Source organism: Conger conger, chromosome 2 (genome assembly GCF_963514075.1).
Source record: "Conger conger chromosome 2, fConCon1.1, whole genome shotgun sequence".
Taxonomy (NCBI): Eukaryota; Metazoa; Chordata; class Actinopteri; order Anguilliformes; family Congridae; genus Conger; species Conger conger.
Window position 1 is genome coordinate 39,006,819 of NC_083761.1, and position 72,089 is coordinate 39,078,907.

The following is a 72,089-nucleotide window of genomic DNA, read 5'->3' on the forward strand; positions in this document are numbered from 1 at the left end:
GGTAGCCATCTGCTCCTTTAGGAGCTTTAGATATAGGCTTTATAAAACCTATAACTTTTCCCGCATTCTGAAACAAAGTTTTTCAAACTGTGCGTTTCTTGAAAGTCAACACTCAAATTTCATCCAAAAGGAAAAGGTTTGATAGTGGGCCGATACTCTATCAGGGGTATGCCCATTTGCCAGAAACCGCATTCAGAGCTTGTGAAATAGATATATGACGATTTCAAGCTTTGGAACTCTAAGTTTCTTAGGAGTTGAAAATGAGCATATCTTGAAAAGAGAATACACTAGCTGCTTCAAAATGAAATATGTATGATGGTGAGTGGTTCCATATCATATATTCAAAAGGTAGCCATCTGCTCCTTTAGGAGCTTTAGATATAGGCTTTATAAAACCTTTACCTTTTCCCGCATTCAGAAACAAAGTTTTTCAAACTGTGCGTTTCTTGAAAGTCAACACTCAAATTTCATCCGAAAGGAAAAGGTTTGATGGTGGGCCGATACTCTATCAGGAGTAAGCCCATTTGCCAGAAACCGCAATCAGAGCATGTGAAATACATACATGACGATTTCGAGCTTTGGCACTCTAAGTTTCTTAGGAGTTGAATATGAGCATATCTTCAAGGGAGAATACACTAGCTGCTTCCAAATGAAATATGTATGATGGTGAGTGGTTCCATATCACATATTCAAAAGGTAGCCATCTGCTCCTTTAGGAGCTTTAGATATAGGCTTTATAAAACCTTTACCTTTTCCCGCATTCAGAAACAAAGTTTTTCAAACTGTGCATTTCTTGAAAGTCAACACTCAAATTTCATCCGAAAGGAAAAGGTTTGATGGTGGGCCGATACTCTATCAGGAGTAAGCCCATTTGCCAGAAACCGCATTCAGAACCAGTGAAATAGATATATGACGATTTCAAGCTTTGGAACTCTAAGTTTCTTAGGAGTTGAAAATGAGCATATCTTGAAAAGAGAATACACTAGCTGCTTCAAAATGAAATATGTATGATGGTGAGTGGTTCCATATCATATATTCAAAAGGTAGCCATCTGCTCCTTTAGGAGCTTTAGATATAGGCTTTATAAAACCTTTACCTTTTCCCGCATTCAGAAACAAAGTTTTTCAAACTGGGCGTTTCTTGAAAGTCAACACTCAAATTTCATCCAAAAGGAAAAGGTTTGATGGGGGGCCAATACTCTATCAGGAGTAAGCCCATTTGCCAGAAACCGCATTCAGAGCATGTGAAATACATACATGACGATTTTTAGCTTTGCCACTCTAAGTTTCTTAGGAGTTGAACATGAGCATATCTTCAAGGGAGAATACACTAGCTGCTTCCAAATGAAATATGTATGATGGTGAGTGGTTCCATATCATATATTCAAAAGGTAGCCATCTGCTCCTTTAGGAGCTTTAGATATAGGCTTTATGAAACCTTTAACTTTTTCCCCTTTCAGAAACAAAGTTTTTCAAACTGTGCATTTCTTGAAAGTCAACACTCAAATTTCATCCAAAAGGAAAAGGTTTGATGGGGGGCCAATACTCTATCAGGGGTATGCCCATTTGCCAGAAACCGCATTCAGAGCTTGTGAAATAGACTATATGACGATTTCAAGCTTTGGAACTCTAAGTTTCTTAGGAGTTGAAAATGAGCATATCTTGAAAAGAGAATACACTAGCTGCTTCAAAATGAAATATGTATGATGGTGAGTGGTTCCATATCATATATTCAAAAGGTAGCCATCTGCTCCTTTAGGAGCTTTAGATATAGGCTTTATAAAACCTTTACCTTTTCCCGCATTCAGAAACAAAGTTTTTCAAACTGTGCGTTTCTTGAAAGTCAACACTCAAATTTCATCCGAAAGGAAAAGGTTTGATGGTGGGCCGATACTCTATCAGGAGTAAGCCCATTTGCCAGAAACCGCATTCAGACCTGTGAAATACATACATGACGATTTCGAGCTTTGGCACTCTAAGTTTCTTAGGAGTTGAATATGAGCATATCTTCAAGGGAGAATACACTAGCTGCTTCCAAATGAAATATGTATGATGGTGAGTGGTTCCATATCACATATTCAAAAGGTAGCCATCTGCTCCTTTAGGAGCTTTAGATATAGGCTTTATAAAACCTTTACCTTTTCCCGCATTCAGAAACAAAGTTTTTCAAACTGTGCATTTCTTGAAAGTCAACACTCAAATTTCATCCGAAAGGAAAAGGTTTGATGGTGGGCCGATACTCTATCAGGAGTAAGCCCATTTGCCAGAAACCGCATTCAGAACCAGTGAAATAGATATATGACGATTTCAAGCTTTGGAACTCTAAGTTTCTTAGGAGTTGAATATGAGCATATCTTGAAAAGAGAATACACTAGCTGCTTCCAAATGAAATATGTATGATGGTGAGTGGTTCCATATCATATATTCAAAAGGTAGCCATCAGCTCCTTTAGGAGCTTTAGATATAGGCTTTATGAAACCTTTAACTTTTTCCCCTTTCAGAAACAAAGTTTTTCAAACTGTGCATTTCTTGAAAGTCAACACTCAAATTTCATCCAAAAGGAAAAGGTTTAATGGGGGGCCAATACTCTATCAGGGGTATGCCCATTTGCCAGAAACCGCATTCAGAGCTTGTGAAATAGATATATGACGATTTCAAGCTTTGGAACTCTAAGTTTCTTAGGAGTTGAATATGAGCATATCTTGAAAAGAGAATACACTAGCTGCTTCCAAATGAAATATGTATGATGGTGAGTGGTTCCATATCATATATTCAAAAGGTAGCCATCAGCTCCTTTAGGAGCTTTAGATATAGGCTTTATGAAACCTTTACCTTTTCCCGCATTCAGAAACAAAGTTTTTCAAACTGTGCGCTTCTTGAAAGTCAACACTCAAATTTCATCCGAAAGGAAAAGGTTTGATGGTGGGCCGATACTCTATCAGGAGTAAGCCCATTTGCCAGAAACCGCATTCAGAGCATGTGAAATACATACATGACGATTTCGAGCTTTGGCACTCTAAGTTTCTTAGGAGTTGAATATGAGCATATCTTCAAGGGAGAATACACTAGCTGCTTCCAAATGAAATATGTATGATGGTGAGTGGTTCCATATCACATATTCAAAAGGTAGCCATCTGCTCCTTTAGGAGCTTTAGATATAGGCTTTATAAAACCTTTACCTTTTCCCGCATTCAGAAACAAAGTTTTTCAAACTGTGCATTTCTTGAAAGTCAACACTCAAATTTCATCCGAAAGGAAAAGGTTTGATGGTGGGCCGATACTCTCTATCAGGAGTAAGCCCATTTGCCAGAAACCGCATTCAGAACCAGTGAAATAGATATATGACAATTTCAAGCTTTGGAACTCTAAGTTTCTTAGGAGTTGAATATGAGCATATCTTGAAAAGAGAATACACTAGCTGCTTCAAAATGAAATATGTATGATGGTGAGTGGTTCCATATCATATATTCAAAAGGTAGCCATCTGCACCTTTAGGAGCTTTAGATATAAGCTTTATAAAACCTTTACCTTTTCCCGCATTCAGAAACAAAGTTTTTCAAACTGTGCGTTTCTTGAAAGTCAACACTCAAATTTCATCCAAAAGGAAAAGGTTTGATGGTGGGCCGATACTCTATCAGGAGTAAGCCCATTTACCAGAAACCGCATTCAGAACCTGTGAAATACATACATGACGATTTCAAGCTTTGCCACTCTAAGTTTCTTAGGAGTTGAACATGAGCATATCTTCAAGGGAGAATACACTAGCTGCTTCCAAATGAAATATGTATGATGGTGAGTGGTTCCATATCATATATTCAAAAGGTAGCCATCTGCTCCTTTAGGAGCTTTAGATATAGGCTTTATAAAACCTTTACCTTTTCCCGCATTCAGAAACAAAGTTTTTCAAACTGTGCGTTTCTTGAAAGTCAACACTCAAATTTCATCCGAAAGGAAAAGGTTTGATGGTGGGCCGATACTCTATCAGGAGTAAGCCCATTTGCCAGAAACCGCATTCAGAGCATGTGAAATACATACATGACGATTTCGAGCTTTGGCACTCTAAGTTTCTTAGGAGTTGAATATGAGCATATCTTCAAGGGAGAATACACTAGCTGCTTCCAAATGAAATATGTATGATGGTGAGTGGTTCCATATCACATATTCAAAAGGTAGCCATCTGCTCCTTTAGGAGCTTTAGATATAGGCTTTATAAAACCTTTACCTTTTCCCGCATTCAGAAACAAAGTTTTTCAAACTGTGCATTTCTTGAAAGTCAACACTCAAATTTCATCCGAAAGGAAAAGGTTTGATGGTGGGCCGATACTCTCTATCAGGAGTAAGCCCATTTGCCAGAAACCGCATTCAGAACCAGTGAAATAGATATATGACAATTTCAAGCTTTGGAACTCTAAGTTTCTTAGGAGTTGAATATGAGCATATCTTGAAAAGAGAATACACTAGCTGCTTCAAAATGAAATATGTATGATGGTGAGTGGTTCCATATCATATATTCAAAAGGTAGCCATCTGCACCTTTAGGAGCTTTAGATATAAGCTTTATAAAACCTTTACCTTTTCCCGCATTCAGAAACAAAGTTTTTCAAACTGTGCGTTTCTTGAAAGTCAACACTCAAATTTCATCCAAAAGGAAAAGGTTTGATGGTGGGCCGATACTCTATCAGGAGTAAGCCCATTTACCAGAAACCGCATTCAGAACCTGTGAAATACATACATGACGATTTCAAGCTTTGCCACTCTAAGTTTCTTAGGAGTTGAACATGAGCATATCTTCAAGGGAGAATACACTAGCTGCTTCCAAATGAAATATGTATGATGGTGAGTGGTTCCATATCATATATTCAAAAGGTAGCCATCTGCTCCTTTAGGAGCTTTAGATACAGGCTTTATGAAACCTTTAACTTTTTCCCCATTCAGAAACAAAGTTTTTCAAACTGTGCATTTCTTGAAAGTCAACACTCAAATTTCATCCAAAAGGAAAAGGTTTGATGGGGGGCCAATACTCTATCAGGGGTATGCCCATTTGCCAGAAACCGCATTCAGAGCTTGTGAAATAGATATATGACGATTTCAAGCTTTGGAACTCTAAGTTTCTTAGGAGTTGAAAATGAGCATATCTTGAAAAGAGAATACACTAGCTGCTTAAAAATGAAATATGTATGATGGTGAGTGGTTCCATATCATATATTCAAAAGGTAGCCATCTGCTCCTTTAGGAGCTTTAGATATAGGCTTTATAAAACCTTTACCTTTTCTCGCATTCAGAAACAAAGTTTTTCAAACTGTGCGTTTCTTGAAAGTCAACACTCAAATTTCATCCGAAAGGAAAAGGTTTGATGGTGGGCCGATACTCTATCAGGAGTAAGCCCATTTGCCAGAAACCGCATTCAGAACATGTGAAATACATACATGACGATTTCGAGCTTTGGCACTCTAAGTTTCTTAGGAGTTGAAAATGAGCATATCTTGAAAAGAGAATACACTAGCTGCTTCCAAATGAAATATGTATGATGGTGAGTGGTTCCATATCACATATTCAAAAGGTAGCCATCTGCTCCTTTAGGAGCTTTAGATATAGGCTTTATAAAACCTTTACCTTTTCCCGCATTCAGAAACAAAGTTTTTCAAACTGTGCATTTCTTGAAAGTCAACACTCAAATTTCATCCGAAAGGAAAAGGTTTGATGGTGGGCCGATACTCTCTATCAGGAGTAAGCCCATTTGCCAGAAACCGCATTCAGAACAAGTGAAATAGATATATGACGATTTCAAGCTTTGGAACTCTAAGTTTCTTAGGAGTTGAATATGAGCATATCTTGAAAAGAGAATAAACTAGCTGCTTCAAAATGAAATATGTATGATGGTGAGTGGTTCCATATCATATATTCAAAAGGTAGCCATCTGCACCTTTAGGAGCTTTAGATATAAGCTTTATAAAACCTTTACCTTTTCCCGCATTCAGAAACAAAGTTTTTCAAACTGTGCGTTTCTTGAAAGTCAACACTCAAATTTCATCCAAAAGGAAAAGGTTTGATGGTGGGCCGATACTCTATCAGGAGTAAGCCCATTTACCAGAAACCGCATTCAGAACCTGTGAAATACATACATGACGATTTCAAGCTTTGCCACTCTAAGTTTCTTAGGAGTTGAACATGAGCATATCTTCAAGGGAGAATACACTAGCTGCTTCCAAATGAAATATGTATGATGGTGAGTGGTTCCATATCATATATTCAAAAGGTAGCCATCTGCTCCTTTAGGAGCTTTAGATATAGGCTTTATGAAACCTTTAACTTTTTCCCCATTCAGAAACAAAGTTTTTCAAACTGTGCATTTCTTGAAAGTCAACACTCAAATTTCATCCAAAAGGAAAAGGTTTGATGGGGGGCCAATACTCTATCAGGGGTATGCCCATATGCCAGAAACCGCATTCAGAGCTTGTGAAATAGATATATGACGATTTCAAGCTTTGGAACTCTAAGTTTCTTAGGAGTTGAAAATGAGCATATCTTGAAAAGAGAATACACTAGCTGCTTCAAAATGAAATATGTATGATGTTGAGTGGTTCCATATCACATATTCAAAAGGTAGCCATCTGCTCCTTTAGGAGCTTTAGATATAGGCTTTATAAAACCTATAACTTTTCCCCCATTCAGAAACAAAGTTTTTCAAACTGTGCATTTCTTGAAAGTCAACACTCAAATTTCATCCGAAAGGAAAAGGTTTGATGGTGGGCCGATACTCTATCAGGAGTAAGCCCATTTGCCAGAAACCGCATTCAGAGCATGTGAAATACATACATGACGATTTCGAGCTTTGGCACTCTAAGTTTCTTAGGAGTTGAATATGAGCATATCTTCAAGGGAGAATACACTAGCTGCTTCCAAATGAAATATGTATGATGGTGAGTGGTTCCATATCACATATTCAAAAGGTAGCCATCTGCTCCTTTAGGAGCTTTAGATATAGGCTTTATAAAACCTTTACCTTTTCCCGCATTCAGAAACAAAGTTTTTCAAACTGTGCATTTCTTGAAAGTCAACACTCAAATTTCATCCGAAAGGAAAAGGTTTGATGGTGGGCCGATACTCTATCAGGAGTAAGCCCATTTGCCAGAAACCGCATTCAGAACCAGTGAAATAGATATATGACGATTTCAAGCTTAGGAACTCTAAGTTTCTTAGGAGTTGAATATGAGCATATCTTCAAGGGAGAATACACTAGCTGCTTCCAAATGAAATATGTATGATGGTGAGTGGTTCCATATCATATATTCAAAAGGTAGCCATCTGCTCCTTTAGGAGCTTTAGATATAGGCTTTATGAAACCTTTAATATTTTCCCCATTCAGAAACAAAGTTTTTCAAACTGTGCATTTCTTGAAAGTCAACACTCAAATTTCATCCGAAAGGAAAAGGTTTGATGGTGGGCCGATACTCTATCAGGAGTAAGCCCATTTACCAGAAACCGCATTCAGATCCTGTGAAATACATACATGACGATTTCAAGCTTTGCCACTCTAAGTTTCTTAGGAGTTGAATATGAGCATATCTTCAAGAGAGAATACACTAGCTGCTTCCAAATGAAATATGTATGATGGTGAGTGGTTCCATATCATATATTCAAAAGGTAGCCATCTGCTCCTTTAGGAGCTTTAGATATAGGCTTTATAAAACCTATAACTTTTCCCGCATTCTGAAACAAAGTTTTTCAAACTGTGCGTTTCTTGAAAGTCAACACTCAAATTTCATCCAAAAGGAAAAGGTTTGATAGTGGGCCGATACTCTATCAGGAGTAAGCCCAATTGCCAGAAACCGCATTCAGAGCATGTGAAATACATACATGACGATTTTTAGCTTTGCCACTCTAAGTTTCTTAGGAGTTGAACATGAGCATATCTTCAAGGGAGAATACACTAGCTGCTTCCAAATGAAAAATGTATGATGGTGAGTGGTTCCATATCATATATTCAAAAGGTAGCCATCTGCTCCTTTAGGAGCTTTAGATATAGGCTTTATGAAACCTTTAACTTTTTCCCCATTCAGAAACAAAGTTTTTCAAACTATGCATTTCTTGAAAGTCAACACTCAAATTTCATCCAAAAGGAAAAGGTTTGATGGGGGGCCAATACTCTATCAGGGGTATGCCCATTTGCCAGAAACCGCATTCAGAGCTTGTGAAATAGATATATGACGATTTCAAGCTTTGGAACTCTAAGTTTCTTAGGAGTTGAAAATGAGCATATCTTGAAAAGAGAATACACTAGCTGCTTCAAAATGAAATATGTGTGATGGTGAGTGGTTCCATATCATATATTCAAAAGGTAGCCATCTGCTCCTTTAGGAGCTTTAGATATAGGCTTTATAAAACCTTTACCTTTTCCCGCATTCAGAAACAAAGTTTTTCAAACTGTGCGTTTCTTGAAAGTCAACACTCAAATTTCATCCGAAAGGAAAAGGTTTGATGGTGGGCCGATACTCTATCAGGAGTAAGCCCATTTGCCAGAAACCGCATTCAGAGCATGTGAAATACATACATGACGATTTCGAGCTTTGGCACTCTAAGTTTCTTAGGAGTTGAATATGAGCATATCTTCAAGGGAGAATACACTAGCTGCTTCCAAATGAAATATGTATGATGGTGAGTGGTTCCATATCACATATTCAAAAGGTAGCCATCTGCTCCTTTAGGAGCTTTAGATATAGGCTTTATAAAACCTTTACCTTTTCCCGCATTCAGAAACAAAGTTTTTCAAACTGTGCATTTCTTGAAAGTCAACACTCAAATTTCATCCGAAAGGAAAAGGTTTGATGGTGGGCCGATACTCTATCAGGAGTAAGCCCATTTGCCAGAAACCGCATTCAGAACCAGTGAAATAGATATATGACGATTTCAAGCTTTGGAACTCTAAGTTTCTTAGGAGTTGAAAATGAGCATATCTTGAAAAGAGAATACACTAGCTGCTTCAAAATGAAATATGTATGATGGTGAGTGGTTCCATATCATATATTCAAAAGGTAGCCATCTGCTCCTTTAGGAGCTTTAGATATAGGCTTTATAAAACCTTTACCTTTTCCCGCATTCAGAAACAAAGTTTTTCAAACTGGGCGTTTCTTGAAAGTCAACACTCAAATTTCATCCAAAAGGAAAAGGTTTGATGGGGGGCCAATACTCTATCAGGAGTAAGCCCATTTGCCAGAAACCGCATTCAGAGCATGTGAAATACATACATGACGATTTTTAGCTTTGCCACTCTAAGTTTCTTAGGAGTTGAACATGAGCATATCTTCAAGGGAGAATACACTAGCTGCTTCCAAATGAAATATGTATGATGGTGAGTGGTTCCATATCATATATTCAAAAGGTAGCCATCTGCTCCTTTAGGAGCTTTAGATATAGGCTTTATGAAACCTTTAACTTTTTCCCCATTCAGAAACAAAGTTTTTCAAACTGTGCATTTCTTGAAAGTCAACACTCAAATTTCATCCAAAAGGAAAAGGTTTGATGGGGGGCCAATACTCTATCAGGGGTATGCCCATTTGCCAGAAACCGCATTCAGAGCTTGTGAAATAGACTATATGACGATTTCAAGCTTTGGAACTCTAAGTTTCTTAGGAGTTGAAAATGAGCATATCTTGAAAAGAGAATACACTAGCTGCTTCAAAATGAAATATGTATGATGGTGAGTGGTTCCATATCATATATTCAAAAGGTAGCCATCTGCTCCTTTAGGAGCTTTAGATATAGGCTTTATAAAACCTTTACCTTTTCCCGCATTCAGAAACAAAGTTTTTCAAACTGTGCGTTTCTTGAAAGTCAACACTCAAATTTCATCCGAAAGGAAAAGGTTTGATGGTGGGCCGATACTCTATCAGGAGTAAGCCCATTTGCCAGAAACCGCATTCAGACCTGTGAAATACATACATGACGATTTCGAGCTTTGGCACTCTAAGTTTCTTAGGAGTTGAATATGAGCATATCTTCAAGGGAGAATACACTAGCTGCTTCCAAATGAAATATGTATGATGGTGAGTGGTTCCATATCACATATTCAAAAGGTAGCCATCTGCTCCTTTAGGAGCTTTAGATATAGGCTTTATAAAACCTTTACCTTTTCCCGCATTCAGAAACAAAGTTTTTCAAACTGTGCATTTCTTGAAAGTCAACACTCAAATTTCATCCGAAAGGAAAAGGTTTGATGGTGGGCCGATACTCTATCAGGAGTAAGCCCATTTGCCAGAAACCGCATTCAGAACCAGTGAAATAGATATATGACGATTTCAAGCTTTGGAACTCTAAGTTTCTTAGGAGTTGAATATGAGCATATCTTGAAAAGAGAATACACTAGCTGCTTCCAAATGAAATATGTATGATGGTGAGTGGTTCCATATCATATATTCAAAAGGTAGCCATCAGCTCCTTTAGGAGCTTTAGATATCGGCTTTATGAAACCTTTAACTTTTTCCCCTTTCAGAAACAAAGTTTTTCAAACTGTGCATTTCTTGAAAGTCAACACTCAAATTTCATCCAAAAGGAAAAGGTTTAATGGGGGGCCAATACTCTATCAGGGGTATGCCCATTTGCCAGAAACCGCATTCAGAGCTTGTGAAATAGATATATGACGATTTCAAGCTTTGGAACTCTAAGTTTCTTAGGAGTTGAAAATGAGCATATCTTGAAAAGAGAATACACTAGCTGCTTCAAAATGAAATATGTATGATGGTGAGTGGTTCCATATCATATATTCAAAAGGTAGCCATCTGCTCCTTTAGGAGCTTTAGATATAGGCTTTATAAAACCTTTACCTTTTCCCGCATTCAGAAACAAAGTTTTTCAAACTGTGCGTTTCTTGAAAGTCAACACTCAAATTTCATCCGAAAGGAAAAGGTTTGATGGTGGGCCGATACTCTATCAGGAGTAAGCCCATTTGCCAGAAACCGCATTCAGAGCATGTGAAATACATACATGACGATTTCGAGCTTTGGCACTCTAAGTTTCTTAGGAGTTGAATATGAGCATATCTTCAAGGGAGAATACACTAGCTGCTTCCAAATGAAATATGTATGATGGTGAGTGGTTCCATATCACATATTCAAAAGGTAGCCATCTGCTCCTTTAGGAGCTTTAGATATAGGCTTTATAAAACCTTTACCTTTTCCCGCATTCAGAAACAAAGTTTTTCAAACTGTGCATTTCTTGAAAGTCAACACTCAAATTTCATCCGAAAGGAAAAGGTTTGATGGTGGGCCGATACTCTATCAGGAGTAAGCCCATTTGCCAGAAACCGCATTCAGAACCAGTGAAATAGATATATGACGATTTCAAGCTTTGGAACTCTAAGTTTCTTAGGAGTTGAAAATGAGCATATCTTGAAAAGAGAATACACTAGCTGCTTCAAAATGAAATATGTATGATGGTGAGTGGTTCCATATCATATATTCAAAAGGTAGCCATCTGCTCCTTTAGGAGCTTTAGATATAGGCTTTATAAAACCTTTACCTTTTCCCGCATTCAGAAACAAAGTTTTTCAAACTGGGCGTTTCTTGAAAGTCAACACTCAAATTTCATCCAAAAGGAAAAGGTTTGATGGGGGGCCAATACTCTATCAGGAGTAAGCCCATTTGCCAGAAACCGCATTCAGAGCATGTGAAATACATACATGACGATTTTTAGCTTTGCCACTCTAAGTTTCTTAGGAGTTGAACATGAGCATATCTTCAAGGGAGAATACACTAGCTGCTTCCAAATGAAATATGTATGATGGTGAGTGGTTCCATATCATATATTCAAAAGGTAGCCATCTGCTCCTTTAGGAGCTTTAGATATAGGCTTTATGAAACCTTTAACTTTTTCCCCATTCAGAAACAAAGTTTTTCAAACTGTGCATTTCTTGAAAGTCAACACTCAAATTTCATCCAAAAGGAAAAGGTTTGATGGGGGGCCAATACTCTATCAGGGGTATGCCCATTTGCCAGAAACCGCATTCAGAGCTTGTGAAATAGACTATATGACGATTTCAAGCTTTGGAACTCTAAGTTTCTTAGGAGTTGAAAATGAGCATATCTTGAAAAGAGAATACACTAGCTGCTTCAAAATGAAATATGTATGATGGTGAGTGGTTCCATATCATATATTCAAAAGGTAGCCATCTGCTCCTTTAGGAGCTTTAGATATAGGCTTTATAAAACCTTTACCTTTTCCCGCATTCAGAAACAAAGTTTTTCAAACTGTGCGTTTCTTGAAAGTCAACACTCAAATTTCATCCGAAAGGAAAAGGTTTGATGGTGGGCCGATACTCTATCAGGAGTAAGCCCATTTGCCAGAAACCGCATTCAGACCTGTGAAATACATACATGACGATTTCGAGCTTTGGCACTCTAAGTTTCTTAGGAGTTGAATATGAGCATATCTTCAAGGGAGAATACACTAGCTGCTTCCAAATGAAATATGTATGATGGTGAGTGGTTCCATATCACATATTCAAAAGGTAGCCATCTGCTCCTTTAGGAGCTTTAGATATAGGCTTTATAAAACCTTTACCTTTTCCCGCATTCAGAAACAAAGTTTTTCAAACTGTGCATTTCTTGAAAGTCAACACTCAAATTTCATCCGAAAGGAAAAGGTTTGATGGTGGGCCGATACTCTATCAGGAGTAAGCCCATTTGCCAGAAACCGCATTCAGAACCAGTGAAATAGATATATGACGATTTCAAGCTTTGGAACTCTAAGTTTCTTAGGAGTTGAATATGAGCATATCTTGAAAAGAGAATACACTAGCTGCTTCCAAATGAAATATGTATGATGGTGAGTGGTTCCATATCATATATTCAAAAGGTAGCCATCAGCTCCTTTAGGAGCTTTAGATATAGGCTTTATGAAACCTTTAACTTTTTCCCCTTTCAGAAACAAAGTTTTTCAAACTGTGCATTTCTTGAAAGTCAACACTCAAATTTCATCCAAAAGGAAAAGGTTTAATGGGGGGCCAATACTCTATCAGGGGTATGCCCATTTGCCAGAAACCGCATTCAGAGCTTGTGAAATAGATATATGACGATTTCAAGCTTTGGAACTCTAAGTTTCTTAGGAGTTGAAAATGAGCATATCTTGAAAAGAGAATACACTAGCTGCTTCCAAATGAAATATGTATGATGGTGAGTGGTTCCATATCATATATTCAAAAGGTAGCCATCTGCTCCTTTAGGAGCTTTAGATATAGGCTTTATAAAACCTTTACCTTTTCCCGCATTCAGAAACAAAGTTTTTCAAACTGTGCGTTTCTTGAAAGTCAACACTCAAATTTCATCCGAAAGGAAAAGGTTTGATGGTGGGCCGATACTCTATCAGGAGTAAGCCCATTTGCCAGAAACCGCATTCAGAGCATGTGAAATACATACATGACGATTTCGAGCTTTGGCACTCTAAGTTTCTTAGGAGTTGAATATGAGCATATCTTCAAGGGAGAATACACTAGCTGCTTCCAAATGAAATATGTATGATGGTGAGTGGTTCCATATCACATATTCAAAAGGTAGCCATCTGCTCCTTTAGGAGCTTTAGATATAGGCTTTATAAAACCTTTACCTTTTCCCGCATTCAGAAACAAAGTTTTTCAAACTGTGCATTTCTTGAAAGTCAACACTCAAATTTCATCCGAAAGGAAAAGGTTTGATGGTGGGCCGATACTCTCTATCAGGAGTAAGCCCATTTGCCAGAAACCGCATTCAGAACAAGTGAAATAGATATATGACGATTTCAAGCTTTGGAACTCTAAGTTTCTTAGGAGTTGAATATGAGCATATCTTGAAAAGAGAATACACTAGCTGCTTCAAAATGAAATATGTATGATGGTGAGTGGTTCCATATCATATATTCAAAAGGTAGCCATCTGCACCTTTAGGAGCTTTAGATATAAGCTTTATAAAACCTTTACCTTTTCCCGCATTCAGAAACAAAGTTTTTCAAACTGTGCGTTTCTTGAAAGTCAACACTCAAATTTCATCCAAAAGGAAAAGGTTTGATGGTGGGCCGATACTCTATCAGGAGTAAGCCCATTTACCAGAAACCGCATTCAGAACCTGTGAAATACATACATGACGATTTCAAGCTTTGCCACTCTAAGTTTCTTAGGAGTTGAACATGAGCATATCTTCAACGGAGAATACACTAGCTGCTTCCAAATGAAATATGTATGATGGTGAGTGGTTCCATATCATATATTCAAAAGGTAGCCATCTGCTCCTTTAGGAGCTTTAGATACAGGCTTTATGAAACCTTTAACTTTTTCCCCATTCAGAAACAAAGTTTTTCAAACTGTGCATTTCTTGAAAGTCAACACTCAAATTTCATCCAAAAGGAAAAGGTTTGATGGGGGGCCAATACTCTATCAGGGGTATGCCCATTTGCCAGAAACCGCATTCAGAGCTTGTGAAATAGATATATGACGATTTCAAGCTTTGGAACTCTAAGTTTCTTAGGAGTTGAAAATGAGCATATCTTGAAAAGAGAATACACTAGCTGCTTAAAAATGAAATATGTATGATGGTGAGTGGTTCCATATCACATATTCAAAAGGTAGCCATCTGCTCCTTTAGGAGCTTTAGATATAGGCTTTATAAAACCTATAACTTTTCCCCCATTCAGAAACAAAGTTTTTCAAACTGTGCATTTCTTGAAAGTCAACACTCAAATTTCATCCGAAAGGAAAAGGTTTGATGGTGGGCCGATACTCTATCAGGAGTAAGCCCATTTGCCAGAAACCGCATTCAGAGCATGTGAAATACATACATGACGATTTCGAGCTTTGGCACTCTAAGTTTCTTAGGAGTTGAATATGAGCATATCTTCAAGGGAGAATACACTAGCTGCTTCCAAATGAAATATGTATGATGGTGAGTGGTTCCATATCACATATTCAAAAGGTAGCCATCTGCTCCTTTAGGAGCTTTAGATATAGGCTTTATAAAACCTTTACCTTTTCCCGCATTCAGAAACAAAGTTTTTCAAACTGTGCATTTCTTGAAAGTCAACACTCAAATTTCATCCGAAAGGAAAAGGTTTGATGGTGGGCCGATACTCTATCAGGAGTAAGCCCATTTGCCAGAAACCGCATTCAGAACAAGTGAAATAGATATATGACGATTTCAAGCTTTGGTACTCTAAGTTTCTTAGGAGTTGAATATGAGCATATCTTGAAAAGAGAATACACTAGCTGCTTCAAAATGAAATATGTATGATGGTGAGTGGTTCCATATCATATATTCAAAAGGTAGCCATCTGCTCCTTTAGGAGCTTGAGATATAGGCTTTATAAACCCTTTACCTTTTCCCGCATTCAGAAACAAAGTTTTTCAAACTGTGCGTTTCTTGAAAGTCAACACTCAAATTTCATCCAAAAGGAAAAGGTTTGATAATGGGCCGATACTCTATCAGGAGTAAGCCCATTTGCCAGAAACCGCATTCAGAGCATGTGAAATACATACATGACGATTTTTAGCTTTGCCACTCTAAGTTTCTTAGGAGTTGAACATGAGCATATCTTCAAGGGAGAATACACTAGCTGCATCCAAATGAAATATGTATGATGGTGAGTGGTTCCATATCATATATTCAAAAGGTAGCCATCTGCTCCCTTAGGAGCTTTAGATATAGGCTTTATGAAACCTTTAACTTTTTCCCCATTCAGAAACAAAGTTTTTCAAACTGTGCATTTCTTGAAAGTCAACACTCAAATTTCATCCAAAAGGAAAAGGTTTGATGGGGGGCCAATACTCTATCAGGGGTATGCCCATTTGCCAGAAACCGCATTCAGAGCTTGTGAAATAGATATATGACGATTTCAAGCTTTGGAACTCTAAGTTTCTTAGGAGTTGAAAATGAGCATATCTTGAAAAGAGAATACACTAGCTGCTTCAAAATGAAATATGTATGATGGTGAGTGGTTCCATATCACATATTCAAAAGGTAGCCATCTGCTCCTTTAGGAGCTTTAGATATAGGCTTTATGAAACCTTTAACTTTTTCCCCATTCCGAAACAAAGTTTTTCAAACTGTGCATTTCTTGAAAGTCAACACTCAAATTTCATCCAAAAGGAAAAGGTTTGATGGGGGGCCAATACTCTATCAGGGGTAGGCCCATTTGCCAGAAAACGCATTCAGAGCTTGTGAAATAGATATATGACGATTTCAAGCTTTGGAACTCTAAGTTTCTTAGGAGTTGAAAATGAGCATATCTTGAAAAGAGAATACACTAGCTGCTTCAAAATTAAATATGTATGATGGTGAGTGGTTCCATATCATATATTCAAAAGGTAGCCATCTGCTCCTTTAGGAGCTTTAGATATAGGCTTTATAAAACCTTTACCTTTTCCCGCATTCAGAAACAAAGTTTTTCAAACTGTGTGTTTCTTGAAAGTCAACACTCAAATTTCATCGAAAAGGAAAAGGTTTGATGGTGGGCCGATACTCTATCAGGAGTAAGCCCATTTGGCAGAAACCGCATTCAGAACCTGTGAAATACATACATGACGGTTTCAAGCTTTGCCACTCTAAGTTTCTTAGGAGTTGAATATGAGCATATCTTCAAGAGAGAAAACACTAGCTGCTTCAAAATGAAATATGTATGATGGTGAGTGGTTCCATATCATATATTCAAAAGGTAGCCATCTGCTCCTTTAGGAGCTTTAGATATAGGCTTTATAAAACCTTTACATTTCCCGCATTCAGAAACAAAGTTTTTCAAACTGTGCGTTTCTTGAAAGTCAACACTCAAATTTCATCCAAAAGGAAAAGGTTTGATGGTGGGCCGATACACTATCAGGAGTAAGCCCATTTACCAGAAACCGCATTCAGAACCTGTGAAATACATACATGACGATTTCAAGCTTTGCCACTCTAAGTTTCTTAGGAGTTGAATATGAGCATATCTTCAAGAGAGAATACACTAGCTGCTTCCAAATGAAATATGTATTATGGTGAGTGGTTCCATATCATATATTCAAAAGGTAGCCATCTGCTCCTTTAGGAGCTTTAGATATAGGCTTTATAAAACCTATAACTTTTCCCGCATTCTGAAACAAAGTTTTTCAAACTGTGCGTTTCTTGAAAGTCAACACTCAAATTTCATCCAAAAGGAAAAGGTTTGATAATGGGCCGATACTCTATCAGGAGTAAGCCCATTTGCCAGAAACCGCATTCAGAGCATGTGAAATACATACATGACGATTTTTAGCTTTGCCACTCTAAGTTTCTTAGGAGTTGAACATGAGCATATCTTCAAGGGAGAATACACTAGCTGCTTCCAAATGAAATATGTATGATGGTGAGTGGTTCCATATCATATATTCAAAAGGTAGCCATCTGCTCCTTTAGGAGCTTTAGATATAGGCTTTATGAAACCTTTAACTTTTTCCCCATTCAGAAACAAAGTTTTTCAAACTGTGCATTTCTTGAAAGTCAACACTCAAATTTCATCCAAAAGGAAAAGGTTTGATGGGGGGCCAATACTCTATCAGGGGTATGCCCATTTGCCAGAAACCGCATTCAGAGCTTGTGAAATAGATATATGACGATTTCAAGCTTTGGAACTCTAAGTTTCTTAGGAGTTGAAAATGAGCATATCTTGAAAAGAGAATACACTAGCTGCTTAAAAATGAAATATGTATGATGGTGAGTGGTTCCATATCACATATTCAAAAGGTAGCCATCTGCTCCTTTAGGAGCTTTAGATATAGGCTTTATAAAACCTATAACTTTTCCCCCATTCAGAAACAAAGTTTTTCAAACTGTGCATTTCTTGAAAGTCAACACTCAAATTTCATCCGAAAGGAAAAGGTTTGATGGTGGGCCGATACTCTATCAGGAGTAAGCCCATTTGCCAGAAACCGCATTCAGAGCATGTGAAATACATACATGACGATTTCGAGCTTTGGCACTCTAAGTTTCTTAGGAGTTGAATATGAGCATATCTTCAAGGGAGAATACACTAGCTGCTTCCAAATGAAATATGTATGATGGTGAGTGGTTCCATATCACATATTCAAAAGGTAGCCATCTGCTCCTTTAGGAGCTTTAGATATAGGCTTTATAAAACCTTTACCTTTTCCCGCATTCAGAAACAAAGTTTTTCAAACTGTGCATTTCTTGAAAGTCAACACTCAAATTTCATCCGAAAGGAAAAGGTTTGATGGTGGGCCGATACTCTATCAGGAGTAAGCCCATTTGCCAGAAACCGCATTCAGAACAAGTGAAATAGATATATGACGATTTCAAGCTTTGGTACTCTAAGTTTCTTAGGAGTTGAATATGAGCATATCTTGAAAAGAGAATACACTAGCTGCTTCAAAATGAAATATGTATGATGGTGAGTGGTTCCATATCATATATTCAAAAGGTAGCCATCTGCTCCTTTAGGAGCTTGAGATATAGGCTTTATAAACCCTTTACCTTTTCCCGCATTCAGAAACAAAGTTTTTCAAACTGTGCGTTTCTTGAAAGTCAACACTCAAATTTCATCCAAAAGGAAAAGGTTTGATAATGGGCCGATACTCTATCAGGAGTAAGCCCATTTGCCAGAAACCGCATTCAGAGCATGTGAAATACATACATGACGATTTTTAGCTTTGCCACTCTAAGTTTCTTAGGAGTTGAACATGAGCATATCTTCAAGGGAGAATACACTAGCTGCTTCCAAATGAAATATGTATGATGGTGAGTGGTTCCATATCATATATTCAAAAGGTAGCCATCTGCTCCCTTAGGAGCTTTAGATATAGGCTTTATGAAACCTTTAACTTTTTCCCCATTCAGAAACAAAGTTTTTCAAACTGTGCATTTCTTGAAAGTCAACACTCAAATTTCATCCAAAAGGAAAAGGTTTGATGGGGGGCCAATACTCTATCAGGGGTATGCCCATTTGCCAGAAACCGCATTCAGAGCTTGTGAAATAGATATATGACGATTTCAAGCTTTGGAACTCTAAGTTTCTTAGGAGTTGAAAATGAGCATATCTTGAAAAGAGAATACACTAGCTGCTTCAAAATGAAATATGTATGATGGTGAGTGGTTCCATATCACATATTCAAAAGGTAGCCATCTGCTCCTTTAGGAGCTTTAGATATAGGCTTTATGAAACCTTTAACTTTTTCCCCATTCCGAAACAAAGTTTTTCAAACTGTGCATTTCTTGAAAGTCAACACTCAAATTTCATCCAAAAGGAAAAGGTTTGATGGGGGGCCAATACTCTATCAGGGGTAGGCCCATTTGCCAGAAAACGCATTCAGAGCTTGTGAAATAGATATATGACGATTTCAAGCTTTGGAACTCTAAGTTTCTTAGGAGTTGAAAATGAGCATATCTTGAAAAGAGAATACACTAGCTGCTTCAAAATTAAATATGTATGATGGTGAGTGGTTCCATATCATATATTCAAAAGGTAGCCATCTGCTCCTTTAGGAGCTTTAGATATAGGCTTTATAAAACCTTTACCTTTTCCCGCATTCAGAAACAAAGTTTTTCAAACTGTGTGTTTCTTGAAAGTCAACACTCAAATTTCATCGAAAAGGAAAAGGTTTGATGGTGGGCCGATACTCTATCAGGAGTAAGCCCATTTGGCAGAAACCGCATTCAGAACCTGTGAAATACATACATGACGGTTTCAAGCTTTGCCACTCTAAGTTTCTTAGGAGTTGAATATGAGCATATCTTCAAGAGAGAAAACACTAGCTGCTTCAAAATGAAATATGTATGATGGTGAGTGGTTCCATATCATATATTCAAAAGGTAGCCATCTGCTCCTTTAGGAGCTTTAGATATAGGCTTTATAAAACCTTTACATTTCCCGCATTCAGAAACAAAGTTTTTCAAACTGTGCGTTTCTTGAAAGTCAACACTCAAATTTCATCCAAAAGGAAAAGGTTTGATGGTGGGCCGATACACTATCAGGAGTAAGCCCATTTACCAGAAACCGCATTCAGAACCTGTGAAATACATACATGACGATTTCAAGCTTTGCCACTCTAAGTTTCTTAGGAGTTGAATATGAGCATATCTTCAAGAGAGAATACACTAGCTGCTTCCAAATGAAATATGTATTATGGTGAGTGGTTCCATATCATATATTCAAAAGGTAGCCATCTGCTCCTTTAGGAGCTTTAGATATAGGCTTTATAAAACCTATAACTTTTCCCGCATTCTGAAACAAAGTTTTTCAAACTGTGCGTTTCTTGAAAGTCAACACTCAAATTTCATCCAAAAGGAAAAGGTTTGATAATGGGCCGATACTCTATCAGGAGTAAGCCCATTTGCCAGAAACCGCATTCAGAGCATGTGAAATACATACATGACGATTTTTAGCTTTGCCACTCTAAGTTTCTTAGGAGTTGAAAATGAGCATATCTTGAAAAGAGAACACACTAGCTGCTTCAAAATGAAATATGTATGATGGTGAGTGGTTCCATATCACATATTCAAAAGGTAGCCATCTGCTCCTTTAGGAGCTTTAGATATAGGCTTTATGAAACCTTTAACTTTTTCCCCATTCAGAAACAAAGTTTTTCAAACTGTGCATTTCTTGAAAGTCAACACTCAAATTTCATCCAAAAGGAAAAGGTTTGATGGGGGGCCAATACTCTATCAGGGGTAGGCCCATTTGCCAGAAACCGCATTCAGAGCTTGTGAAATAGATATATGACGATTTCAAGCTTTGGAACTCTAAGTTTCTTTGGAGTTGAAAATGAGCATATCTTGAAAAGAGAATAAACTAGCTGCTTCAAAATTAAATATGTATGATGGTGAGTGGTTCCATATCATATATTCAAAAGGTAGCCATCTGCTCCTTTAGGAGCTTTAGATATAGGCTTTATAAAACCTTTACCTTTTCCCGCATTCAGAAACAAAGTTTTTCAAACTGTGCGTTTCTTGAAAGTCAACACTCAAATTTCATCAAAAAGGAAAAGGTTTGATGGTGGGCCGATACTCTATCAGGAGCAAGCCCATTTGCCAGAAACCGCATTCAGAACCTGTGAAATAGATATATGACGATTTCAAGCTTTGGAACTCTAAGTTTCTTAGGAGTTGAAAATGAGCATATCTTGAAAAGAGAATACACTAGCTGCTTCAAAATGAAATATGTATGATGGTGAGTGGTTCCAAATCATATATTCAAAAGGTAGCCATCTGCTCCTTTAGGAGCTTGAGATATAGGCTTTATAAACCCTTTACCTTTTCCCGCATTCAGAAACAAAGTTTTTCAAACTGTGCGTTTCTTGAAAGTCAACACTCAAATTTCATCCAAAAGGAAAAGGTTTGATGGTGGGCCGATACACTATCAGGAGTAAGCCCATTTACCAGAAACCGCATTCAGAACCTGTGAAATACATACATGACGATTTCAAGCTTTGCCACTCTAAGTTTCTTAGGAGTTGAACATGAGCATATCTTCAAGGGAGAATACACTAGCTGCTTCCAAATGAAATATGTATGATGGTGAGTGGTTCCATATCATATATTCAAAAGGTAGCCATCTGCTCCTTTAGGAGCTTTAGATATAGGCTTTATGAAACCTTTAACTTTTTCCCCATTCAGAAACAAAGTTTTTCAAACTGTGCATTTCTTGAAAGTCAACACTCAAATTTCATCCAAAAGGAAAAGGTTTGATGGGGGGCCAATACTCTATCAGGGGTATGCCCATTTGCCAGAAACCGCATTCAGAGCTTGTGAAATAGATATATGACGATTTCAAGCTTTGGAACTCTAAGTTTCTTAGGAGTTGAAAATGAGCATATCTTGAAAAGAGAATACACTAGCTGCTTCAAAATGAAATATGTATGATGGTGAGTGGTTCCATATCACATATTCAAAAGGTAGCCATCTGCTCCTTTAGGAGCTTTAGATATAGGCTTTATGAAACCTTTAACCTTTTCCCCATTCAGAAACAAAGTTTTTCAAACTGTGCATTTCTTGAAAGTCAACACTCAAATTTCATCCAAAAGGAAAAGGTTTGATGGGGGGCCAATACTCTATCAGGGGTAGGCCCATTTGCCAGAAACCGCATTCAGAGCTTGTGAAATAGATATATGACGATTTCAAGCTTTGGAACTCTAAGTTTCTTTGGAGTTGAAAATGAGCATATCTTGAAAAGAGAATAAACTAGCTGCTTCAAAATTAAATATGTATGATGGTGAGTGGTTCCATATCATATATTCAAAAGGTAGCCATCTGCTCCTTTAGGAGCTTTAGATATAGGCTTTATAAAACCTTTACCTTTTCCCGCATTCAGAAACAAAGTTTTTCAAACTGTGCGTTTCTTGAAAGTCAACACTCAAATTTCATCAAAAAGGAAAAGGTTTGATGGTGGGCCGATACTCTATCAGGAGTAAGCCCATTTGCCAGAAACCGCATTCAGAACCTGTGAAATAGATATATGACGATTTCGAGCTTTGCCACTCTAAGTTTCTTAGGAGTTGAATATGAGCATATCTTCAAGGGAGAATACACTAGCTGCTTCCAAATGAAATATGTATGATGGTGAGTGGTTCCATATCACATATTCAAAAGGTAGCCATCTGCTCCTTTAGGAGCTGTAGATATAGGCTTTATAAAACCTTTACCTTTTCCCGCATTCAGAAACAAAGTTTTTCAAACTGTGCATTTCTTGAAAGTCAACACTCAAATTTCATCCGAAAGGAAAAGGTTTGATGGTGGGCCGATACTCTATCAGGAGCAAGCCCATTTGCCAGAAACCGCATTCAGAACCAGTGAAATAGATATATGACGATTTCAAGCTTTGGAACTCTAAGTTTCTTAGGAGTTGAAAATGAGCATATCTTGAAAAGAGAACACACTAGCTGCTTCAAAATGAAATATGTATGATGGTGAGTGGTTCCATATCACATATTCAAAAGGTAGCCATCTGCTCCTTTAGGAGCTTTAGATATAGGCTTTATGAAACCTTTAACTTTTTCCCCATTCAGAAACAAAGTTTTTCAAACTGTGCATTTCTTGAAAGTCAACACTCAAATTTCATCCAAAAGGAAAAGGTTTGATGGGGGGCCAATACTCTATCAGGGGTAGGCCCATTTGCCAGAAACCGCATTCAGAGCTTGTGAAATAGATATATGACGATTTCAAGCTTTGGAACTCTAAGTTTCTTTGGAGTTGAAAATGAGCATATCTTGAAAAGAGAATAAACTAGCTGCTTCAAAATTAAATATGTATGATGGTGAGTGGTTCCATATCATATATTCAAAAGGTAGCCATCTGCTCCTTTAGGAGCTTTAGATATAGGCTTTATAAAACCTTTACCTTTTCCCGCATTCAGAAACAAAGTTTTTCAAACTGTGCGTTTCTTGAAAGTCAACACTCAAATTTCATCAAAAAGGAAAAGGTTTGATGGTGGGCCGATACTCTATCAGGAGCAAGCCCATTTGCCAGAAACCGCATTCAGAACCTGTGAAATAGATATATGACGATTTCAAGCTTTGGAACTCTAAGTTTCTTAGGAGTTGAAAATGAGCATATCTTGAAAAGAGAATACACTAGCTGCTTCAAAATGAAATATGTATGATGGTGAGTGGTTCCAAATCATATATTCAAAAGGTAGCCATCTGCTCCTTTAGGAGCTTGAGATATAGGCTTTATAAACCCTTTACCTTTTCCCGCATTCAGAAACAAAGTTTTTCAAACTGTGCGTTTCTTGAAAGTCAACACTCAAATTTCATCCAAAAGGAAAAGGTTTGATGGTGGGCCGATACACTATCAGGAGTAAGCCCATTTACCAGAAACCGCATTCAGAACCTGTGAAATACATACATGACGATTTCAAGCTTTGCCACTCTAAGTTTCTTAGGAGTTGAATATGAGCATATCTTCAAGAGAGAATACACTAGCTGCTTCCAAATGTAATATGTATTTTGGTGAGTGGTTCCATATCATATATTCAAAAGGTAGCCATCTGCTCCTTTAGGAGCTTTAGATATAGGCTTTATAAAACCTATAACTTTTCCCGCATTCTGAAACAAAGTTTTTCAAACTGTGCGTTTCTTGAAAGTCAACACTCAAATTTGATCCAAAAGGAAAAGGTTTGATAATGGGCCGATACTCTATCAGGAGTAAGCCCATTTGCCAGAAACCGCATTCAGAGCATGTGAAATACATACATGACGATTTTTAGCTTTGCCACTCTAAGTTTCTTAGGAGTTGAACATGAGCATATCTTCAAGGGAGAATACACTAGCTGCTTCCAAATGAAATATGTATGATGGTGAGTGGTTCCATATCATATATTCAAAAGGTAGCCATCTGCTCCTTTAGGAGCTTTAGATATAGGCTTTATGAAACCTTTAACTTTTTCCCCATTCAGAAACAAAGTTTTTCAAACTGTGCATTTCTTGAAAGTCAACACTCAAATTTCATCCAAAAGGAAAAGGTTTGATGGGGGGCCAATACTCTATCAGGGGTATGCCCATTTGCCAGAAACCGCATTCAGAGCTTGTGAAATAGATATATGACGATTTCAAGCTTTGGAACTCTAAGTTTCTTAGGAGTTGAAAATGAGCATATCTTGAAAAGAGAATACACTAGCTGCTTCAAAATGAAATATGTATGATGGTGAGTGGTTCCATATCACATATTCAAAAGGTAGCCATCTGCTCCTTTAGGAGCTTTAGATATAGGCTTTATGAAACCTTTAACTTTTTCCCCATTCCGAAACAAAGTTTTGCAAACTGTGCATTTCTTGAAAGTCAACACTCAAATTTCATCCAAAAGGAAAAGGTTTGATGGGGGGCCAATACTCTATCAGGGGTAGGCCCATTTGCCAGAAACCGCATTCAGAGCTTGTGAAATAGATATATGACGATTTCAAGCTTTGGAACTCTAAGTTTCTTAGGAGTTGAAAATGAGCATATCTTGAAAAGAGAATACACTAGCTGCTTCAAAATTAAATATTCATGATGGTGATTGGTTCCATATCATATATTCAAAAGGTAGCCATCTGCTCCTTTAGGAGCTTTAGATATAGGCTTTATAAAACCTTTACCTTTTCCCGCATTCAGAAACAAAGTTTTTCAAACTGTGCGTTTCTTGAAAGTCAACACTCAAATTTCATCGAAAAGGAAAAGGTTTGATGGTGGGCCGATACTCTATCAGGAGTAAGCCCATTTGCCAGAAACCGCATTCAGAACCTGTGAAATACATACATGACGGTTTCAAGCTTTGCCACTCTAAGTTTCTTAGGAGTTGAATATGAGCATATCTTCAAGAGAGAATACACTAGCTGCTTCCAAATGAAATATGTATGATGGTGAGTGGTTCCATATCATATATTCAAAAGGTAGCCATCTGCTCCTTTAGGAGCTTTAGATATAGGCTTTATAAAACCTTTACCTTTTCCCGCATTCAGAAACAAAGTTTTTCAAACTGTGCGTTTCTTGAAAGTCAACACTCAAATTTCATCCAAAAGGAATAGGTTTGATGGTGGGCCGATACACTATCAGGAGTAAGCCCATTTACCAGAAACCGCATTCAGAACCTTTGAAATACATACATGACGATTTCAAGCTTTGCCACTCTAAGTTTCTTAGGAGTTGAATATGAGCATATCTTCAAGAAAGAATACACTAGCTGCTTCCAAATGAAATATGTATTATGGTGAGTGGTTCCATATCATATATTCAAAAGGTAGCCATCTGCTCCTTTAGGAGCTTTAGATATAGGCTTTATAAAACCTATAACTTTTCCCGCATTCTGAAACAAAGTTTCTCAAACTGTGCGTTTCTTGAAAGTCAACACTCAAATTTCATCCAAAAGGAAAAGGTTTGATAATGGGCCGATACTCTATCAGGAGTAAGCCCATTTGCCAGAAACCGCATTCAGAGCATGTGAAATACATACATGACGATTTTTAGCCTTGCCACTCTAAGTTTCTTAGGAGTTGAACATGAGCATATCTTCAAGGGAGAATACACTAGCTGCTTCCAAATGAAATATGTATGATGGTGAGTGGTTCCATATCATATATTCAAAAGGTAGCCATCTGCTCCTTTAGGAGCTTTAGATATAGGCTTTATGAAACCTTTAACTTTTTCCCCATTCAGAAACAAAGTTTTTCAAACTGTGCATTTCTTGAAAGTCAACACTCAAATTTCATCCAAAAGGAAAAGGTTTGATGGGGGGCCAATACTCTATCAGGGGTATGCCCATTTGCCAGAAACCGCATTCAGAGCTTGTGAAATAGATATATGACGATTTCAAGCTTTGGAACTCTAAGTTTCTTAGGAGTTGAAAATGAGCATATCTTGAAAAGAGAATACACTAGCTGCTTCAAAATGAAATATGTATGATGGTGAGTGGTTCCATATCACATATTCAAAAGGTAGCCATCTGCTCCTTTAGGAGCTTTAGATATAGGCTTTATGAAACCTTTAACCTTTTCCCCATTCAGAAACAAAGTTTTTCAAACTGTGCATTTCTTGAAAGTCAACACTCAAATTTCATCCAAAAGGAAAAGGTTTGATGGGGGGCCAATACTCTATCAGGGGTAGGCCCATTTGCCAGAAACCGCATTCAGAGCTTGTGAAATAGATATATGACGATTTCAAGCTTTGGAACTCTAAGTTTCTTTGGAGTTGAAAATGAGCATATCTTGAAAAGAGAATAAACTAGCTGCTTCAAAATTAAATATGTATGATGGTGAGTGGTTCCATATCATATATTCAAAAGGTAGCCATCTGCTCCTTTAGGAGCTTTAGATATAGGCTTTATAAAACCTTTACCTTTTCCCGCATTCAGAAACAAAGTTTTTCAAACTGTGCGTTTCTTGAAAGTCAACACTCAAATTTCATCAAAAAGGAAAAGGTTTGATGGTGGGCCGATACTCTATCAGGAGTAAGCCCATTTGCCAGAAACCGCATTCAGAACCTGTGAAATAGATATATGACGATTTCGAGCTTTGCCACTCTAAGTTTCTTAGGAGTTGAATATGAGCATATCTTCAAGGGAGAATACACTAGCTGCTTCCAAATGAAATATGTATGATGGTGAGTGGTTCCATATCACATATTCAAAAGGTAGCCATCTGCTCCTTTAGGAGCTGTAGATATAGGCTTTATAAAACCTTTACCTTTTCCCGCATTCAGAAACAAAGTTTTTCAAACTGTGCATTTCTTGAAAGTCAACACTCAAATTTCATCCGAAAGGAAAAGGTTTGATGGTGGGCCGATACTCTATCAGGAGCAAGCCCATTTGCCAGAAACCGCATTCAGAACCAGTGAAATAGATATATGACGATTTCAAGCTTTGGAACTCTAAGTTTCTTAGGAGTTGAATATGAGCATATCTTCAAGGGAGAATACACTAGCTGCTTCCAAATGAAATATGTATGATGGTGAGTGGTTCCATATCATATATTCAAAAGGTAGCCATCTGCTCCTTTAGGAGCTTTAGATATAGGCTTTATGAAACCTTTAACTTTTTCCCCATTCAGAAACAAAGTTTTTCAAACTGTGCATTTCTTGAAAGTCAACACTCAAATTTCATCCAAAAGGAAAAGGTTTGATGGGGGGCCAATACTCTATCAGGGGTATGCCCATTTGCCAGAAACCGCATTCAGAGCTTGTGAAATAGATATATGACGATTTCAAGCTTTGGAACTCTAAGTTTCTTAGGAGTTGAAAATGAGCATATCTTGAAAAGAGAATAGACTAGCTGCTTCAAAATGAAATATGTATGATGGTGAGTGGTTCCATATCATATATTCAAAAGGTAGCCATCTGCTCCTTTAGGAGCTTTAGATATAGGCTTTATAAAACCTTTACCTTTTCCCGCATTCAGAAACAAAGTTTTTCAAACTGTGCATTTCTTGAAAGTCAACACTCAAATTTCATCCGAAAGGAAAAGGTTTGATGGTGGGCCGATACTCTATCAGGAGTAAGCCCATTTGCCAGAAACCGCATTCAGAGCATGTGAAATACATACATGACGATTTCGAGCTTTGGCACTCTAAGTTTCTTAGGAGTTGAATATGAGCATATCTTCAAGGGAGAATACACTAGCTGCTTCCAAATGAAATATGTATGATGGTGAGTGGTTCCATATCACATATTCAAAAGGTAGCCATCTGCTCCTTTAGGAGCTTTAGATATAGGCTTTATAAAACCTTTACCTTTTCCCCCATTCAGAAACAAAGTTTTTCAAACTGTGCATTTCTTGAAAGTCAACACTCAAATTTCATCCGAAAGGAAAAGGTTTGATGGTGGGCCAATACTCTATCAGGAGTAAGCCCATTTGCCAGAAACCGCATTCAGAGCATGTGAAATACATACATGACGATTTCGAGCTTTGGCACTCTAAGTTTCTTAGGAGTTGAATATGAGCATATCTTCAAGGGAGAATACACTAGCTGCTTCCAAATGAAATATGTATGATGGTGAGTGGTTCCATATCACATATTCAAAAGGTAGCCATCTGCTCCTTTAGGAGCTTTAGATATAGGCTTTATAAAACCTATAACTTTTCCCCCATTCAGAAACAAAGTTTTTCAAACTGTGCATTTCTTGAAAGTCAACACTCAAATTTCATCCGAAAGGAAAAGGTTTGATGGTGGGCCGATACTCTATCAGGAGTCAGCCCATTTGCCAGAAACCGCAATCAGAGCAAGTGAAATACATACATGACTATTTCGAGCTTTGGCACTCTAAGTTTCTTAGGAGTTGAATATGAGCATATCTTCAAGGGAGAATACACTAGCTGCTTCCAAATGAAATATGTATGATGGTGAGTGGTTCCATATCATATATTCAAAAGGTAGCCATCTGCTCCTTTAGGAGCTTTAGATATAGGCTTTATAAAACCTTTAACTTTTTCCCCATTCAGAAACAAAGTTTTTCAAACTGTGCATTTCTTGAAAGTCAACACTCAAATTTCATCCAAAAGGAAAAGGTTTTATAGTGAGCCGATACTCTATCAGGAGTAAGCCCATTTGCCAGAAACCGCATTCAGAGCATGTGAAATACATACATGACGATTTCAAGCTTTGCCACTCTAAGTTTCTTAGGAGTTGAATATGAGCATATCTTCAAGAGAGAATACACTAGCTGCTTGCAAATGAAATATGTATGATGGTGAGTGGTTCCATATCACATATTCAAAAGGTAGCCATCTGCTCCTTTAGGAGCTTTAGATATAGGCTTTATAAAACCTTTAACTTTTCCCCCATTCAGAAACAAAGTTTTTCAAACTGTGCATTTCTTGAAAGTCAACACTCAAATTTCATCCGAAAGGAAAAGGTTTGATGGTGGGCCGATACTCTATCAGGAGTAAGCCCATTTGCCAGAAACCGCATTCAGAGCATGTGAAATACATACATGACGATTTCGAGTTTTGGCACTCTAAGTTTCTTAGGAGTTGAACATGAGCATATCTTCAAGGGAGAATACACTAGCTGCTTCCAAATGAAATATGTATGATGGTGAGTGGTTCCATATCATATATTCAAAACGTAGCCATCTGCTCCTTTAGGAGCTTTAGATATAGGCTTTATAAAACCTTTACCTTTTCCCGCATTCAGAAACAAAGTTTTTCAAACTGTGCGTTTCTTGAAAGTCAACACTCAAATTTCATCAAAAAGGAAAAGGTTTGATGGTGGGCCGATACTCTATCAGGAGTAAGCCCATTTGCCAGAATCCGCATTCAGAGCATGTGAAATACATACATGACAATTTCAAGCTTTGGCACTCAAAGGTTTGAAGGTGGGCAGATACTCTATGAGGAGTAAGCCCATTTGCCAGAAACCGGATTCAGAACCTGTGAAATACATACATGACGATTTCGAGCTTTGGCACTCTAAGTTTCTTAGGAGTTGAATATGAGCATAACTTCAAGGGAGAATACACTAGCTGCTTCCAAATGAAATATGTATGATGGTGAGTGGTTCCATATCATATATTAAAAAGGTAGCCATCTGCTTCTTTAGGAGCTTTAGATATAGGCTTTATAAAACCTTTAACTTTTTCCCCATTCAGAAACAAAGTTTTTCAAACTGTGCATTTCTTGAAAGTCAACACTCAAATTTCATCCAAAAGGAAAAGGTTTGATGGGGGGCCAATACTCTATCAGGGGTATGCCCATTTGCCAGAAACTGCATTCAGAGCTTGTGAAATAGATATATGACGATTTCAAGCTTTGGCACTCTAAGTTTCTTAGGAGTTGAAAATGAGCATATCTTGAAAAGAGAATACACTAGCTGCTTCAAAATGAAATATGTATGATGGTGAGTGGTTCCATATCATATATTCAAAAGGTAGCCATCTGCTCCTTTAGGAGCTTTAGATATAGGCTTTATAAAACCTTTAACTTTTTCCCCATTCAGAAACAAAGTTTTTCAAACTGTGCATTTCTTGAAAGTCAACACTCAAATTTCATCCAAAAGGAAAAGGTTTGATGGTGGGCCAATACTCTATCAGGAGTAAGCCCATTTGCCAGAAACCGCATTCAGAGCATGTGAAATACATACATGACGATTTCGAGCTTTGGCACTCTAAGTTTCTTAGAAGTTTAATATGAGCATATCTTCAAGGGAGAATACACTAGCTGCTTCCAAATGAAATATGTATGATGGTGAGTGGTTCCATATCATATATTCAAAAGGTAGCCATCTGCTTTTTTAGGAGCTTTAGATATAGGCTTTATAAAACCTTTAACTTTTTCCCCATTCAGAAACAAAGTTTTTCAAACTGTGCATTTCTTGAAAGTCAACACTCAAATTTCATCCAAAAGGAAAAGGTTTGATGGGGGGCCAATACTCTATCAGGGGTATGCCCATTTGCCAGAAACCGCATTCAGAGCTTGTGAAATAGATATATGACGATTTCAAGCTTTGGAACTCTCAGTTTCTTAGGAGTTGAAAATGAGCATATCTTGAAAAGAGAATACACTAGCTGCTTCAAAATGAAATATGTATGATGGTGAGTGGTTCCATATCATATATTCAAAAGGTAGCCATCTGCTCCTTTAGGAGCTTTAGATATAGGCTTTATAAAACCTTTACCTTTTCCCGCATTCAGAAACAAAGTTTTTCAAACTGTGCGTTTCTTGAAAGTCAACACTCAAATTTCATCAAAAAGGAAAAGGTTTGATGGTGGGCCGATACTCTATCAGGAGTAAGCCCATTTGCCAGAAACCGCAATCAGAGCATGTGAAATACATACATGACGATTTCGAGCTTTGGCACTCTAAGTTTCTAAGGAGTTGAATATGAGCATATCTTCAAGGGAGAATACACTAGCTGCTTCCAAATGAAATATGTATGATGGTGAGTGGTTCCATATCATATATTCAAAAGGTAGCCTACCGCTCCTTTAGGAGCTTTAGATATAGGCTTTATAAAACCTTTAACTTTTTCCCCATTCAGAAACAAAGTTTTTCAAACTGTGCATTTCTTGAAAGTCAACACTCAAATTTCATCCAAAAGGAAAAGGTTTGATAGTGAGCCGATACTCTATCAGGAGTAAGCCCATTTGCCAGAAACCGCATTCAGAGCATGTGAAATACATACATGACGATTGCAAGCTTTGCCACTCTAAGGTTCTTAGGAGTTGAATATGAGCATATCTTCAAGAGAGAATACACTAGCTGCTTGCAAATGAAATATGTATGATGGTGAGTGGTTCCATATCACATATTCAAAAGGTAGCCATCTGCTCCTTTAGGAGCTTTAGATATAGGCTTTATAAAACCTATAACTTTTCCCCCATTCAGAAACAAAGTTTTTCAAACTGTGCATTTCTTGAAAGTCAACACTCAAATTTCATCCAAAAGGAAAAGGTTTGATGGGGGGCCAATACTCTATCAGGGGTATGCCCATTTGCCAGAAACCGCATTCAGAGCTTGTGAAATAGATATATGACGATTTCACGCTTTGGAACTCTAAGTTTCTTAGGAGTTGAAAATGAGCATATCTTGAAAAGAGAATACACTAGCTGCTTCAAAATGAAATATGTATGATGGTGAGTGGTTCCATATCATATATTCAAAAGGTAGCCATCTGCTCCTTTAGGAGCTTTAGATATAGGCTTTATAAAACCTTTACCTTTTCCCGCATTCAGAAACAAAGTTTTTCAAACTGTGCATTTCTTGAAAGTCAACACTCAAATTTCATCCAAAAGGAAAAGGTTTGATGGGGGGCCAATACTCTATCAGGGGTATGCCCATTTGCCAGAAACCGCATTCAGAGCTTGTGAAATAGATATATGACGATTTCAAGCTTTGGAACTCTAAGTTTCTTAGGAGTTGAAAATGAGCATATCTTGAAAAGAGAATACACTAGCTGCTTCAAAATGAAATATGTATGATGGTGAGTGGTTCCATATCACATTTTCAAAAGGTAGCCATCTGCTCCTTTAGGAGCTTTAGATATAGGCTTTATAAAACCTATAACTTTTCCCCCATTCAGAAACAAAGTTTTTCAAACTGTGCATTTCTTGAAAGTCAACACTCAAATTTCATCCGAAAGGAAAAGGTTTGATGGTGGGCCGATACTCTATCAGGAGTAAGCCCATTTGCCAGAAACCGCATTCAGAGCATGTGAAATACATACATGACGATTTCGAGTTTTGGCACTCTAAGTTTCTTAGGAGTTGAATATGAGCATATCTTCAAGAGAGAATACACTAGCTGCTTCCAAATGAAATATGTATTATGGTGAGTGGTTCCATATCATATATTCAAAAGGTAGCCATCTGCTCCATTAGGAGCTTTAGATATAGGCTTTATAAAACCTTTACCTTTTCCCGCATTCAGAAACAAAGTTTTTCAAACTGTGCGTTTCTTGAAAGTCAACACTCAAATTTCATCCAAAAGGAAAAGGTTTGATGGGGGGCCAATACTCTATCAGGGGTATGCCCATTTGCCAGAAACCGCATTCAGAGCTTGTGAAATAGATATATGACGATTTCAAGCTTTGGAACTCTAAGTTTCTTAGGAGTTGAAAATGAGCATATCTTGAAAAGAGAATACACTAGCTGCTTCAAAATGAAATATGTATGATGGTGAGTGGTTCCATATCACATATTCAAAAGGTAGCCATCTGCTCCTTTAGGAGCTTTAGATATAGGCTTTATGAAACCTTTAACTTTTTCCCCATTCAGAAACAAAGTTTTTCAAAATGTGCATTTCTTGAAAGTCAACACTCAAATTTCATCCAAAAGGAAAAGGTTTGATGGGGGGCCAATACTCTATCAGGAGTAAGCCCATTTGCCAGAAACCGCATTCAGAGCATGTGAAATACATACATGACGATTTCGAGCTTTGGCACTCTAAGTTTCTTAGGAGTTGAATATGAGCATATCTTCAAGGGAGAATACACTAGCTGCTTCCAAATGAAATATGTATGATGGTGAGTGGTTCCATATCATATATTCAAAAGGTAGCCATCTGCTCCTTTAGGAGCTTTAGATATAGGCTTTATAAAACCTTTAACTTTGTCTCCATTCAGAAACAAAGTTTTTCAAACTGTGCATTTCTTGAAAGTCAACACTCAAATTTCATCCAAAAGGAAAAGGTTTGATGGGGGGCCAATACTCTATCAGGGGTATGACCATTTGCCAGAAACCGCATTCAGAGCTTGTGAAATAGATATATGACGATTTCAAGCTTTGGAACTCTAAGTTTCTTAGGAGTTGAAAATGAGCATATCTTGAAAATAGAATACACTAGCTGCTTCAAAATGAAATATGTATGATGGTGAGTGGTTCCATATCATATATTCAAAAGGTAGCCATCTGCTCCTTTAGGAGCTTTAGATATAGGCTTTATAAAACCTTTACCTTTTCCCGCATTCAGAAACAAAGTTTTTCAAACTGTGCGTTTCTTGAAAGTCAACACTCAAATTTCATCCGAAAGGAAAAGGTTTGATGGTGGGCCGATACTCTATCAGGAGTAAGCCCATTTGCCAGAAACCGCATTCAGAGCATGTGAAATACATACAGGACGATTTCGAGCTTTGGCACTCTAAGTTTCTTAGGAGTTGAATATGAGCATATCTTCAAGGGAGAATACACTAGCTGCTTCCAAATGAAATATGTATGATGGTGAGTGGTTCCATATCACATATTCAAAAGGTAGCCATCTGCTCCTTTAGGAGCTTTAGATATAGGCTTTATAAAACCTTTACCTTTTCCCGCATTCAGAAAAAAGTTTTTCAAACTGTGCATTTCTTGAAAGTCAACACTCAAATTTCATCCGAAAGGAAAAGGTTTGATGGTGGGCCGATACTCTATCAGGAGTATGCCCATATGCCAGAAACCGCATTCAGAACCAGTGAAATAGATATATGACGATTTCAAGCTTTGGCACTCAAAGGTTTGATGGTGGGCCGATACTGTATCAGGAGTAAGCCCATTTGCCAGAAACCGCATTCAGAGCATGTGAAATACATACATGACGATTTCGAGCTTTGGCACTCTAAGTTTCTTAGGAGTTGAATATGAGCATATCTTCAAGGGAGAATACACTAGCTGCTTCCAAATGAAATATGTATGATGGTGAGTGGTTCCATATCATATATTCAAAAGGTAGCCATCTGCTCCTTTAGGAGCTTTAGATATAGGCTTTATAAAACCTTTAACTTTTTCCCCATTCAGAAACAAAGTTTTTCAAACTGCATTTCTTGAAAGTCAACACTCAAATTTCATCCAAAAGGAAAAGGTTTGATGGGGGGCCAATACTCTATCAGGGGTATGCCCATTTGCCAGAAACCGCATTCAGAGCTTGTGAAATAGATATATGACGATTTCAAGCTTTGGAACTCTAAGTTTCTTAGGAGTTGAAAATGAGCATATCTTGAAAAGAGAATACACTAGCTGCTTCAAAATGAAATATGTATGATGGTGAGTGGTTCCATATCATATATTCAAAAGGTAGCCATCTGCTCCTTTAGGAGCTTTAGATATAGGCTTTATGAAACCTTTAACTTTTTCCCCATTCAGAAACAAAGTTTTTCAAACTGTGCATTTCTTGAAAGTCAACACTCAAATTTCATCCAAAAGGAAAAGGTTTGATGGGGGGCCAATACTCTATCAGGGGTATGCCCATTTGCCAGAAACCGCATTCAGAGCTTGTGAAATAGATATATGACGATTTCAAGCTTTGGAACTCTAAGTTTCTTAGGAGTTGAAAATGAGCATATCTTGAAAAGAGAATACACTAGCTGCTTCAAAATGAAATATGTATGATGGTGAGTGGTTCCATATCACATATTCAAAAGGTAGCCATCTGCTCCTTTAGGAGCTTTAGATATAGGCTTTATAAAACCTATAACTTTTCCCCCATTCAGAAACAAAGTTTTTCAAACTGTGCATTTCTTGAAAGTCAACACTCAAATTTCATCCGAAAGGAAAAGGTTTGATGGTGGGCCGATACTCTATCAGGAGTAAGCCCATTTGCCAGAAACCGCATTCAGAGCATGTGAAATACATACATGACAATTTCAAGCTTTGGCACTCAAAGGTTTGAAGGTGGGCCGATACTCTATGAGGAGTAAGCCCATTTGCCAGAAACCGGATTCAGAACCTGTGAAATACATACATGACGATTTCGAGCTTTGGCACTCTAAGTTTCTTAGGAGTTGAATATGAGCATAACTTCAAGGGAGAATACACTAGCTGCTTCCAAATGAAATATGTATGATGGTGAGTGGTTCCATATCATATATTCAAAAGGTAGCCATCTGCTCCTTTAGGAGCTTTAGATATAGGCTTTATAAAACCTTTAACTTTTTCCCCATTCAGAAACAAAGTTTTTCAAACTGTGCATTTCTTGAAAGTCAACACTCAAATTTCATCCAAAAGGAAAAGGTTTGATGGTGGGCCGATACTCTATCAGGAGTAAGCCCATTTGCCAGAAACCGCATTCAGAACCTGTGAAATAGATATATGACGATTTCAAGCTTTGCCACTCTAAGTTTCTTAGGAGTTGAATATGAGCATATCTTCAAGAGAGAATACACTAGCTGCTTCCAAATGAAATATGTATGATGGTGAGTGGTTCCATATCACATATTCAAAAGGTAGCCATCTGCTCCTTTAGGAGCTTTAGATATAGGCTTTATAAAACTTATAACTTTTCCCCCATTCAGAAACAAAGTTTTTCAAACTGTGCATTTCTTGAAAGTCAACACTCAAATTTCATCCGAAAGGAAAAGGTTTGATGGTGGGCCGATACTCTATCAGGAGTAAGCCCATTTGCCAGAAACCGCAATCAGAGCATGTGAAATACATACATGACGATTTCGAGCTTTGGCACTCTAAGTTTCTTAGGAGTTGAATATGAGCATATCTTCAAGGGAGAATACACTAGCTGCTTCCAAATGAAATATGTATGATGGTGAGTGGTTCCATATCATATATTCAAAAGGTAGCCATCTGCTTCTTTAGGAGCTTTAGATATAGGCTTTATAAAACCTTTACCTTTTTCCCCATTCAGAAACAAAGTTTTTCAAACTGTGCATTTCTTGAAAGTCAACACTCAAATTTCATCCAAAAGGAAAAGGTTTGATAGTGAGCCGATACTCTATCAGGAGTAAGCCCATTTGCCAGAAACCGCATTCAGAGCATGTGAAATACATACATGACGATTTCAAGCTTTGCCACTCTAAGTTTCTTAGGAGTTGAATATGAGCATATCTTCAAGAGAGAATACACTAGCTGCTTACAAATGAAATATGTATGATGGTGAGTGGTTCCATATCACATATTCAAAAGGTAGCCATCTGCTCCTTTAGGACCTTAGATATAGGCTTTATAAAACCTATAACTTTTCCCGCATTCAGAAACAAAGTTTTTCAAACTGTGCATTTCTTGAAAGTCAACACTCAAATTTCATCCAAAAGGAAAAGGTTTGATGGGGGGCCAATACTCTATCAGGGGTATGCCCATTTGCCAGAAACCGCATTCAGAGCTTGTGAAATAGATATATGACGATTTCAAGCTTTGGAACTCTAAGTTTCTTAGGAGTTGAAAATGAGCATATCTTCAAGAGAGAATACACTACCTGCTTCCAAATGAAATATGTATGATAGTGAGTGGTTCCAAATCATATATTCAAAAGGTAGCCATCTGCTCCTTTAGGAGCTTTAGATATAGGCTTTATGAAACCTTTAACTTTTTCCCCATTCAGAAACAAAGTTTTTCAAACTGTGCATTTCTTGAAAGTCAACACTCAAATTTCATCCAAAAGGAAAAGGTTTGATGGGGGGCCAATACTCTATCAGGGGTATGCCCATTTGCCAGAAACCGCATTCAGAGCTTGTGAAATAGATATATGACGATTTCACGCTTTGGAACTCTAAGTTTCTTAGGAGTTGAAAATGAGCATATCTTGAAAAGAAAATACACTAGCTGCTTCAAAATGAAATATGTATGATGGTGAGTGGTTCCATATCATATATTCAAAAGGTAGCCATCTGCTTCTTTAGGAGCTTTAGATATAGGCTTTATAAAACCTTTACCTTTTCCCGCATTCAGAAACAAAGTTTTTCAAACTGTGCGTTTCTTGAAAGTCAACACTTAAATTTCATCCCAAAGGAAAAGGTTTGATGGTGGGCCGATACTCTATCAGGGGTATGCCCATTTGCCAGAAACCGCATTCAGAGCTTGTGAAATAGATATAAGACGATTTCAAGCTTTGGCACTCTAAGTTTCTTAGGAGTTGAATATGAGCATATCTTGAAGAGAGAATACACTAGCTGCTTCCAAATGAAATATGTATGATGGTGAGTGGTTCCATATCATATATTCAAAAGGTAGCCATCTGCTCCTTTAGGAGCTTTAGATATAGGCTTTATAAAACCTTTAACTTTTCCCGTGTTCAGAAACAAAGTTTTTCAAACTGTGCGTTTCTTGAAAGTCAACACTAAATTTCATCCAAAAGGAAAAGGTTTGATGGGGGGCCAATACTCTATCAGGAGTAAGCCCATTTGCCAGAAACCGCATTCAGAGCATGTGAAATACATACATGACGATTTCGAGCTTTGGCACTCTAAGTTTCTTAGAAGTTGAATATGAGCATATCTTCAAGGGAGAATACACTAGCTGCTTCCAAATGAAATATGTATGATGGTGAGTGGTTCCATATCATATATTCAAAAGGTAGCCATCTGCTTTTTTAGGAGCTTTAGATATAGGCTTTATAAAACCTTTAACTTTTTCCCCATTCAGAAACAAAGTTTTTCAAACTGTGCATTTCTTGAAAGTCAACACTCAAATTTCATCCAAAAGGAAAAGGTTTGATAGTGAGCCGATACTCTATCAGGAGTAAGCCCATTTGCCAGAAACCGCATTCAGAGCATGTGAAATACATACATGACGATTTCAAGCTTTGCCACTCTAAGTTTCTTAGGAGTTGAATATGAGCATATCTTCAAGAGAGAATACACTAGCTGCTTGCAAATGAAATATGTATGATGGTGAGTGGTTCCATATCACATATTCAAAAGGTAGCCATCTGCTCCTTTAGGAGCTTTAGATATAGGCTTTATAAAACCTATAACTTTTCCCCCATTCAGAAACAAAGTTTTTCAAACTGTGCATTTCTTGAAAGTCAACACTCAAATTTCATCCGAAAGGAAAAGGTTTGATGGTGGGCCGATACTCAATCAGGAGTAAGCCCATTTGCCAGAAACCGCATTCAGAGCATGTGAAATACATACATGACGATTTCGAGCTTTGGCACTCTAAGTTTCTTAGGAGTTGAATATGAGCATATCTTCAAGAGAGAATACACTAGCTGCTTGCAAATGAAATATGTATGATGGTGAGTGGTTCCATATCATATATTCAAAAGGTAGCCATCTGCTCCTTTAGGAGCTTTAGATATAGGCTTTATAAAACCTTTAACTTTTTCCCCATTCAGAAACAAAGTTTTTCAAACTGTGCATTTCTTGAAAGTCAACACTCAAATTTCATCCAAAAGGAAAAGGTTTGATGGGGGGCCAATACTCTATCAGGGGTATGCCCATTTGCCAGAAACCGCATTCAGAGCTTGTGAAATAGATATATGACGATTTCAAGCTTTGGAACTCTAAGTTTCTTAGGAGTTGAAAATGAGCATATCTTGAAAAGAGAATACACTAGCTGCTTCAAAATGAAATATGTATGATGGTGAGTGGTTCCATATCACATATTCAAAAGGTAGCCATCTGCTCCTTTAGGAGCTTTAGATATAGGCTTTATAAAACCTATAACTTTTCCCCCATTCAGAAACAAAGTTTTTCAAACTGTGCATTTCTTGAAAGTCAACACTCAAATTTCATCCAAAAGGAAAAGGTTTGATGGGGGGCCAATACTCTATCAGGGGTATGCCCATTTGCCAGAAACCGCATTCAGAGCTTGTGAAATAGATATATGACGATTTCACGCTTTGGAACTCTAAGTTTCTTAGGAGTTGAAAATGAGCATATCTTGAAAAGAAAATACACTAGCTGCTTCAAAATGAAATATGTATGATGGTGAGTGGTTCCATATCATATATTCAAAAGGTAGCCATCTGCTTCTTTAGGAGCTTTAGATATAGGCTTTATAAAACCTTTACCTTTTCCCGCATTCAGAAACAAAGTTTTTCAAACTGTGCGTTTCTTGAAAGTCAACACTTAAATTTCATCCCAAAGGAAAAGGTTTGATGGTGGGCCGATACTCTATCAGGGGTATGCCCATTTGCCAGAAACCGCATTCAGAGCTTGTGAAATAGATATATGACGATTTCAAGCTTTGGCACTCTAAGTTTCTTAGGAGTTGAATATGAGCATATCTTGAAGAGAGAATACACTAGCTGCTTCCAAATGAAATATGTATGATGGTGAGTGGTTCCATATCATATATTCAAAAGGTAGCCATCTGCTCCTTTAGGAGCTTTAGATATAGGCTTTATAAAACCTTTAACTTTTCCCGTGTTCAGAAACAAAGTTTTTCAAACTGTGCGTTTCTTGAAAGTCAACACTAAATTTCATCCAAAAGGAAAAGGTTTGATGGGGGGCCAATACTCTATCAGGAGTAAGCCCATTTGCCAGAAACCGCATTCAGAGCATGTGAAATACATACATGACGATTTCGAGCTTTGGCACTCTAAGTTTCTTAGAAGTTGAATATGAGCATATCTTCAAGGGAGAATACACTAGCTGCTTCCAAATGAAATATGTATGATGGTGAGTGGTTCCATATCATATATTCAAAAGGTAGCCATCTGCTTTTTTAGGAGCTTTAGATATAGGCTTTATAAAACCTTTAACTTTTTCCCCATTCAGAAACAAAGTTTTTCAAACTGTGCATTTCTTGAAAGTCAACACTCAAATTTCATCCAAAAGGAAAAGGTTTGATAGTGAGCCGATACTCTATCAGGAGTAAGCCCATTTGCCAGAAACCGCATTCAGAGCATGTGAAATACATACATGACGATTTCAAGCTTTGCCACTCTAAGTTTCTTAGGAGTTGAATATGAGCATATCTTCAAGAGAGAATACACTAGCTGCTTGCAAATGAAATATGTATGATGGTGAGTGGTTCCATATCACATATTCAAAAGGTAGCCATCTGCTCCTTTAGGAGCTTTAGATATAGGCTTTATAAAACCTATAACTTTTCCCCCATTCAGAAACAAAGTTTTTCAAACCGTGCATTTCTTGAAAGTCAACACTCAAATTTCATCCGAAAGGAAAAGGTTTGATGGTGGGCCGATACTCAATCAGGAGTAAGCCCATTTGCCAGAAACCGCATTCAGAGCATGTGAAATACATACATGACGATTTCGAGCTTTGGCACTCTAAGTTTCTTAGGAGTTGAATATGAGCATATCTTCAAGAGAGAATACACTAGCTGCTTGCAAATGAAATATGTATGATGGTGAGTGGTTCCATATCACATATTCAAAAGGTAGCCATCTGCTCCTTTAGGAGCTTTAGATATAGGCTTTATAAAACCTATAACTTTTCCCCCATTCAGAAACAAAGTTTTTCAAACTGTGCATTTCTTGAAAGTCAACACTCAAATTTCATCCGAAAGGAAAAGGTTTGATGGTGGGCCGATACTCTATCAGGAGTAAGCCCATTTGCCAGAAACCGCATTCAGAGCATGTGAAATACATACATGACGATTTCGAGCTTTGGCACTCTAAGTTTCTTAGGAGTTGAATATGAGCATATCTTCAAGGGAGAATACACTAGCTGCTTCCAAATGAAATATGTATGATGGTGAGTGGTTCCATATCATATATTCAAAAGGTAGCCATCTGCTCCTTTAGGAGCTTTAGATATAGGCTTTATAAAACCTTTAACTTTTTCCCCATTCAGAAACAAAGTTTTTCAAACTGTGCATTTCTTGAAAGTCAACACTCAAATTTCATCCAAAAGGAAAAGGTTTGATGGTGGGCCGATACTCTATCAGGAGTAAGCCCATTTGCCAGAAACCGCATTCAGAACCTGTGAAATAGATATATGACGATTTCAAGCTTTGGAACTCTAAGTTTCTTAGGAGTTGAATATGAGCATATCTTCAAGAGAGAATACACTAGCTGCTTCCAAATGAAATATGTATGATGGTGAGTGGTTCCATATCACATATTCAAAAGGTAGCCATCTGCTCCTTTAGGAGCTTTAGATATAGGCTTTATAAAACTTATAACTTTTCCCCCATTCAGAAACAAAGTTTTTCAAACTGTGCATTTCTTGAAAGTCAACACTCAAATTTCATCCGAAAGGAAAAGGTTTGATGGTGGGCCGATACTCTATCAGGAGTAAGCCCATTTGCCAGAAACCGCATTCAGAGCATGTGAAATACATACATGACAATTTCAAGCTTTGGCACTCAAAGGTTTGAAGGTGGGCCGATACTCTATGAGGAGTAAGCCCATTTGCCAGAAACCGGATTCAGAACCTGTGAAATACATACATGACGATTTCGAGCTTTGGCACTCTAAGTTTCTTAGGAGTTGAATATGAGCATAACTTCAAGGGAGAATACACTAGCTGCTTCCAAATGAAATATGTATGATGGTGAGTGGTTCCATATCATATATTCAAAAGGTAGCCATCTGCTTTTTTAGGAGCTTTAGATATAGGCTTTATAAAACCTTTAACTTTTTCCCCATTCAGAAACAAAGTTTTTCAAACTGTGCATTTCTTGAAAGTCAACACTCAAATTTCATCCAAAAGGAAAAGGTTTGATAGTGAGCCGATACTCTATCAGGAGTAAGCCCATTTGCCAGAAACCGCATTCAGAGCATGTGAAATACATACATGACGATTTCAAGCTTTGCCACTCTAAGTTTCTTAGGAGTTGAATATGAGCATATCTTCAAGAGAGAATACACTAGCTGCTTGCAAATGAAATATGTATGATGGTGAGTGGTTCCATATCACATATTCAAAAGGTAGCCATCTGCTCCTTTAGGAGCTTTAGATATAGGCTTTATAAAACCTATAACTTTTCCCCCATTCAGAAACAAAGTTTTTCAAACTGTGCATTTCTTGAAAGTCAACACTCAAATTTCATCCGAAAGGAAAAGGTTTGATGGTGGGCCGATACTCTATCAGGAGTAAGCCCATTTGCCAGAAACCGCATTCAGAGCATGTGAAATACATACATGACGATTTCGAGCTTTGGCACTCTAAGTTTCTTAGGAGTTGAATATGAGCATATCTTCAAGGGAGAATACACTAGCTGCTTCCAAATGAAATATGTATGATGGTGAGTGGTTCCATATCATATATTCAAAAGGTAGCCATCTGCTCCTTTAGGAGCTTTAGATATAGGCTTTATAAAACCTTTAACTTTTTCCCCATTCAGAAACAAAGTTTTTCAAACTGTGCATTTCTTGAAAGTCAACACTCAAATTTCATCCGAAAGGAAAAGGTTTGATGGTGGGCCGATACTCTATCAGGAGTAAGCCCATTTGCCAGAAACCGCAATCAGAGCATGTGAAATACATACATGACGATTTCGAGCTTTGGCACTCTAAGTTTCTTAGGAGTTGAATATGAGCATATCTTCAAGGGAGAATACACTAGCTGCTTCCAAATGAAATATGTATGATGGTGAGTGGTTCCATATCATATATTCAAAAGGTAGCCATCTGCTTCTTTAGGAGCTTTAGATATAGGCTTTATAAAACCTTTACCTTTTTCCCCATTCAGAAACAAAGTTTTTCAAACTGTGCATTTCTTGAAAGTCAACACTCAAATTTCATCCAAAAGGAAAAGGTTTGATAGTGAGCCGATACTCTATCAGGAGTAAGCCCATTTGCCAGAAACCGCATTCAGAGCATGTGAAATACATACATGACGATTTCAAGCTTTGCCACTCTAAGTTTCTTAGGAGTTGAATATGAGCATATCTTCAAGAGAGAATACACTAGCTGCTTGCAAATGAAATATGTATGATGGTGAGTGGTTCCATATCACATATTCAAAAGGTAGCCATCTGCTCCTTTAGGACCTTAGATATAGGCTTTATAAAACCTATAACTTTTCCCGCATTCAGAAACAAAGTTTTTCAAACTGTGCATTTCTTGAAAGTCAACACTCAAATTTCATCCAAAAGGAAAAGGTTTGATGGGGGGCCAATACTCTATCAGGGGTATGCCCATTTGCCAGAAACCGCATTCAGAGCTTGTGAAATAGATATATGACGATTTCAAGCTTTGGAACTCTAAGTTTCTTAGGAGTTGAAAATGAGCATATCTTCAAGAGAGAATACACTAGCTGCTTCAAAATGAAATATGTATGATGGTGAGTGGTTCCATATCATATATTCAAAAGGTAGCCATCTGCTTCTTTAGGAGCTTTAGATATAGGCTTTATAAAACCTTTACCTTTTCCCGCATTCAGAAACAAAGTTTTTCAAACTGTGCGTTTCTTGAAAGTCAACACTTAAATTTCATCCCAAAGGAAAAGGTTTGATGGTGGGCCGATACTCTATCAGGGGTATGCCCATTTGCCAGAAACCGCATTCAGAGCTTGTGAAATAGATATAAGACGATTTCAAGCTTTGGCACTCTAAGTTTCTTAGGAGTTGAATATGAGCATATCTTGAAGAGAGAATACACTAGCTGCTTCCAAATGAAATATGTATGATGGTGAGTGGTTCCATATCATATATTCAAAAGGTAGCCATCTGCTCCTTTAGGAGCTTTAGATATAGGCTTTATAAAACCTTTAACTTTTCCCGTGTTCAGAAACAAAGTTTTTCAAACTGTGCATTTCTTGAAAGTCAACACTCAAATTTCATCCGAAAGGAAAAGGTTTGATGGTGGGCCGATACTCTATCAGGAGTAAGCCCATTTGCCAGAAACCGCAATCAGAGCATGTGAAATACATACATGACGATTTCGAGCTTTGGCACTCTAAGTTTCTTAGGAGTTGAATATGAGCATATCTTCAAGAGAGAATACACTAGCTGCTTGCAAATGAAATATGTATGATGGTGAGTGGTTCCATATCACATATTCAAAAGGTAGCCATCTGCTCCTTTAGGACCTTAGATATAGGCTTTATAAAACCTATAACTTTTCCCGCATTCAGAAACAAAGTTTTTCAAACTGTGCATTTCTTGAAAGTCAACACTCAAATTTCATCCAAAAGGAAAAGGTTTGATGGGGGGCCAATACTCTATCAGGGGTATGCCCATTTGCCAGAAACCGCATTCAGAGCTTGTGAAATAGATATATGACGATTTCAAGCTTTGGAACTCTAAGTTTCTTAGGAGTTGAAAATGAGCATATCTTCAAGAGAGAATACACTACCTGCTTCCAAATGAAATATGTATGATAGTGAGTGGTTCCAAATCATATATTCAAAAGGTAGCCATCTGCTCCTTTAGGAGCTTTAGATATAGGCTTTATGAAACCTTTAACTTTTTCCCCATTCAGAAACAAAGTTTTTCAAACTGTGCATTTCTTGAAAGTCAACACTCAAATTTCATCCAAAAGGAAAAGGTTTGATGGGGGGCCAATACTCTATCAGGGGTATGCCCATTTGCCAGAAACCGCATTCAGAGCTTGTGAAATAGATATATGACGATTTCACGCTTTGGAACTCTAAGTTTCTTAGGAGTTGAAAATGAGCATATCTTGAAAAGAAAATACACTAGCTGCTTCAAAATGAAATATGTATGATGGTGAGTGGTTCCATATCATATATTCAAAAGGTAGCCATCTGCTTCATTAGGAGCTTTAGATATAGGCTTTATAAAACCTTTACCTTTTCCCGCATTCAGAAACAAAGTTTTTCAAACTGTGCGTTTCTTGAAAGTCAACACTTAAATTTCATCCCAAAGGAAAAGGTTTGATGGTGGGCCGATACTCTATCAGGGGTATGCCCATTTGCCAGAAACCGCATTCAGAGCTTGTGAAATAGATATAAGACGATTTCAAGCTTTGGCACTCTAAGTTTCTTAGGAGTTGAATATGAGCATATCTTGAAGAGAGAATACACTAGCTGCTTCCAAATGAAATATGTATGATGGTGAGTGGTTCCATATCATATATTCAAAAGGTAGCCATCTGCTCCTTTAGGAGCTTTAGATATAGGCTTTATAAAACCTTTAACTTTTCCCGTGTTCAGAAACAAAGTTTTTCAAACTGTGCGTTTCTTGAAAGTCAACACTAAATTTCATCCAAAAGGAAAAGGTTTGATGGGGGGCCAATACTCTATCAGGAGTAAGCCCATTTGCCAGAAACCGCATTCAGAGCATGTGAAATACATACATGACGATTTCGAGCTTTGGCACTCTAAGTTTCTTAGAAGTTGAATATGAGCATATCTTCAAGGGAGAATACACTAGCTGCTTCCAAATGAAATATGTATGATGGTGAGTGGTTCCATATCATATATTCAAAAGGTAGCCATCTGCTTTTTTAGGAGCTTTAGATATAGGCTTTATAAAACCTTTAACTTTTTCCCCATTCAGAAACAAAGTTTTTCAAACTGTGCATTTCTTGAAAGTCAACACTCAAATTTCATCCAAAAGGAAAAGGTTTGATAGTGAGCCGATACTCTATCAGGAGTAAGCCCATTTGCCAGAAACCGCATTCAGAGCATGTGAAATACATACATGACGATTTCAAGCTTTGCCACTCTAAGTTTCTTAGGAGTTGAATATGAGCATATCTTCAAGAGAGAATACACTAGCTGCTTGCAAATGAAATATGTATGATGGTGAGTGGTTCCATATCACATATTCAAAAGGTAGCCATCTGCTCCTTTAGGAGCTTTAGATATAGGCTTTATAAAACCTATAACTTTTCCCCCATTCAGAAACAAAGTTTTTCAAACTGTGCATTTCTTGAAAGTCAACACTCAAATTTCATCCGAAAGGAAAAGGTTTGATGGTGGGCCGATACTCAATCAGGAGTAAGCCCATTTGCCAGAAACCGCATTCAGAGCATGTGAAATACATACATGACGATTTCGAGCTTTGGCACTCTAAGTTTCTTAGGAGTTGAATATGAGCATATCTTCAAGAGAGAATACACTAGCTGCTTGCAAATGAAATATGTATGATGGTGAGTGGTTCCATATCACATATTCAAAAGGTAGCCATCTGCTCCTTTAGGAGCTTTAGATATAGGCTTTATAAAACCTATAACTTTTCCCCCATTCAGAAACAAAGTTTTTCAAACTGTGCATTTCTTGAAAGTCAACACTCAAATTTCATCCGAAAGGAAAAGGTTTGATGGTGGGCCGATACTCTATCAGGAGTAAGCCCATTTGCCAGAAACCGCATTCAGAGCATGTGAAATACATACATGACGATTTCGAGCTTTGGCACTCTAAGTTTCTTAGGAGTTGAATATTAGCATATCTTCAAGGGAGAATACACTAGCTGCTTCCAAATGAAATATGTATGATGGTGAGTGGTTCCATATCATATATTCAAAAGGTAGCCATCTGCTCCTTTAGGAGCTTTAGATATAGGCTTTATAAAACCTTTAACTTTTTCCCCATTCAGAAACAAAGTTTTTCAAACTGTGCATTTCTTGAAAGTCAACACTCAAATTTCATCCAAAAGGAAAAGGTTTGATGGTGGGCCGATACTCTATCAGGAGTAAGCCCATTTGCCAGAAACCGCATTCAGAACCTGTGAAATAGATATATGACGATTTCAAGCTTTGCCACTCTAAGTTTCTTAGGAGTTGAATATGAGCATATCTTCAAGAGAGAATACACTAGCTGCTTCCAAATGAAATATGTATGATGGTGAGTGGTTCCATATCACATATTCAAAAGGTAGCCATCTGCTCCTTTAGGAGCTTTAGATATAGGCTTTATAAAACTTATAACTTTTCCCCCATTCAGAAACAAAGTTTTTCAAACTGTGCATTTCTTGAAAGTCAACACTCAAATTTCATCCGAAAGGAAAAGGTTTGATGGTGGGCCGATACTCTATCAGGAGTAAGCCCATTTGCCAGAAACCGCAATCAGAGCATGTGAAATACATACATGACGATTTCGAGCTTTGGCACTCTAAGTTTCTTAGGAGTTGAATATGAGCATATCTTCAAGGGAGAATACACTAGCTGCTTCCAAATGAAATATGTATGATGGTGAGTGGTTCCATATCATATATTCAAAAGGTAGCCATCTGCTTCTTTAGGAGCTTTAGATATAGGCTTTATAAAACCTTTACCTTTTTCCCCATTCAGAAACAAAGTTTTTCAAACTGTGCATTTCTTGAAGGTCAACACTCAAATTTCATCCAAAAGGAAAAGGTTTGATAGTGAGCCGATACTCTATCAGGAGTAAGCCCATTTGCCAGAAACCGCATTCAGAGCATGTGAAATACATACATGACGATTTCAAGCTTTGCCACTCTAAGTTTCTTAGGAGTTGAATATGAGCATATCTTCAAGAGAGAATACACTAGCTGCTTGCAAATGAAATATGTATGATGGTGAGTGGTTCCATATCACATATTCAAAAGGTAGCCATCTGCTCCTTTAGGACCTTAGATATAGGCTTTATAAAACCTATAACTTTTCCCGCATTCAGAAACAAAGTTTTTCAAACTGTGCATTTCTTGAAAGTCAACACTCAAATTTCATCCAAAAGGAAAAGGTTTGATGGGGGGCCAATACTCTATCAGGGGTATGCCCATTTGCCAGAAACCGCATTCAGAGCTTGTGAAATAGATATATGACGATTTCAAGCTTTGGAACTCTAAGTTTCTTTGGAGTTGAAAATGAGCATATCTTCAAGAGAGAATACACTACCTGCTTCCAAATGAAATATGTATGATAGTGAGTGGTTCCAAATCATATATTCAAAAGGTAGCCATCTGCTCCTTTAGGAGCTTTAGATATAGGCTTTATAAAACCTATAACTTTTTCCCCATTCAGAAACAAAGTTTTTCAAACTGTGCATTTCTTGAAAGTCAACACTCAAATTTCATCCAAAAGGAAAAGGTTTGATGGGGGGCCAATACTCTATCAGGGGTATGCCCATTTGCCAGAAACCGCATTCAGAGCTTGTGAAATAGATATATGACGATTTCAAGCTTTGGAACTCTAAGTTTCTTAGGAGTTGAAAATGAGCATATCTTCAAGAGAGAATACACTACCTGCTTCCAAATGAAATATGTATGATAGTGAGTGGTTCCAAATCATATATTCAAAAGGTAGCCATCTGCTCCTTTAGGAGCTTTAGATATAGGCTTTATGAAACCTTTAACTTTTTCCCCATTCAGAAACAAAGTTTTTCAAACTGTGCATTTCTTGAAAGTCAACACTCAAATTTCATCCAAAAGGAAAAGGTTTGATGGGGGGCCAATACTCTATCAGGGGTATGCCCATTTGCCAGAAACCGCATTCAGAGCTTGTGAAATAGATATATGACGATTTCAAGCTTTGGAACTCTAAGTTTCTTAGCAGTTGAAAATGAGCATATCTTCAAGAGAGAATACACTACCTGCTTCCAAATGAAATATGTATGATAGTGAGTGGTTCCAAATCATATATTCAAAAGGTAGCCATCTGCTCCTTTAGGAGCTTTAGATATAGGCTTTATGAAACCTTTACCTTTTCCCGCATTCAGAAACAAAGTTTTTCAAACTGTGCGTTTCTTGAAAGTCAACACTTAAATTTCATCCCAAAGGAAAAGGTTTGATGGTGGGCCAATACTCTATCAGGGGTATGCCCATTTGCCAGAAACCGCATTCAGAGCTTGTGAAATAGATATAAGACGATTTCAAGCTTTGGCACTCTAAGTTTCTTAGGAGTTGAATATGAGCATATCTTGAAGAGAGAATACACTAGCTGCTTCCAAATGAAATATGTATGATGGTGAGTGGTTCCATATCATATATTCAAAAGGTAGCCATCTGCTCCTTTAGGAGCTTTAGATATAGGCTTTATAAAACCTTTAACTTTTCCCGTGTTCAGAAACAAAGTTTTTCAAACTGTGCGTTTCTTGAAAGTCAACACTAAATTTCATCCAAAAGGAAAAGGTTTGATGGGGGGCCAATACTCTATCAGGAGTAAGCCCATTTGCCAGAAACCGCATTCAGAGCATGTGAAATACATACATGACGATTTCGAGCTTTGGCACTCTAAGTTTCTTAGAAGTTGAATATGAGCATATCTTCAAGGGAGAATACACTAGCTGCTTCCAAATGAAATATGTATGATGGTGAGTGGTTCCATATCATATATTCAAAAGGTAGCCATCTGCTTTTTTAGGAGCTTTAGATATAGGCTTTATAAAACCTTTAACTTTTTCCCCATTCAGAAACAAAGTTTTTCAAACTGTGCATTTCTTGAAAGTCAACACTCAAATTTCATCCAAAAGGAAAAGGTTTGATAGTGAGCCGATACTCTATCAGGAGTAAGCCCATTTGCCAGAAACCGCATTCAGAGCATGTGAAATACATACATGACGATTTCAAGCTTTGCCACTCTAAGTTTCTTAGGAGTGGAATATGAGCATATCTTCAAGAGAGAATACACTAGCTGCTTGCAAATGAAATATGTATGATGGTGAGTGGTTCCATATCACATATTCAAAAGGTAGCCATCTGCTCCTTTAGGAGCTTTAGATATAGGCTTTATAAAACCTATAACTTTTCCCCCATTCAGAAACAAAGTTTTTCAAACTGTGCATTTCTTGAAAGTCAACACTCAAATTTCATCCGAAAGGAAAAGGTTTGATGGTGGGCCGATACTCAATCAGGAGTAAGCCCATTTGCCAGAAACCGCATTCAGAGCATGTGAAATACATACATGACGATTTCGAGCTTTGGCACTCTAAGTTTCTTAGGAGTTGAATATGAGCATATCTTCAAGAGAGAATACACTAGCTGCTTGCAAATGAAATATGTATGATGGTGAGTGGTTCCATATCACATATTCAAAAGGTAGCCATCTGCTCCTTTAGGAGCTTTAGATATAGGCTTTATAAAACCTATAACTTTTCCCCCATTCAGAAACAAAGTTTTTCAAACTGTGCATTTCTTGAAAGTCAACACTCAAATTTCATCCGAAAGGAAAAGGTTTGATGGTGGGCCGATACTCTATCAGGAGTAAGCCCATTTGCCAGAAACCGCATTCAGAGCATGTGAAATACATACATGACGATTTCGAGCTTTGGCACTCTAAGTTTCTTAGGAGTTGAATATGAGCATATCTTCAAGGGAGAATACACTAGCTGCTTCCAAATGAAATATGTATGATGGTGAGTGGTTCCATATCATATATTCAAAAGGTAGCCATCTGCTCCTTTAGGAGCTTTAGATATAGGCTTTATAAAACCTTTAACTTTTTCCCCATTCAGAAACAAAGTTTTTCAAACTGTGCATTTCTTGAAAGTCAACACTCAAATTTCATCCAAAAGGAAAAGGTTTGATGGTGGGCCGATACTCTATCAGGAGTAAGCCCATTTGCCAGAAACCGCATTCAGAACCTGTGAAATAGATATATGACGATTTCAAGCTTTGCCACTCTAAGTTTCTTAGGAGTTGAATATGAGCATATCTTCAAGAGAGAATACACTAGCTGCTTCCAAATGAAATATGTATGATGGTGAGTGGTTCCATATCACATATTCAAAAGGTAGCCATCTGCTCCTTTAGGAGCTTTAGATATAGGCTTTATAAAACTTATAACTTTTCCCCCATTCAGAAACAAAGTTTTTCAAACTGTGCATTTCTTGAAAGTCAACACTCAAATTTCATCCGAAAGGAAAAGGTTTGATGGTGGGCCGATACTCTATCAGGAGTAAGCCCATTTGCCAGAAACCGCAATCAGAGCATGTGAAATACATACATGACGATTTCGAGCTTTGGCACTCTAAGTTTCTTAGGAGTTGAATATGAGCATATCTTCAAGGGAGAATACACTAGCTGCTTCCAAATGAAATATGTATGATGGTGAGTGGTTCCATATCATATATTCAAAAGGTAGCCATCTGCTTCTTTAGGAGCTTTAGATATAGGCTTTATAAAACCTTTACCTTTTTCCCCATTCAGAAACAAAGTTTTTCAAACTGTGCATTTCTTGAAAGTCAACACTCAAATTTCATCCAAAAGGAAAAGGTTTGATAGTGAGCCGATACTCTATCAGGAGTAAGCCCATTTGCCAGAAACCGCATTCAGAGCATGTGAAATACATACATGACGATTTCAAGCTTTGCCACTCTAAGTTTCTTAGGAGTTGAATATGAGCATATCTTCAAGAGAGAATACACTAGCTGCTTGCAAATGAAATATGTATGATGGTGAGTGGTTCCATATCACATATTCAAAAGGTAGCCATCTGCTCCTTTAGGACCTTAGATATAGGCTTTATAAAACCTATAACTTTTCCCGCATTCAGAAACAAAGTTTTTCAAACTGTGCATTTCTTGAAAGTCAACACTCAAATTTCATCCAAAAGGAAAAGGTTTGATGGGGGGCCAATACTCTATCAGGGGTATGCCCATTTGCCAGAAACCGCATTCAGAGCTTGTGAAATAGATATATGACGATTTCAAGCTTTGGAACTCTAAGTTTCTTAGGAGTTGAAAATGAGCATATCTTCAAGAGAGAATACACTACCTGCTTCCAAATGAAATATGTATGATAGTGAGTGGTTCCAAATCATATATTCAAAAGGTAGCCATCTGCTCCTTTAGGAGCTTTAGATATAGGCTTTATGAAACCTTTAACTTTTTCCCCATTCAGAAACAAAGTTTTTCAAACTGTGCATTTCTTGAAAGTCAACACTCAAATTTCATCCAAAAGGAAAAGGTTTGATGGGGGGCCAATACTCTATCAGGGGTATGCCCATTTGCCAGAAACCGCATTCAGAGCTTGTGAAATAGATATATGACGATTTCACGCTTTGGAACTCTAAGTTTCTTAGGAGTTGAAAATGAGCATATCTTGAAAAGAAAATACACTAGCTGCTTCAAAATGAAATATGTATGATGGTGAGTGGTTCCATATCATATATTCAAAAGGTAGCCATCTGCTTCTTTAGGAGCTTTAGATATAGGCTTTATAAAACCTTTACCTTTTCCCGCATTCAGAAACAAAGTTTTTCAAACTGTGCGTTTCTTGAAAGTCAACACTTAAATTTCATCCCAAAGGAAAAGGTTTGATGGTGGGCCGATACTCTATCAGGGGTATGCCCATTTGCCAGAAACCGCATTCAGAGCTTGTGAAATAGATATAAGACGATTTTAAGCTTTGGCACTCTAAGTTTCTTAGGAGTTGAATATGAGCATATCTTGAAGAGAGAATACACTAGCTGCTTCCAAATGAAATATGTATGATGGTGAGTGGTTCCATATCATATATTCAAAAGGTAGCCATCTGCTCCTTTAGGAGCTTTAGATATAGGCTTTATAAAACCTTTAACTTTTCCCGTGTTCAGAAACAAAGTTTTTCAAACTGTGCGTTTCTTGAAAGTCAACACTAAATTTCATCCAAAAGGAAAAGGTTTGATGGGGGGCCAATACTCTATCAGGAGTAAGCCCATTTGCCAGAAACCGCATTCAGAGCATGTGAAATACATACATGACGATTTCGAGCTTTGGCACTCTAAGTTTCTTAGAAGTTGAATATGAGCATATCTTCAAGGGAGAATACACTAGCTGCTTCCAAATGAAATATGTATGATGGTGAGTGGTTCCATATCATATATTCAAAAGGTAGCCATCTGCTTTTTTAGGAGCTTTAGATATAGGCTTTATAAAACCTTTAACTTTTTCCCCATTCAGAAACAAAGTTTTTCAAACTGTGCATTTCTTGAAAGTCAACACTCAAATTTCATCCAAAAGGAAAAGGTTTGATAGTGAGCCGATACTCTATCAGGAGTAAGCCCATTTGCCAGAAACCGCATTCAGAGCATGTGAAATACATACATGACGATTTCAAGCTTTGCCACTCTAAGTTTCTTAGGAGTTGAATATGAGCATATCTTCAAGAGAGAATACACTAGCTGCTTGCAAATGAAATATGTATGATGGTGAGTGGTTCCATATCACATATTCAAAAGGTAGCCATCTGCTCCTTTAGGAGCTTTAGATATAGGCTTTATAAAACCTATAACTTTTCCCCCATTCAGAAACAAAGTTTTTCAAACTGTGCATTTCTTGAAAGTCAACACTCAAATTTCATCCGAAAGGAAAAGGTTTGATGGTGGGCCGATACTCAATCAGGAGTAAGCCCATTTGCCAGAAACCGCATTCAGAGCATGTGAAATACATACATGACGATTTCGAGCTTTGGCACTCTAAGTTTCTTAGGAGTTGAATATGAGCATATCTTCAAGAGAGAATACACTAGCTGCTTGCAAATGAAATATGTATGATGGTGAGTGGTTCCATATCATATATTCAAAAGGTAGCCATCTGCTCCTTTAGGAGCTTTAGATATAGGCTTTATAAAACCTTTAACTTTTTCCCCATTCAGAAACAAAGTTTTTCAAACTGTGCATTTCTTGAAAGTCAACACTCAAATTTCATTAAAAAGGAAAAGGTTTGATGGTGGGCCGATACTCTATCAGGAGTAAGCCCATTTGCCAGAAACCGCATTCAGAGCATGTGAAATACATACATGACAATTTCAAGCTTTGGCACTCAAAGGTTTGAAGGTGGGCCGATACTCTATGAGGAGTAAGCCCATTTGCCAGAAACCGGATTCAGAACCTGTGAAATACATACATGACGATTTCGAGCTTTGGCACTCTAAGTTTCTTAGGAGTTGAATATGAGCATAACTTCAAGGGAGAATACACTAGCTGCTTCCAAATGAAATATGTATGATGGTGAGTGGTTCCATATCATATATTCAAAAGGTAGCCATCTGCTTTTTTAGGAGCTTTAGATATAGGCTTTATAAAACCTTTAACTTTTTCCCCATTCAGAAACAAAGTTTTTCAAACTGTGCATTTCTTGAAAGTCAACACTCAAATTTCATCCAAAAGGAAAAGGTTTGATAGTGAGCCGATACTCTATCAGGAGTAAGCCCATTTGCCAGAAACCGCATTCAGAGCATGTGAAATACATACATGACGATTTCAAGCTTTGCCACTCTAAGTTTCTTAGGAGTTGAATATGAGCATATCTTCAAGAGAGAATACACTAGCTGCTTGCAAATGAAATATGTATGATGGTGAGTGGTTCCATATCACATATTCAAAAGGTAGCCATCTGCTCCTTTAGGAGCTTTAGATATAGGCTTTATAAAACCTATAACTTTTCCCCCATTCAGAAACAAAGTTTTTCAAACTGTGCATTTCTTGAAAGTCAACACTCAAATTTCATCCGAAAGGAAAAGGTTTGATGGTGGGCCGATACTCTATCAGGAGTAAGCCCATTTGCCAGAAACCGCATTCAGAGCATGTGAAATACATACATGACGATTTCGAGCTTTGGCACTCTAAGTTTCTTAGGAGTTGAATATGAGCATATCTTCAAGGGAGAATACACTAGCTGCTTCCAAATGAAATATGTATGATGGTGAGTGGTTCCATATCATATATTCAAAAGGTAGCCATCTGCTCCTTTAGGAGCTTTAGATATAGGCTTTATAAAACCTTTAACTTTTTCCCCATTCAGAAACAAAGTTTTTCAAACTGTGCATTTCTTGAAAGTCAACACTCAAATTTCATCCAAAAGGAAAAGGTTTGATGGTGGGCCGATACTCTATCAGGAGTAAGCCCATTTGCCAGAAACCGCATTCAGAACCTGTGAAATAGATATATGACGATTTCAAGCTTTGCCACTCTAAGTTTCTTAGGAGTTGAATATGAGCATATCTTCAAGAGAGAATACACTAGCTGCTTCCAAATGAAATATGTATGATGGTGAGTGGTTCCATATCACATATTCAAAAGGTAGCCATCTGCTCCTTTAGGAGCTTTAGATATAGGCTTTATAAAACTTATAACTTTTCCCCCATTCAGAAACAAAGTTTTTCAAACTGTGCATTTCTTGAAAGTCAACACTCAAATTTCATCCGAAAGGAAAAGGTTTGATGGTGGGCCGATACTCTATCAGGAGTAAGCCCATTTGCCAGAAACCGCAATCAGAGCATGTGAAATACATACATGACGATTTCGAGCTTTGGCACTCTAAGTTTCTTAGGAGTTGAATATGAGCATATCTTCAAGGGAGAATACACTAGCTGCTTCCAAATGAAATATGTATGATGGTGAGTGGTTCCATATCATATATTCAAAAGGTAGCCATCTGCTTCTTTAGGAGCTTTAGATATAGGCTTTATAAAACCTTTACCTTTTTCCCCATTCAGAAACAAAGTTTTTCAAACTGTGCATTTCTTGAAAGTCAACACTCAAATTTCATCCAAAAGGAAAAGGTTTGATAGTGAGCCGATACTCTATCAGGAGTAAGCCCATTTGCCAGAAACCGCATTCAGAGCATGTGAAATACATACATGACGATTTCAAGCTTTGCCACTCTAAGTTTCTTAGGAGTTGAATATGAGCATATCTTCAAGAGAGAATACACTAGCTGCTTGCAAATGAAATATGTATGATGGTGAGTGGTTCCATATCACATATTCAAAAGGTAGCCATCTGCTCCTTTAGGACCTTAGATATAGGCTTTATAAAACCTATAACTTTTCCCGCATTCAGAAACAAAGTTTTTCAAACTGTGCATTTCTTGAAAGTCAACACTCAAATTTCATCCAAAAGGAAAAGGTTTGATGGGGGGCCAATACTCTATCAGGGGTATGCCCATTTGCCAGAAACCACATTCAGAGCTTGTGAAATAGATATATGACGATTTCAAGCTTTGGAACTCTAAGTTTCTTAGGAGTTGAAAATGAGCATATCTTCAAGAGAGAATACACTACCTGCTTCCAAATGAAATATGTATGATAGTGAGTGGTTCCAAATCATATATTCAAAAGGTAGCCATCTGCTCCTTTAGGAGCTTTAGATATAGGCTTTATGAAACCTTTAACTTTTTCCCCATTCAGAAACAAAGTTTTTCAAACTGTGCATTTCTTGAAAGTCAACACTCAAATTTCATCCAAAAGGAAAAGGTTTGATGGGGGGCCAATACTCTATCAGGGGTATGCCCATTTGCCAGAAACCGCATTCAGAGCTTGTGAAATAGATATATGACGATTTCACGCTTTGGAACTCTAAGTTTCTTAGGAGTTGAAAATGAGCATATCTTGAAAAGAAAATACACTAGCTGCTTCAAAATGAAATATGTATGATGGTGAGTGGTTCCATATCATATATTCAAAAGGTAGCCATCTGCTTCTTTAGGAGCTTTAGATATAGGCTTTATAAAACCTTTACCTTTTCCCGCATTCAGAAACAAAGTTTTTCAAACTGTGCGTTTCTTGAAAGTCAACACTTAAATTTCATCCCAAAGGAAAAGGTTTGATGGTGGGCCGATACTCTATCAGGGGTATGCCCATTTGCCAGAAACCGCATTCAGAGCTTGTGAAATAGATATAAGACGATTTCAAGCTTTGGCACTCTAAGTTTCTTAGGAGTTGAATATGAGCATATCTTGAAGAGAGAATACACTAGCTGCTTCCAAATGAAATATGTATGATGGTGAGTGGTTCCATATCATATATTCAAAAGGTAGCCATCTGCTCCTTTAGGAGCTTTAGATATAGGCTTTATAAAACCTTTAACTTTTCCCGTGTTCAGAAACAAAGTTTTTCAAACTGTGCGTTTCTTGAAAGTCAACACTAAATTTCATCCAAAAGGAAAAGGTTTGATGGGGGGCCAATACTCTATCAGGAGTAAGCCCATTTGCCAGAAACCGCATTCAGAGCATGTGAAATACATACATGACGATTTCGAGCTTTGGCACTCTAAGTTTCTTAGGAGTTGAATATGAGCATAACTTCAAGGGAGAATACACTAGCTGCTTCCAAATGAAATATGTATGATGGTGAGTGGTTCCATATCATATATTCAAAAGGTAGCCATCTGCTTTTTTAGGAGCTTTAGATATAGGCTTTATAAAACCTTTAACTTTTTCCCCATTCAGAAACAAAGTTTTTCAAACTGTGCATTTCTTGAAAGTCAACACTCAAATTTCATCCAAAAGGAAAAGGTTTGATAGTGAGCCGAAACTCTATCAGGAGTAAGCCCATTTGCCAGAAACCGCATTCAGAGCATGTGAAATACATACATGACGATTTCAAGCTTTGCCACTCTAAGTTTCTTAGGAGTTGAATATGAGCATATCTTCAAGAGAGAATACACTAGCTGCTTGCAAATGAAATATGTATGATGGTGAGTGGTTCCATATCACATATTCAAAAGGTAGCCATCTGCTCCTTTAGGAGCTTTAGATATAGGCTTTATAAAACCTATAACTTTTCCCCCATTCAGAAACAAAGTTTTTCAAACTGTGCATTTCTTGAAAGTCAACACTCAAATTTCATCCGAAAGGAAAAGGTTTGATGGTGGGCCGATACTCAATCAGGAGTAAGCCCATTTGCCAGAAACCGCATTCAGAGCATGTGAAATACATACATGACGATTTCGAGCTTTGGCACTCTAAGTTTCTTAGGAGTTGAATATGAGCATATCTTCAAGAGAGAATACACTAGCTGCTTGCAAATGAAATATGTATGATGGTGAGTGGTTCCATATCACATATTCAAAAGGTAGCCATCTGCTCCTTTAGGAGCTTTAGATATAGGCTTTATAAAACCTATAACTTTTCCCCCATTCAGAAACAAAGTTTTTCAAACTGTGCATTTCTTGAAAGTCAACACTCAAATTTCATCCGAAAGGAAAAGGTTTGATGGTGGGCCGATACTCTATCAGGAGTAAGCCCATTTGCCAGAAACCGCATTCAGAGCATGTGAAATACATACATGACGATTTCGAGCTTTGGCACTCTAAGTTTCTTAGGAGTTGAATATGAGCATATCTTCAAGGGAGAATACACTAGCTGCTTCCAAATGAAATATGTATGATGGTGAGTGGTTCCATATCATATATTCAAAAGGTAGCCATCTGCTCCTTTAGGAGCTTTAGATATAGGCTTTATAAAACCTTTAACTTTTTCCCCATTCAGAAACAAAGTTTTTCAAACTGTGCATTTCTTGAAAGTCAACACTCAAATTTCATCCAAAAGGAAAAGGTTTGATGGTGGGCCGATACTCTATCAGGAGTAAGCCCATTTGCCAGAAACCGCATTCAGAACCTGTGAAATAGATATATGACGATTTCAAGCTTTGCCACTCTAAGTTTCTTAGGAGTTGAATATGAGCATATCTTCAAGAGAGAATACACTAGCTGCTTCCAAATGAAATATGTATGATGGTGAGTGGTTCCATATCACATATTCAAAAGGTAGCCATCTGCTCCTTTAGGAGCTTTAGATATAGGCTTTATAAAACTTATAACTTTTCCCCCATTCAGAAACAAAGTTTTTCAAACTGTGCATTTCTTGAAAGTCAACACTCAAATTTCATCCGAAAGGAAAAGGTTTGATGGTGGGCCGATACTCTATCAGGAGTAAGCCCATTTGCCAGAAACCGCAATCAGAGCATGTGAAATACATACATGACGATTTCGAGCTTTGGCACTCTAAGTTTCTTAGGAGTTGAATATGAGCATATCTTCAAGGGAGAATACACTAGCTGCTTCCAAATGAAATATGTATGATGGTGAGTGGTTCCATATCATATATTCAAAAGGTAGCCATCTGCTTCTTTAGGAGCTTTAGATATAGGCTTTATAAAACCTTTACCTTTTTCCCCATTCAGAAACAAAGTTTTTCAAACTGTGCATTTCTTGAAAGTCAACACTCAAATTTCATCCAAAAGGAAAAGGTTTGATGGGGGGCCAATACTCTATCAGGGGTATGCCCATTTGCCAGAAACCGCATTCAGAGCTTGTGAAATAGATATATGACGATTTCAAGCTTTGGAACTCTAAGTTTCTTAGGAGTTGAAAATGAGCATATCTTCAAGAGAGAATACACTACCTGCTTCCAAATGAAATATGTATGATAGTGAGTGGTTCCAAATCATATATTCAAAAGGTAGCCATCTGCTCCTTTAGGAGCTTTAGATATAGGCTTTATGAAACCTTTAACTTTTTCCCCATTCAGAAACAAAGTTTTTCAAACTGTGCATTTCTTGAAAGTCAACACTCAAATTTCATCCAAAAGGAAAAGGTTTGATGGGGGGCCAATACTCTATCAGGGGTATGCCCATTTGCCAGAAACCGCATTCAGAGCTTGTGAAATAGATATATGACGATTTCACGCTTTGGAACTCTAAGTTTCTTAGGAGTTGAAAATGAGCATATCTTGAAAAGAAAATAAACTAGCTGCTTCAAAATGAAATATGTATGATGGTGAGTGGTTCCATATCATATATTCAAAAGGTAGCCATCTGCTTCTTTAGGAGCTTTAGATATAGGCTTTATAAAACCTTTACCTTTTCCCGCATTCAGAAACAAAGTTTTTCAAACTGTGCGTTTCTTGAAAGTCAACACTTAAATTTCATCAAAAAGGAAAAGGTTTGATGGTGGGCCGATACTCTATCAGGAGTAAGCCCATTTGCCAGAAACCGCATTCAGAACCAGTGAAATAGATATATGACGATTTCAAGCTTTGGAACTCTAAGTTTCTTAGGAGTTGAATATGAGCATTTCTTCAAGGGAGAATACACTAGCTGCTTCCAAATGAAATATGTATGATGGTGAGTGGTTCCATATCATATATTCAAAAGGTAGCCATCTGCTCCTTTAGGAGCTTTAGATATAGGCTTTATGAAACCTTTAACTTTTTCCCCATTCAGAAACAAAGTTTTTCAAACTGTGCATTTCTTGAAAGTCAACACTCAAATTTCATCCAAAAGGAAAAGGTTTGATGGGGGGCCAATACTCTATCAGGGGTATGCCCATTTGCCAGATACCGCATTCAGAGCTTGTGAAATAGATATATGACGATTTCAAGCTTTGGAACTCTAAGTTTCTTAGGAGTTGAATATGAGCATATCTTCAAGGGAGAATACACTAGCTGCTTCCAAATGAAATATGTATGATGGTGAGTGGTTCCATATCACATATTGAAAAGGTAGCCATCTGCTCCTTTAGGAGCTATAGATATAGGCTTTATAAAACCTTTACCTTTTCCCGCATTCAGAAACAAAGTTTTTCAAACTGTGCATTTCATGAAAGACAACACTCAAATTTCATCCGAAAGGAAAAGGTTTGATGGTGGGCCGATACTCTATCAGGAGTAAGCCCATTTGCCAGAAACCGCATTCAGAACCAGTGAAATAGATATATGACGATTTCAAGCTTTGGAACTCTAAGTTTCTTAGGAGTTGAATATGAGCATATCTTGAAAAGAGAATACACTAGCTGCTTCAAAATGAAATATGTATGATGGTGAGTGGTTCCATATCATATATTCAAAAGGTAGCCATCTGCTCCTTTAGGAGCTTTAGATATAGGCTTTATAAAACCTATAACTTTTCCCGCATTCTGAAACAAAGTTTTTCAAACTGTGCGTTTCTTGAAAGTCAACACTCAAATTTCATCCAAAAGGAAAAGGTTTGATAGTGGGCCGATACTCTATCAGGAGTAAGCCCATTTGCCAGAAACCGCATTCAGAGCATGTGAAATACATACATGACGATTTTTAGCTTTGCCACTCTAAGTTTCTTAGGAGTTGAACATGAGCATATCTTCAAGGGAGAATACACTAGCTGCTTCCAAATGAAATATGTATGATGGTGAGTGGTTCCATATCATATATTCAAAAGGTAGCCATCTGCTCCTTTAGGAGCTTTAGATATAGGCTTTATGAAACCTTTAACTTTTTCCCCATTCAGAAACAAAGTTTTTCAAACTGTGCATTTCTTGAAAGTCAGCACTCAAATTTCATCCGAAAGGAAAAGGTTCGATGGTGGGCCGATACTCTATCAGGAGTAAGCCCATTTGCCAGAAACCGCATTCAGAACCAGTGAAATAGATATATGACGATTTCAAGCTTTGGAACTCTAAGTTTCTTAGGAGTTGAATATGAGCATATCTTGAAAAGAGAATACACTAGCTGCTTCAAAATGAAATATGTATGATGGTGAGTGGTTCCATATCATATATTCAAAAGGTAGCCATCTGCTCCTTTAGGAGCTTTAGATATAGGCTTTATAAAACCTTTACCTTTTCACGCATTCTGAAACAAAGTTTTTCAAACTGTGCATTTCTTGAAAGTCAACACTCAAATTTCATCCGAAAGGAAAAGGTTTGATGGTGGGCCGATACTCTATCAGGAGTAAGCCCATTTGCCAGAAACCGCATTCAGAACCAGTGAAATAGATATATGACGATTTCAAGCCTTTGAACTCTAAGTTTCTTAGGAGTTGAATATGAGCATATCTTGAAAAGAGAATACACTAGCTGCTTCAAAATGAAATATGTATGATGGTGAGTGGTTCCATATCATATATTCAAAAGGTAGCCATCTGCTCCTTTAGGAGCTTTAGATATAGGCTTTATAAAACCTTTACCTTTTCCCGCATTCAGAAACAAAGTTTTTCAAACTGTGCGTTTCTTGAAAGTCAACACTCAAATTTCATCCAAAAGGAAAAGGTTTGATGGTGGGCCGATACTCTATCAGGAGTAAGCCCATTTGCCAGAAACCGCATTCAGAACCTGTGAAATACATACATGACGGTTTCAACCTTTGCCACTCTAAGTTTCTTAGGAGTTGAATATGAGCATATCTTCAAGAGAGAATACACTAGCTGCTTCAAAATGAAATATGTATGATGGTGAGTGGTTCCATATCATATATTCAAAAGGTAGCCATCTGCTCCTTTAGGAGCTTTAGATATAGGCTTTATGAAACCTTTAACTTTTTCCCCATTCAGAAACAAAGTTTTTCAAACTGTGCATTTCTTGAAAGTCAACACTCAAATTTCATCCAAAAGGAAAAGGTTTGATGGGGGGCCAATACTCTATCAGGGGTATGCCCATTTGCCAGAAACCGCATTCAGAGCTTGTGAAATAGATATATGACGATTTCAAGCTTTGGAACTCTAAGTTTCTTAGGAGTTGAAAATGAGCATATCTTGAAAAGAGAATACACTAGCTGCTTCCAAATGAAATATGTATGATGGTGAGTGGTTCCATATCATATATTCAAAAGGTAGCCATCTGCTCCTTTAGGAGCTTTAGATATAGGCTTTATGAAACCTTTAACTTTTTCCCCATTCAGAAACAAAGTTTTTCAAACTGTGCATTTCTTGAAAGTCAACACTCAAATTTCATCCAAAAGGAAAAGGTTTGATGGGGGGCCAATACTCTATCAGGGGTATGCCCATTTGCCAGAAACCGCATTCAGAGCTTGTGAAATAGATATATGACGATTTCAAGCTTTGGAACTCTAAGTTTCTTAGGAGTTGAAAATGAGCATATCTTGAAAAGAGAATACACTAGCTGCTTCCAAATGAAATATGTATGATGGTGAGTGGTTCCATATCACATATTCAAAAGGTAGCCATCTGCTCCTTTAGGAGCTTTAGATATAGGCTTTATAAAACCTTTACCTTTACCCGCATTCAGAAACAAAGTTTTTCAAACTGTGCATTTCTTGAAAGTCAACACTCAAATTTCATCCGAAAGGAAAAGGTTTGATGGTGGGCCGATACTCAATCAGGAGTAAGCCCATTTGCCAGAAACCGCATTCAGAGCATGTGAAATACATACATGACGATTTCGAGCTTTGGCACTCTAAGTTTCTTAGGAGTTGAATATGAGCATATCTTCAAGAGAGAATACACTAGCTGCTTGCAAATGAAATATGTATGATGGTGAGTGGTTCCATATCACATATTCAAAAGGTAGCCATCTGCTCCTTTAGGAGCTTTAGATATAGGCTTTATAAAACCTATAACTTTTCCCCCATTCAGAAACAAAGTTTTTCAAACTGTGCATTTCTTGAAAGTCAACACTCAAATTTCATCCGAAAGGAAAAGGTTTGATGGTGGGCCGATACTCTATCAGGAGTAAGCCCATTTGCCAGAAACCGCATTCAGAGCATGTGAAATACATACATGACGATTTCGAGCTTTGGCACTCTAAGTTTCTTAGGAGTTGAATATGAGCATATCTTCAAGGGAGAATACACTAGCTGCTTCCAAATGAAATATGTATGATGGTGAGTGGTTCCATATCATATATTCAAAAGGTAGCCATCTGCTCCTTTAGGAGCTTTAGATATAGGCTTTATAAAACCTTTAACTTTTTCCCCATTCAGAAACAAAGTTTTTCAAACTGTGCATTTCTTGAAAGTCAACACTCAAATTTCATCCAAAAGGAAAAGGTTTGATGGTGGGCCGATACTCTATCAGGAGTAAGCCCATTTGCCAGAAACCGCATTCAGAACCTGTGAAATAGATATATGACGATTTCAAGCTTTGCCACTCTAAGTTTCTTAGGAGTTGAATATGAGCATATCTTCAAGAGAGAATACACTAGCTGCTTCCAAATGAAATATGTATGATGGTGAGTGGTTCCATATCACATATTCAAAAGGTAGCCATCTGCTCCTTTAGGAGCTTTAGATATAGGCTTTATAAAACTTATAACTTTTCCCCCATTCAGAAACAAAGTTTTTCAAACTGTGCATTTCTTGAAAGTCAACACTCAAATTTCATCCGAAAGGAAAAGGTTTGATGGTGGGCCGATACTCTATCAGGAGTAAGCCCATTTGCCAGAAACCGCAATCAGAGCATGTGAAATACATACATGACGATTTCGAGCTTTGGCACTCTAAGTTTCTTAGGAGTTGAATATGAGCATATCTTCAAGGGAGAATACACTAGCTTCTTCCAAATGAAATATGTATGATGGTGAGTGGTTCCATATCATATATTCAAAAGGTAGCCATCTGCTTCTTTAGGAGCTTTAGATATAGGCTTTATAAAACCTTTACCTTTTTCCCCATTCAGAAACAAAGTTTTTCAAACTGTGCATTTCTTGAAAGTCAACACTCAAATTTCATCCAAAAGGAAAAGGTTTGATAGTGAGCCGATACTCTATCAGGAGTAAGCCCATTTGCCAGAAACCGCATTCAGAGCATGTGAAATACATACATGACGATTTCAAGCTTTGCCACTCTAAGTTTCTTAGGAGTTGAATATGAGCATATCTTCAAGAGAGAATACACTAGCTGCTTGCAAATGAAATATGTATGATGGTGAGTGGTTCCATATCACATATTCAAAAGGTAGCCATCTGCTCCTTTAGGACCTTAGATATAGGCTTTATAAAACCTATAACTTTTCCCGCATTCAGAAACAAAGTTTTTCAAACTGTGCATTTCTTGAAAGTCAACACTCAAATTTCATCCAAAAGGAAAAGGTTTGATGGGGGGCCAATACTCTATCAGGGGTATGCCCATTTGCCAGAAACCGCATTCAGAGCTTGTGAAATAGATATATGACGATTTCAAGCTTTGGAACTCTAAGTTTCTTAGGAGTTGAAAATGAGCATATCTTCAAGAGAGAATACACTACCTGCTTCCAAATGAAATATGTATGATAGTGAGTGGTTCCAAATCATATATTCAAAAGGTAGCCATCTGCTCCTTTAGGAGCTTTAGATATAGGCTTTATGAAACCTTTAACTTTTTCCCCATTCAGAAACAAAGTTTTTCAAACTGTGCATTTCTTGAAAGTCAACACTCAAATTTCATCCGAAAGGAAAAGGTTCGATGGTGGGCCGATACTCTATCAGGAGTAAGCCCATTTGCCAGAAACCGCATTCAGAACCAGTGAAATAGATATATGACGATTTCAAGCTTTGGAACTCTAAGTTTCTTAGGAGTTGAATATGAGCATATCTTGAAAAGAGAATACACTAGCTGCTTCAAAATGAAATATGTATGATGGTGAGTGGTTCCATATCATATATTCAAAAGGTAGCCATCTGCTCCTTTAGGAGCTTTAGATATAGGCTTTATAAAACCTTTACCTTTTCACGCATTCTGAAACAAAGTTTTTCAAACTGTGCATTTCTTGAAAGTCAACACTCAAATTTCATCCGAAAGGAAAAGGTTTGATGGTGGGCCGATACTCTATCAGGAGTAAGCCCATTTGCCAGAAACCGCATTCAGAACCAGTGAAATAGATATATGACGATTTCAAGCCTTTGAACTCTAAGTTTCTTAGGAGTTGAATATGAGCATATCTTGAAAAGAGAATACACTAGCTGCTTCAAAATGAAATATGTATGATGGTGAGTGGTTCCATATCATATATTCAAAAGGTAGCCATCTGCTCCTTTAGGAGCTTTAGATATAGGCTTTATAAAACCTTTACCTTTTCCCGCATTCAGAAACAAAGTTTTTCAAACTGTGCGTTTCTTGAAAGTCAACACTCAAATTTCATCCAAAAGGAAAAGGTTTGATGGTGGGCCGATACTCTATCAGGAGTAAGCCCATTTGCCAGAAACCGCATTCAGAACCTGTGAAATACATACATGACGGTTTCAACCTTTGCCACTCTAAGTTTCTTAGGAGTTGAATATGAGCATATCTTCAAGAGAGAATACACTAGCTGCTTCAAAATGAAATATGTATGATGGTGAGTGGTTCCATATCATATATTCAAAAGGTAGCCATCTGCTCCTTTAGGAGCTTTAGATATAGGCTTTATGAAACCTTTAACTTTTTCCCCATTCAGAAACAAAGTTTTTCAAACTGTGCATTTCTTGAAAGTCAACACTCAAATTTCATCCAAAAGGAAAAGGTTTGATGGGGGGCCAATACTCTATCAGGGGTATGCCCATTTGCCAGAAACCGCATTCAGAGCTTGTGAAATAGATATATGACGATTTCAAGCTTTGGAACTCTAAGTTTCTTAGGAGTTGAAAATGAGCATATCTTGAAAAGAGAATACACTAGCTGCTTCCAAATGAAATATGTATGATGGTGAGTGGTTCCATATCACATATTCAAAAGGTAGCCATCTGCTCCTTTACGAGCTTTAGATATAGGCTTTATAAAACCTTTACCTTTTCCCGCATTCAGAAACAAAGTTTTTCAAACTGTGCATTTCTTGAAAGTCAACACTCAAATTTCATCCGAAAGGAAAAGGTTTGATGGTGGGCCGATACTCTATCAGGAGTAAGCCCATTTGCCAGAAACCGCATTCAGAACCAGTGAAATAGATATATGACGATTTCAAGCTTTGGAACTCTAAGTTTCTTAGGAGTTGAAAATGAGCATATCTTGAAAAGAGAATACACTAGCTGCTTCAAAATGAAATATGTATGATGGTGAGTGGTTCCATATCATATATTCAAAAGGTAGCCATCTGCTCCTTTAGGAGCTTCAGATATAGGCTTTATAAAACCTTTACCTTTTCCCGCATTCAGAAACAAAGTTTTTCAAACTGTGCGTTTCTTGAAAGTCAACACTCAAATTTCATCCAAAAGGAAAAGGTTTGATGGGGGGCCGATACTCTATCAGGAGTAAGCCCATTTGCCAGAAACCGCATTCAGAACCTGTGAAATACATACATGACGGTTTCAAGCTTTGCCACTCTAAGTTTCTTAGGAGTTGAATATGAGCATATCTTCAAGAGAGAATACACTAGCTGCTTCCAAATGAAATATGTATGATGGTGAGTGGTTCCATATCATATATTCAAAAGGTAGCCATCTGCTCCTTTAGGAGCTTTAGATATAGGCTTTATGAAACCTTTAACTTTTTCCCCATTCAGAAACAAAGTTTTTCAAACTGTGCATTTCTTGAAAGTCAACACTCAAATTTCATCCAAAAGGAAAAGGTTTGATGGGGGGCCAATACTCTATCAGGGGTATGCCCATTTGCCAGAAACCGCATTCAGAGCTTGTGAAATAGATATATGACGATTTCAAGCTTTGGAACTCTAAGTTTCTTAGGAGTTGAAAATGAGCATATCTTGAAAAGAGAATACACTAGCTGCTTCCAAATGAAATATGTATGATGGTGAGTGGTTCCATATCACATATTCAAAAGGTAGCCATCTGCTCCTTTAGGAGCTTTAGATATAGGCTTTATAAAACCTTTACCTTTACCCGCATTCAGAAACAAAGTTTTTCAAACTGTGCATTTCTTGAAAGTCAACACTCAAATTTCATCCGAAAGGAAAAGGTTTGATGGTGGGCCGATACTCAATCAGGAGTAAGCCCATTTGCCAGAAACCGCATTCAGAGCATGTGAAATACATACATGACGATTTCGAGCTTTGGCACTCTAAGTTTCTTAGGAGTTGAATATGAGCATATCTTCAAGAGAGAATACACTAGCTGCTTGCAAATGAAATATGTATGATGGTGAGTGGTTCCATATCACATATTCAAAAGGTAGCCATCTGCTCCTTTAGGAGCTTTAGATATAGGCTTTATAAAACCTATAACTTTTCCCCCATTCAGAAACAAAGTTTTTCAAACTGTGCATTTCTTGAAAGTCAACACTCAAATTTCATCCGAAAGGAAAAGGTTTGATGGTGGGCCGATACTCTATCAGGAGTAAGCCCATTTGCCAGAAACCGCATTCAGAGCATGTGAAATACATACATGACGATTTCGAGCTTTGGCACTCTAAGTTTCTTAGGAGTTGAATATGAGCATATCTTCAAGGGAGAATACACTAGCTGCTTCCAAATGAAATATGTATGATGGTGAGTGGTTCCATATCATATATTCAAAAGGTAGCCATCTGCTCCTTTAGGAGCTTTAGATATAGGCTTTATAAAACCTTTAACTTTTTCCCCATTCAGAAACAAAGTTTTTCAAACTGTGCATTTCTTGAAAGTCAACACTCAAATTTCATCCAAAAGGAAAAGGTTTGATGGTGGGCCGATACTCTATCAGGAGTAAGCCCATTTGCCAGAAACCGCATTCAGAACCTGTGAAATAGATATATGACGATTTCAAGCTTTGCCACTCTAAGTTTCTTAGGAGTTGAATATGAGCATATCTTCAAGAGAGAATACACTAGCTGCTTCCAAATGAAATATGTATGATGGTGAGTGGTTCCATATCACATATTCAAAAGGTAGCCATCTGCTCCTTTAGGAGCTTTAGATATAGGCTTTATAAAACTTATAACTTTTCCCCCATTCAGAAACAAAGTTTTTCAAACTGTGCATTTCTTGAAAGTCAACACTCAAATTTCATCCGAAAGGAAAAGGTTTGATGGTGGGCCGATACTCTATCAGGAGTAAGCCCATTTGCCAGAAACCGCAATCAGAGCATGTGAAATACATACATGACGATTTCGAGCTTTGGCACTCTAAGTTTCTTAGGAGTTGAATATGAGCATATCTTCAAGGGAAAATACACTAGCTGCTTCCAAATGAAATATGTATGATGGTGAGTGGTTCCATATCATATATTCAAAAGGTAGCCATCTGCTTCTTTAGGAGCTTTAGATATAGGCTTTATAAAACCTTTACCTTTTTCCCCATTCAGAAACAAAGTTTTTCAAACTGTGCATTTCTTGAAAGTCAACACTCAAATTTCATCCAAAAGGAAAAGGTTTGATAGTGAGCCGATACTCTATCAGGAGTAAGCCCATTTGCCAGAAACCGCATTCAGAGCATGTGAAATACATACATGACGATTTCAAGCTTTGCCACTCTAAGTTTCTTAGGAGTTGAATATGAGCATATCTTCAAGAGAGAATACACTAGCTGCTTGCAAATGAAATATGTATGATGGTGAGTGGTTCCATATCACATATTCAAAAGGTAGCCATCTGCTCCTTTAGGACCTTAGATATAGGCTTTATAAAACCTATAACTTTTCCCGCATTCAGAAACAAAGTTTTTCAAACTGTGCATTTCTTGAAAGTCAACACTCAAATTTCATCCAAAAGGAAAAGGTTTGATGGGGGGCCAATACTCTATCAGGGGTATGCCCATTTGCCAGAAACCGCATTCAGAGCTTGTGAAATAGATATATGACGATTTCAAGCTTTGGAACTCTAAGTTTCTTAGGAGTTGAAAATGAGCATATCTTCAAGAGAGAATACACTACCTGCTTCCAAATGAAATATGTATGATAGTGAGTGGTTCCAAATCATATATTCAAAAGGTAGCCATCTGCTCCTTTAGGAGCTTTAGATATAGGCTTTATGAAACCTTTAACTTTTTCCCCATTCAGAAACAAAGTTTTTCAAACTGTGCATTTCTTGAAAGTCAACACTCAAATTTCATCCAAAAGGAAAAGGTTTGATGGGGGGCCAATACTCTATCAGGGGTATGCCCATTTGCCAGAAACCGCATTCAGAGCTTGTGAAATAGATATATGACGATTTCACGCTTTGGAACTCTAAGTTTCTTAGGAGTTGAAAATGAGCATATCTTGAAAAGAAAATACACTAGCTGCTTCAAAATGAAATATGTATGATGGTGAGTGGTTCCATATCATATATTCAAAAGGTAGCCATCTGCTTCTTTAGGAGCTTTAGATATAGGCTTTATAAAACCTTTACCTTTTCCCGCATTCAGAAACAAAGTTTTTCAAACTGTGCGTTTCTTGAAAGTCAACACTTAAATTTCATCAAAAAGGAAAAGGTTTGATGGTGGGCCGATACTCTATCAGGAGTAAGCCCATTTGCCAGAAACCGCATTCAGAACCAGTGAAATAGATATATGACGATTTCAAGCTTTGGAACTCTAAGTTTCTTAGGAGTTGAATATGAGCATTTCTTCAAGGGAGAATACACTAGCTGCTTCCAAATGAAATATGTATGATGGTGAGTGGTTCCATATCATATATTCAAAAGGTAGCCATCTGCTCCTTTAGGAGCTTTAGATATAGGCTTTATGAAACCTTTAACTTTTTCCCCATTCAGAAACAAAGTTTTTCAAACTGTGCATTTCTTGAAAGTCAACACTCAAATTTCATCCAAAAGGAAAAGGTTTGATGGGGGGCCAATACTCTATCAGGGGTATGCCCATTTGCCAGATACCGCATTCAGAGCTTGTGAAATAGATATATGACGATTTCAAGCTTTGGAACTCTAAGTTTCTTAGGAGTTGAATATGAGCATTTCTTCAAGGGAGAATACACTAGCTGCTTCCAAATGAAATATGTATGATGGTGAGTGGTTCCATATCATATATTCAAAAGGTAGCCATCTGCTCCTTTAGGAGCTTTAGATATAGGCTTTATAAAACCTTTACCTTTTCCCGCATTCAGAAACAAAGTTTTTCAAACTGTGCATTTCTTGAAAGTCAACACTCAAATTTCATCCAAAAGGAAAAGGTTTGATGGGGGGCCAATACTCTATCAGGGGTATGCCCATTTGCCAGATACCGCATTCAGAGCTTGTGAAATAGATATATGACGATTTCAAGCTTTGGAACTCTAAGTTTCTTAGGAGTTGAATATGAGCATATCTTCAAGGGAGAATACACTAGCTGCTTCCAAATGAAATATGTATGATGGTGAGTGGTTCCATATCACATATTGAAAAGGTAGCCATCTGCTCCTTTAGGAGCTTTAGATATAGGCTTTATAAAACCTTTACCTTTTCCCGCATTCAGAAACAAAGTTTTTCAAACTGTGCATTTCTTGAAAGTCAACACTCAAATTTCATCCGAAAGGAAAAGGTTTGATGGTGGGCCGATACTCTATCAGGAGTAAGCCCATTTGCCAGAAACCGCAATCAGAGCATGTGAAATACATACATGACGATTTCGAGCTTTGGCACTCTAAGTTTCTTAGGAGTTGAATATGAGCATATCTTCAAGGGAGAATACACTAGCTGCTTCCAAATGAAATATGTATGATGGTGAGTGGTTCCATATCATATATTCAAAAGGTAGCCATCTGCTTCTTTAGGAGCTTTAGATATAGGCTTTATAAAACCTTTAACTTTTTCCCCATTCAGAAACAAAGTTTTTCAAACTGTGCATTTCTTGAAAGTCAACACTCAAATTTCATCCAAAAGGAAAAGGTTTGATAGTGAGCCGATACTCTATCAGGAGTAAGCCCATTTGCCAGAAACCGCATTCAGAGCATGTGAAATACATACATGACGATTTCAAGCTTTGCCACTCTAAGTTTCTTAGGAGTTGAATATGAGCATATCTTCAAGAGAGAATACACTAGCTGCTTGCAAATGAAATATGTATGATGGTGAGTGGTTCCATATCACATATTCAAAAGGTAGCCATCTGCTCCTTTAGGACCTTAGATATAGGCTTTATAAAACCTATAACTTTTCCCGCATTCAGAAACAAAGTTTTTCAAACTGTGCATTTCTTGAAAGTCAACACTCAAATTTCATCCAAAAGGAAAAGGTTTGATGGGGGGCCAATACTCTATCAGGGGTATGCCCATTTGCCAGAAACCGCATTCAGAGCTTGTGAAATAGATATATGACGATTTCAAGCTTTGGAACTCTAAGTTTCTTAGGAGTTGAAAATGAGCATATCTTCAAGAGAGAATACACTACCTGCTTCCAAATGAAATATGTATGATAGTGAGTGGTTCCAAATCATATATTCAAAAGGTAGCCATCTGCTCCTTTAGGAGCTTTAGATATAGGCTTTATGAAACCTTTAACTTTTTCCCCATTCAGAAACAAAGTTTTTC